This window comes from Miscanthus floridulus, chromosome 5 (assembly GCF_019320115.1).
Source record: "Miscanthus floridulus cultivar M001 chromosome 5, ASM1932011v1, whole genome shotgun sequence".
Taxonomy (NCBI): domain Eukaryota; kingdom Viridiplantae; phylum Streptophyta; class Magnoliopsida; order Poales; family Poaceae; genus Miscanthus; species Miscanthus floridulus.
This window is the reverse complement of record NC_089584.1, coordinates 6,705,447-6,776,288: the sequence shown is the minus strand read 5'-3', so window position 1 is coordinate 6,776,288 and position 70,842 is coordinate 6,705,447. Positions and strand designations below refer to the sequence as shown.

At 49.5% G+C, this 70,842-nt stretch overlaps 4 protein-coding genes across 4 annotated transcripts; 1 reads left to right on the top strand and 3 right to left on the bottom strand.

The window, feature by feature from the left end:
• Positions 1-17,423: 17,423 nt before the first annotated feature.
• On the bottom strand, positions 17,424-20,427 carry LOC136454194 (basal body protein 10-like). Its single transcript, XM_066454710.1, has 5 exons — positions 20,302-20,427; positions 20,002-20,119; positions 18,601-19,310; positions 18,090-18,459; positions 17,424-17,866 (listed from the first exon to the last, which is right to left on the bottom strand). The coding sequence occupies exons 1-5, from the start codon at positions 20,425-20,427 to the stop codon at positions 17,424-17,426; spliced, it is 1,767 nt and encodes a 588-aa protein (XP_066310807.1).
• A 4,814-nt stretch (positions 20,428-25,241) lies between these two features.
• On the bottom strand, positions 25,242-30,175 carry LOC136449436 (uncharacterized). Its single transcript, XM_066449459.1, has 7 exons — positions 29,516-30,175; positions 27,522-27,560; positions 27,350-27,420; positions 26,659-26,723; positions 26,483-26,572; positions 26,140-26,232; positions 25,242-25,879 (listed from the first exon to the last, which is right to left on the bottom strand). Exons 1-7 carry the CDS (start codon positions 29,941-29,943, stop codon positions 25,457-25,459), a joined length of 1,209 nt encoding a protein of 402 aa, XP_066305556.1. The 5' UTR covers positions 29,944-30,175; the 3' UTR covers positions 25,242-25,456.
• A 31,095-nt stretch (positions 30,176-61,270) lies between these two features.
• Positions 61,271-63,301, top strand: LOC136451428 (uncharacterized). Its single transcript, XM_066452133.1, has 3 exons — positions 61,271-61,722; positions 62,705-62,901; positions 63,007-63,301. Exons 1-3 carry the CDS (start codon positions 61,608-61,610, stop codon positions 63,115-63,117), a joined length of 423 nt encoding a protein of 140 aa, XP_066308230.1. The 5' UTR covers positions 61,271-61,607; the 3' UTR covers positions 63,118-63,301.
• A 2,591-nt stretch (positions 63,302-65,892) lies between these two features.
• Positions 65,893-67,089, bottom strand: LOC136451427 (uncharacterized). Its single transcript, XM_066452132.1, has one exon. The coding sequence runs from the start codon at positions 66,842-66,844 to the stop codon at positions 66,200-66,202; it is 645 nt and encodes a 214-aa protein (XP_066308229.1). The 5' UTR covers positions 66,845-67,089; the 3' UTR covers positions 65,893-66,199.
• Between the last annotated feature and the right edge of the window lie 3,753 nt (positions 67,090-70,842).

Sequence of the window (70,842 nt, the reverse complement as noted above, 5' to 3'; positions counted from 1 at the left end):
CCGTCCGAAAAGAGAATGGCACTTTAGATCTGGAAGTAAATCAAAATTTCTAAGAATTAGTACCGTGTTGTATACTCCATTCGTGCTAAAAAAGGAATGCAATTCTAGCGCTCAATGTTTATGAGTAGGTATGGGTGGTATTCTAAAAAGACGTGTTATATAGATGTCAAATGTAATAAAGCAGAGTTTATAGGCCTATTTGGGCCACGTTCGCTTCTCTTATAATCCGTCTTTTTCAGCTTATTTTTTTAACAGGAACAGTGTTTTTCTCTCACAACAAATTAGTTAGAACAGTGTTTCGGCTTGTTTTTTCAGCGAAGCGAACGGGACGTTGGGTGGCCAACCTTAGACCAGGCTCCCAGAAGCCATCTCAGAGTTGTTTAGGTTCCCTATCCTTGGCCTGGCTCGCAGGAAACGAATGCCCATCTCGTTCCTTTTCTCGTGGCCAGGCTTGGCTAGGCGCAAGACTCGGTTCTCATCACTAGGGATTTTTACATTTTTACCATTATTAAGATTGCCACTCATCCGATTATCACTTTTAGGATGGCACTTACAACTTTACCACATGAGAGAAGTTTGAGTTCTTAATTTACTACATTTGCGCATGTGGCAAGCCACGCCAGCCCGACACGCTGGCGCCCAGTCAACATGGACACGTGAAATGTCCTTGCTACCCCTGCCTTGCTCCTCTCTCTCCCTCTCCGACAGCTGGGTCCTGCAGCACATGTCACTGCCAGGTGGGCCCCACATCTCCTGCCCATGGCCATGGTTGCACCGTTCACGCAAAGGAAGGGGGCCTCAGTGTGGGAGAGGGCAGCCGGCCAGGGGCTCCCCGCTCGGCCAGACGGCGGCGCTAGTAGGCGACGCTACCCCGCGGGGCTCGCTCGTGGCAGCCAGACAGGCTCGGCTCGGCCGGCTTGGCGGCAGCCAGCTCCTCTGCTCGCGGTGGTGGAACGCAAGGCGCGGCGGAGCATTGCTGGAAGACGGCGGCGCAAGCGCTAGGGGGCTCTGCCAGGCATGCGGGTGGCACAGGGGCGCGGAGCTCGACACGTCGAACTCCGCTGGGTGGATCTCGTCGACGAACGGCGACCGAAGATGGCGAACGATGCGGCTGGGCGGCTCAGGTAAAGGCGGCGGCTTCGGCGAGCTACCACGCACAGAAGAGAGGGAGAGGGAGGACGAGAGCGATACCGGAGGCTTCCTCACCTCGGTGCGGAGATCGTGGGCCGGTTCTCGTCGACGTGGATGTGGCCACTACGGAGATCGCCGGCGGCGGGATCTCTGCGGACGGCGGCTGCGTGCGGGAGCTAGGGAGCGCTAGGGCTATGGGCGGCTAGGATTTCTGAGGCGGCGCGACACACTGGGGAGCCTCGATTTGTAGGCAAGGCCAACCTCAGGCGCGCACGGGCCTAGGAGATACGAGCGGTGGCGGCGGTGGCGTCATCCGCTTCGTGCGGAGGTTGGGGACGACGTCCACCGTCGCTGACGCGTAGCTCTTCTTCCCGCTGCTGTGCTTGAGGTTCATGGACTAGGACCCTCAGTAGGTGTAGGTGTCGGAGTCGTCCATGAACCCGTCCTTGAACTCGCCCTCGTAGGTGGCACCCGACGGCCAGGAGAACTTGCCCCGCCCCGTGGCCTTGTTGTGCCGCCACTCCCCCTCGTACATGCACCCGTCGGTCCACAGGTACTTGCCGGCCCCGTTGAAGGGTCGAGATGGCGACTAGAGGGGGGGGTGAATAGTCTTTTCTAAAACTTAATCGCGTCGGCTAACCGATACAAATGCGGAATTTAAACTAACGGTCTAGCCAAGACTATACCCCACTATATATGTTCACTAGCACCTTGCAAAGATAACAATTATGCAATAAAGGTGCCTGGCTAGTTAGAGCTCTCCTAAACAATTCTAGGAGCAAGGTTACACAAACCTATGCCACTAGTACTTTAAGCAACAAGGGAGCTCCTACACATACTAGTAAGCAAAAGCACAAAGCTAACTAAGCTCACTAGCAATGCTCAATAACAAGGCAACCAATGCCTAATTAGAGAGCGCAAATACTTAGCTACACAAACTAAGCAATGTGACTAACAAGGTTACTAAAACCAAATTAGCCACGTAAGGGAGCTACTTCTATGCTACACAAGCAAGAAGGTAATTAGCAAGCTACACAAGCTATCTAATTACAAGAGCAACTATACAAGCTTAATATGTATAAAAGTAATTGCAAGCTTGTGTAATGGGGATGCAAACCAACGGGAAGAACAAAGTTGACACGATGATTTTTCTCCCGAGGTTCACGTGTTTGCCAACACGCTAGTCCCCGTTGTGTCGACCGCTCACTTGGTGGTTCGGCAGCTAATTAGCATCACCCGCTAAGCCCGCACGTCGGGCGCCGCAAGAACCTACCCCTTGAGTGAGGGTAGCTCAATGACACGCTTTACTAGAGTTGCTCTTCGCGGCTCCCGCGGGGCGAGCACAATGCCCCTCACAAGCACTTCTCCGGAGCGCCGCACAAGCTTCTTGCGCGCTTTGACGGAGACCACCACCAAGCCGTCTAGGAGGTGGCAACCTCCAAGAATAACAAGCACCACCGGCTTGCAACTCGATCACCTAGTGCCACTCGATGCAACCTCACGTTGCAATCGCACTAGAATCGCTCACTCACACAATCGGATGATCACTATCAAGTATGTGTGAGATGGAGGGCTCCTAAGCACTCTCAAGCATGGACACAAAGTCCCCCAAGGTGCTCCCCACCAGCCATGGCCGAAGGCCACATCTATTTATAGCCCCAAGGGCTAAACTAGCCGTTACCCCTTCACTGGGCAACGGTCGGGCCGACCGGACGCTCCGGTCGTGTTGACCGGACGCTGGACCTCAGCGTCCGGTCGCTTGCAGACGACCACGTGTCCCGGTTCCAACGGTCACTTGACTTGACCGGACGCAGCAACTTCAACTGACCGGACGCTGAACCCCTAGCATCCGGTCATTTCCAGTAAGCTCCCGAGCATGACCGGACGCGTCCGGTCAAACGCGATCGGACGCAGCCAGCGTCCGGTCACACTCCAGCTACTGCGTCACCGTACGTCAGCCTGACCGGACGCAGCCTCCCAGCGTCCGGTGCATTCAGATCCAGCGTCCGGTCAGTTGACCGACGCCAGCATCTTCTCCATTCTCTTCACCCTTGCTCAAGTGTGCCAACCACCAAGAATTTTGCATCCGGCGCAATAGAAAATAGACATTTCATTTTTCCGAAAGCGCCGAATGTAAATGTGCCAACACCACCAAGTGTACACCACCATGTGTAAGTGTGTTAGCATTTTCACAATCATTTCTCAAAGGATGTTAGCCACTCAACTTGCCACGCCACTCGATCCTAGCGACAATGCAAAGTTAGATCACTCGAGTGGCACTAGATGACCGATATGCAAACAAGTTTGCCCCTCTTGATAGTACGGCCATCTATCCTAAACCCGGTCATAAACTTCTCTACACACCTATGACCGGTGAAATGAAATGCCCTAGGTTATATCTTTGCCTTGCGCATTCCATTCCATCTCCTTCAATGTCGACGCAACACATGCACCAACACGATCAACAATGATATGATCCATTTCATATTATCACATGATCATATTGGTTCATCGATCTTGACTCTACTTGCTCTTCACCGTTGCCATCGTCCATCAGCGCCAAGTCTTGCTCAAGCTTCACCGCCACGCGGTCCATCACTCTAAAGCCTTCGACTTGCCCTTCACGCTTGCAACCGGTCCATCAAGCCAAGTCTTGTCTTGATCTTCTCCACCTTGATCACATGACTCAATGTCATGTCTCATGTGCAATAAGCTCATTCATCATCACATGTGTGAGCTTTGCAACATCTCCAAGCCATTTTTATCTCCATGGCATATGTTGCTCATACACATGTACCTGTGGACTAATCACCTGTGTATCTCACATAAATACAATTAGTCCACCTAAGTTGTCACTCAATTACCAAAACCAAACAAGGACCTTTCACCCATGCGGCGCGCCGCCGCATCATTGGCCCGTGTAGAAGTCGCCGTTGGGGAGGTCAGGTTCCACGTGCCCATGCACATGCTCGCAGTCGTCGCCGTCAGCCGACGAGGAGGACGATGCCGAGGAGGATGCCGTCTCGGAGTCGTCCGCGGCCAACATCGGGGATACCCGCGCGCCTGCCCATGGGATGCAGATGTTGCACCTTGCGCATCGTTGCCTCCCAGTCCCACGCCCTGGCACGGGTGTGCTTGTGCATTGGACGCCCCCGCCTGTCCTGGCGGCCAAGCCTTTCTTCTGAGCCTTCCTGTTCGCCGCCGGCGCCGCCGCTCGAGGTCCTCGCCCGGTACCTTGGCTCGGCGCGCGTCGCTGTGCTTGGCCGCGGATCTAGCACCGCCGGAGGCCGCGCACGCGCTGCCTCCACGGCGGCATTGTCATGCGCATCGTCTGGAAGACGAAGCTGACGAGTGGGGCCCACCTGGCAATGACATGTGCTGCGGGACTCGACTATCGGAGATGGAGAGAGAGGAGGAAGGCAGGGGTAGCAAGGACATTTCACGTGCCCATGCTAACTGGGCGCCAGCGTGTCGGGCTGGCGTGGCTTGCCACATGCGCAAATGTGCTAAATTAAGAACTCAAACTTCTTTCATATGGTAAAGTTGTAAGTGACATTCTAAGAGTAAGAGTGATAATCGGATGAGCGGTAATCTTAATAATGATAAAAATGTAAAAGCCCCTCGTCAACACCGTCCTCCCGATTCCGGCGCCATGCTGGAGCCTCCCCGTGGCCGCGGCGAAGCACAAGCAGATCTGCCTCCTCGCTCGCGGCGGCAAGGTCGCCCAGCCGTACCTCAGGCGGCGCGGTGGTCGTCTCGCGCAGCATGGGCACCGCCTTGGCCTCGCGCGGATGGGATTTGGGACAAAAGGGGCGGCGGGTCACCCAGCGGCGCGTCGGAAGCTCGTCTTCCTCCCATGCTCCTCCTCCCGGAACGCGCGCCTCGTTGACGGCAGCGGTCCTGCCCCTGGGCGCTTGCCCGAACACGGCGTTGTCCGCGGCCTGCGCACTCTCTGCTCTCGGCCGCGGCTTCCCTGCGCGATTCCCTGTGCGGGCTCCTCCTCGGCTGCGCCGTCTCCGGCGGCCCTCCCTGCGTGAGCTCGTCCCCGTCCGCCATGCTTGGGAGCGCGGCTCGTCCTCGTCCCTGGGAGCGCGTCATGGTGTGCACCGCGGAGGGCGACTTCCTCAGGTGGCGCGGCCGCGCGTGCCAAGGCGGGGCCGCGACTTGGGGGAATTGCGCCGGCGTCAAGCTGATGGAGTCTGGAGACCGTGGGAGATGGCCACGTCTTCTACCTCTTCAAACCGGACTGCTGTCTTCAATCTGGTTGTGGTCGTCCGAGGCTTCTTTGGCCTTGTGGCGGCGTTTGGCAGCCAGGGAATTGACCATGGCGCGCTGCAGAATGTGGCGCTCACCACATGCCTGATGAATTGACTCAAAGGTGGTAACTCACACAGAGAAGAGGTGATCCTATCTAACCTAAACCAGCCAACCGAACAAACTAGTTGCACAACTAGTCACGCTTAGATAGTGTAGGCAACCAAACAAGACTTGCTGGAGGCAGTCTTTGGCTAGCCTATTTTATTTTCGGGTTAATTAAATCTATGCCATTATAATTTCTTCGTTTATGAAGAACGCTATCACTATTTCTATTTGGAAGCATGTCATTATAATTCTTCGTTTCCCACAAAAATGCCACTGAATACGTATGGACACAGTCTGGGCCCAGCTGCAGGCGTATACGAAGACGTATACTTCATCTCCTCTGTCACTGACACGCGGACCCCACATGTCATCTTCTTCCTCCTCTTCTCCGAATCTCTCTCCATCCCGAGCGCCAGGCCTCCGCAGGTCGCTGCCTCCTCTCCCGCCCGTCCCCTTTTTGGATCCGCCTCCTCCGCGCCGCCCTCTCCACCGTCGTCCCCACCCTCGCCCCCACCTCCACTCCCGCTCCCCCTCCACGGCACGAGCTCCTCCTCGAGCGCCTCCGCCTCCGCCACATCAAGGACGCCTCGTCCCCTGGCGTCCCGAGGCCCGTGGAGCGAAGCTCGCAGCAGGGGAAGGGGAAGAGGGTCGAGGCCGCCGAGAGCTTCGAGGAGCTCGGCCTCGGGGAGGAGGTGATGGCCGCGCTCGGGGAGATGGGCATCTCCATGCCGCGAGCAGCAGCAGCAGCAGCACAAGCCCTCCTTGCTCCAGCGCCTCCACCAAGCACCGCTGCCGCCATTGTCGGGGTCGAACTGAGCTCGTCGATCTTCTCGCACAAGCCATCTTGCGCCCTTCTGCTACTTCCATCGGCTTCACAAGCGCTCCCTCTCCGGCTCTCTCTCTCTCTCTCTCTCTCTCACGGCAGCCCACCATTATACGCCATTATATGGCCACGGCGAGCAGCAGCACGCCGAGCAGCACCGCAGGCGAGCAGCAGCAGTGGCCTGGGCTGGGGGCGGGGAAGGGGCCATGCCTGCTGGAGCTCGCGGGGACGGGGATGGGACCGCGCCTGCCATATCCATGGAGGAGGAGGTCCGCCGGACGCCGGCCATGGAGGAGGAGGCGCCCGCCGCAGGGGAAGGCCAGCAGCACGCTGAGCAGCGGCGCGCGGTCACGACAACGGCTCGTCGGCTCGCCCGCAAGCCCGCAGCTGCCGCCGCCAACAGCGCCCGCCGTGGCCGCGTCGGGATGGAGAGAGAGAGAGCCGGAGAGAGAGATGAGGAAGAGGAAGATGACATGTGGGCCCCGTGTGTCAGTGACAGGGAGATGAAGTATACGTCTTCGTATACGCCTGCAGCTGGGCCCAGGCTGTGTCCACACGTATTCAGTGGCATTTTTGTGGGAAACGAAGAATTATAATGGCATGCTTCCAAATAGACGAATAGTAATGTCGTTCTTCAGAAATGAAGAAATTATAATGGCATAGATCCAATTAACCCTTTATTTTCTAGCCAGGCTAAGGAAGACATGTAACCAAACAGACCCTATAAGTGTAGCATTTGTTGGATAATAAAATGAGCAAGTATATATGCTTTTTTTTGTTATGTATTATTTTTTTTCTATTTTTTCTTGACCTGTGAGAATTGTGTTCTTTCTATGACAGGGACAGTAAGTTTATTGACCCATAGAAAAGCAAAGATGATATTATTTTTGGGACATAGAGAGTATATGGCCAGTAGGTTTTCACTGGCAAATGTATTCGTCTCCTATGTTCCAATGAAATATATAGCTTGTTATGATACAATACGTTTAGAATCAAACTTCGTACCCTCGTTTGACACGTGTTGAAATAGACTCGATGAGCTTGATGAGGCACAAGGTGTGTCAGCATCGTACGTGTTCACCATCAGGCAACCACGGCTGAAGGAGGTGTCCGAGGCACAGGTGAAGTAGATGGAAGAATGGGCCGGGAGCCCAGGCCCAAGACCGAGAGCATGCGCTTATTCGGCCCAAAGTGGCAGCACGCGTGAGCAAGCGGGCGAGCTGGATGTGTGTGCACTCCCCAATATTGGGTTCTCCGGGCTTCTCCCTGTGTCGATGGAGGTTTGGGCGCCGGTTTTATCCTCCTCCAGTTTCAGCGCGGTGATGGCCGATGTGCGTTCAACGGATTTAGGGTCTGTTTGGTTCGCAGCCGGTGCATGCCACGCCAGAGCTGCGGCGGCGCCAAACTTGCGGCGCCAATTTCATTCGCCGCACTTGCGGCATGTTTTGGCAGCAAAAATGCACTGGCACGCGATGGCGAGGCCGCGGAATGCCGCAGCAAACCAAACGCACGCCAAACTTGCGGCGCGGAAGGTGCGGCGCGGTGCGGCAAAGTTTGGGTGCGAACCAAACGGACCCTTAATGTGTCTCCACTGGAGGTGCTGTCTCATACGGCATTTAAACGATTACTCGGGCGTCTTCTTCAGAGGAGACGTTGTCACCGGATTGAAGCTGGATGGAGTCGCTCTTTCTCCGGCGAGGCGCGTCGGTGCCACATCGGTCCTTTCTGGATGGATCCAGAAGATAGAGTCCTCTGTGTCGTGCTTGTTTTTTTTTCCGCCTCTCATCTAGGTACAACTGTCGTATCTGTTCATGAACAGACACACACCAACACCACACATACTCACAGACACCACACTCACACCTCATGTACACAAACAGACCCTACAACTACACCTAGATTCTAAGATCGCATTCTCGAGGAGATCACCGAAACCATCCAAGGCTCCGTAGGCGACAGACACGATGCTATCCCTTTGTAGCTCCACGCGAGAGAGTCTGCACCTGTTAAATATGGGAGAAAACCCGGTGGGGATTGTGAGTCTGCACCACCCGCAGCGATTACCACTCGAGCTACGGCTCGATCCCTGTGTCGGTGCTTGTTATTGTAAAATCATGTTGGACCAGGGACTTGTTTGTAAGACCTAGGGTGTACGCGTAATAATAATAAAATCTAGCCCCTTTCTCAAAGAAAGAGAGAGAGAGAGACGTGCACAGCTGAGTCTAAGAGAAGAGACATGAACATTGTAATGAACCATCTTCCCAACTGAATCGAGATTCGTCTGTTCGTCGTCCTCTGCTTTGCTTCCTTCCCAAACTCCGATTCCTCTATTCCTTTCCTCGCGCTGTTGCTCGGCTGTTGGGGAATGGATGATGTGTCGATGTACCTCTGGAAGTCTGGATCGTGCAACGGCCACCCAACCATACCACTTCGGATTGAGCAGCGTTGGCTGTTCTAATCAATTTGGAACCGTATCGGGATCTAGGGACTAAAGGTTAGTCCTTGTCACATCGAATATTCGGAAATTAATTGGAAGGAGTAGACATGAGCTAATTATAAAACGAATTATAGAAACCATGGCTAATTCGCGAGATGAATCTTGTCGGATACCGCGAGAAGGGGTACCCTAAGCAAGAATCAAAAAATGACTGCTTAGACTTCGTAAAGATCGAAACCAGCTAACAATCGCTGGCCTCGGGCGACCTCTCACCAAAGGCCTCGGCCAATTCTCCGTATCGCTCGAGGCCCCCTCACCGCCGGCCTCGGGCGATCCCCCACCAAAGGCCTCGGCCGACCCCCTCTCGTCGCAGGCCTCGGCCGGGTCGCCGATCCTCCGCCTCGCGCGAGGCGGGCTCGGCAACACTCCGCTGCCTCTTCCTTCACCTGTCCCTTTGACAAAACGTCGCGTCGCATTAACTCAGCCAACTGCTGCCACTGACATCGGCCGCATGCTCGGCACAGTACAGCGGAATGGCCGACGGGACGGGGGGCGGGACTGGACAGGGGTTACCCGCCACTGTGCCCACCGCTATGCACATGGTTGACGCCCATGCCTCACTGTGCTGCCAACTCCTGCTCCGAGAACAATGCGGCATGGGGAGCCACGACCGGGATACTATGGCCTCGGAATCGATACCCAGGACCAATAATTCCCTCCAAAGCCTCGGCAGTTTGCTTCAGGGGCTCGGCAGCCTGGGGATCCATGCCCACCGAGCCCCCACGATGGCTCGGCCTCGGCATCTGCAGAGCCTCGGCCCCCTACGACGTCATCGCATGATGACCGGCACGTCACCCGCCATGCCCTGCCTCAAGCTGTACTGGAGCCCCATGACGCACAAGATCAAGTATGACCGGCACGTCACTTCTGCACGACAAGGACGGGGCCACTCCATCGACCATACCACAACAGTGGCCGGCTGCAGGGCTCGGACACGCCATCCCCACTTATCGGACGCTATGTAGCAACATATGTACGTCCTGGTTCTCCCTTAGAGTATAAAAGGGAGGGGCCGGGGCCATTTCTAGAGGGGAGGAGAACGACGAGCAGAAAGAGGAACTCACTAATAGAACCACACACTTCTACGTTGCTTGAGAACAACGCCTCAAGTAGCCCGCACCACCCTCAGCCGAGACCTGGGGCTAGCTCCCTCTCTCACCTAGCTTGTAACCCCCAACTACGAGCACTCCGGTGCAAGGAATACAAGATCGATCTCTCAGACTGGACGTAGGGCGTTGATTGCCTGAACCAGTATAAACCTTGTGTCTCTTTGTATCACCATCGGAGATTAGGGGCACGCAGCACAAATTCACTCGTTGGTTAAGGACCCCCCCCGGTCCGAAGCACCGACAGTTGGCACGCCAGGTAGGGGCACGCTGCGTGTTAGCTTCATCGTCCCAGCAAGTTCCAGATGACAGACCCCGTACGACCATTATGTCTCAGCACGGTGGTATGGTTCGGGAGCCTAGAGTTCATGTCTCTAGGATGTGGATACGATATGGTACTCCTCGCACCCCGAGCTCCACAGCACGACGACGTTACCACAGACCCGTGGCCTAGGCGCAGGTAGCGTCCGGGCCACGGCTCCAGTAGCACTCGCCAGGCGCGACGCGAGCGGGAACGCTCCGACACCACGCAAGCTCGGGGCGACGCGCCGTGCTCCGCCAGTATCTCTTGCCCAGCTGTTGGTGCAGAGTCCCTGGTCGGGGACTTATCTAACCTGAGCTTGGGCAAGGAAAAGATTCCGGCGACGCACGGCGACGCCTCGTCATCAAGCTCTGTCCCGCCACCTCCTGAGGGGCCAGCCCCGGTGGAGCGGCGCCCGGCAGTAGCACCATCCCCGTACCCCTTCGGGTTGATAAACACTGTCGCCACCTTCGCTTCCGCCTACGCTTCCAAGCACGCAGAGCCCTCAGAACTCCACCAACGTTTCGCTCTCGACTTCTCCCCCGCAACATCGGCGCACACCCACGCCGACTCCTCGAAAGAAGACGAGACGTGGGCTGGAGCAGACTTCTCCAGTCTTTGTGACCCTGAAGCCATGCGCCGCTTCATGACTGCAAGCGACTACTGCTTCGGCTACTCTGACTCTGACGACGAAGGGACTTACGATCCGTCTCATGAGTGCTTCCACGTCGGGCTCGGGATGCCAAGGGCGGGTGAAGAGGACAAGAGGACAGGCAACCCTTCCCCGCCCCGGCTAGGGGCGGGCGATGCCACACCTCCACGTCTCGAAGCCCCGGCAGCACGGAACGAGAATCCCGTCCGCGGGGAGCATCGACGCCCAGACCTGGAGCAGCTCCGCGAGCTTCAAGCCAAGGTCGAACAAGACCGACTCCTCCTGCAACAGCTTCGGCACACTCTCGAGCAGGAGTAGCAAGGGCGCGGTGAGGGCGGAGGAGCCTGACGAAGGGCCCGCGACGTCCATCACCGCATCAACAACAATGAGGGGGGTGAGCCACCCCCAATCTTTAATCGCGCTAGCCAGAATGTCACAGCAGCTGCGATGCTGGTCCGAGCAATGCCCGAGCCCTCCACCACCGAGGGGCGACGGGTCCGTGGAGAGCTCCACGACCTCCTCGAGACCACTGCGGTGCAGCAGGCCAAAAGTTCCACCTCCCGCCGGCGCGGAGGCACTTCGGAGCAACCCACGGCGCAACCTCGCCGGGGCTAGGGTGCCTCGGTCCGTCCCAAGCCCGCTCGCGCGCCGACGGCCAACGGGGCCCCCTCGGTGCACGATCGACCTAGAGACCAACGCGAGGCACAATGCGACCATGAAGTAGTTGGTAGGCGACGGCGCCACGACAACGGAGCCGGCCGGGGCTACCACCCACACCAAGGCGGCCGCTACGACAGCGAAGAGGACCACAATCCTTCTCCCGAGCCACCTGGCCCTTGGGTCTTTAGTAGAGCCATCCGCAACGCTCACTTCCCAGCCTGGTTCCGGCAACCTGCCAACCTCACAAAGTATAGCGGTGAGACGAACCCCAAGCTATGGCTAGCCGATTATCGCCTGGCTTGTCAGCTAGGTGGTGCGGACGATGACCTGCTCATCATCCGCAACCTCCCTTTGTTATTGTCAGACTCAGCGAGAGCCTGGCTCAAACACCTTCCCCCCGCACAGATCCACGACTGGCATGACTTGGTGAGGGTCTTCGTCGAAAATTTCTAGGGCACCTATGTGCGCCCCGGGAACTCCTGGGACCTCAAAGGTTGCCGCCAGAAGCCAGATGAATCTCTTCGAGATTTCATCCGGCGCTTCTCCAAGAAATGCACCGAGTTGCCCCACGTCGGTGACTCGGAAATCGTCCAAGCATTCCTCTCTGGCACCTCCTGCCGAGACCTGGTCCGAGAATTGGGCCGGAATGTACCAACCACAGCGGCCGCACTCCTTGACATCGCCACCAACTTCGCCTCGGGCGAAGAGGCGGTTGGGGCCATCTTCCCCAACAACGACGCCAAGGGGAAGCAGAAGGATGAGGCCCCCGAGGCCTCGCCCACCCGCGTCCCCAAGAGAAAGAAGAAGGGTCGCCTAGGGAAGCAGGAGGTCCTCGAGGCTGGCCATGTCGCCGCAGCAGATCACAGGAATCCTTGAGGCCCCCGGGGCCCCGGGCTATTTGACGACATGCTTAAGAAGCCCTGTCCTTACCATCAAGGTTCGGTGAAGCTTGCCCTCGAGGAGTGCACCATGCTCCGGCGTTACTACGCCAGGCTTGGGCTCCCCGACGATGATGACGCCAGGAAAAGGGGCGCCGGCGAGAGGGACGGCGATAAAGATGATGGGTTCCCCGAGGTACGCAACGCCTTCATGATCTTCGGCGGACCCCCGGCATGCCTCACGGTGCGCCAGCGAAAGAGGGAACGCCGGGAGGTCTTCTCGGTCAAGGTGGCCACCCCCCGGTACCTCAATTGGTCTCGGGAGGCAATCACCTTTGATCGGGATGACCACCCCGATTATGTTCCAAACCCTAGGCAGTACCCACTTGTCGTCGACCCGATCGTCGGCAACACCCGGCTTACCAAAGTGCTCATGGACGGAGGCAGCGGCCTCAACATCCTCTACGTCAACACTCTGGAGCTCCTGGAGCTCGACCAGTCATGGCTCCGAGGCGGTTCCGCGCCCTTCCACGGCGTCATGCCAGGAAAGCGCACACGACCCCTTGGGTGCATCGACTTACCCGTCTGCTTTGGCACTCCCTCCAACTACCGCAAGGAGGTCCTCACCTTCGAGGTGGTTGGATTCAAGGGGGCTTACCATGCCATCTTGGGGCGCCCGTGCTACGCCAAGTTCATGGCGGTCCCCAACTACACCTACCTCAAGCTCAAGATGCCAGGCCCCAACGGCATCATCACCGTCAAGTCCACGTATGAACATGCATATGACTGCGACGTCGAGTGCATCGAGTACGCCGAGGCCATCGTGGAGGCCGAGACCCTCATCGCCGATCTTGACCAGTTTGGTAGCGAGGTTCCCGACGCCAAGCGGCGTGTCAGGACCTTCGAGCCCATGGAGGCCGTCAAGCTCATCCCTGTCGATCCCACCGTCCCCAACGGCCGAGGACTGAAGATCAGCGCCACCCTCGACAGCAAATAGGAGGTCGTGCTCGTCGACTTTCTCCGTGCGAACGTCGATATGTTCGCGTGGAGTCCCTCGGACATGCCGGGCATACCAAGGGAGGTCGCCGAGCATGCCTTAGATATTCGGGCGGGCTCCAGGCCGGCGAAGCAGCGCCTGCACCGGTTCGACGAGGAGAAGCGCAGGGCCATCGGCGAAGAAGTGCAGAAGCTCATGGCAGCCGGGTTCATCAAGGAAGTATTCCATCCAGAGTGGTTGGCTAACCCTATATTAGTCAGGAAGAAAAGTGGCAAGTGGAGGATGTGCGTGGACTACACTGGTCTAAATAAAGCATGCCCGAAGGTCCTATTCCCACTACCATGAATTGACCAAATCGTCGACTCCACTGCAGGATGCGAAACCCTCTCCTTCCTTGATGCGTATTCCGGTTACCACCAAATCAAGATGAAAGAGTTCGACCAGCTCGCGACTTCTTTCATCACTCCATTCGGCATGTACTGCTACATAACCATGCCGTTCGGCCTCAGAAACATAGAGGCTACTTACCAGCGGTGCATGATCCAAGTCTTTGGCGAACACATCGGGCGAACCGTCGAGGCCTACGAGGATGACATCGTAGTCAAGTCTAGGAAGGCCGGTGATCTCGTCGGCGACTTGGAGGTTGCCTTCACATGCCTCAGAGAGAAGGGCATCAAGCTCAACCCCGAGAAGTGTGTCTTCGGGGTTCCCCGAGGCATGCTCTTGGGATTCATAGTCTCGGAACGTGGCATCGAGGCCAACCCGGAGAAGGTCTCGGCCGTGACCAACATGGGCCCAATCCGAGACCTCAAAGGGGTACAGAGGGTCATGGGATGCCTTGCGGCCCTAAGCCGTTTCATCTCGCGCCTCGGTAAAAAAGGCTTGCCCCTGTACCGCCTCTTGAGAAAGTTCGAACACTTTTCTTGGACCACCGAGGCCGAGGAAGCCCTCGCCAGGCTAAAAGCACTGCTCACCAACCCCCCCATCCTGGTTCCGCCCACCGAGGGCGAGCACCTCTTACTCTACGTCACTGCAACGACCCAAGTGGTCAGTGCGGCCGTAGTAGTCGAGAGGCGGGAGAAGGGACATGCTCTACCCGTCCAACGACCTGTCTACTTCATCAGCGAAGTGCTCTCCGAGACTAAGACGCGTTACCCCCACATCCAGAAGCTGGTTTATGCCATAGTCTTGGCTCGACGCAAGCTGCGTCACTACTTCGAGTCCCACCCGGTGACTGTGGTGTCGTCTTTTCCTCTAGGAGAGATAATCCGAAACCGGGAGGCCTCGGGTAGAATAGCCAAGTGGGCTGTCAAACTCATGGGGGAAGCTTTGTCTTTCGTGCCTCGGAAAGTGATCAAATCACAGGTCCTGGCCGACTTTGTAGCCGAGTGGACCGACACACAGCTGCCACCCGCTCAGATCCAATCAGAATGCTGGACCATGTACTTCGACGGGTCTCTGATGAAGACTAGGGCTGGTGTGGGCCTGCTCCTGGTCTCGCCCCTCGGAGTACACATGCGCTACATGATCTGGCTTCACTTCGCTGCCTCCAACAACATGGCCGAATACGAGGCCCTCGTCAACGGCCTGCAAATCGCCATCGAACTAGGAGTGCGACGTCTTGACGTACGGGGTGATTCGCAGCTCGTCGTTGATTAGGTGATGAAAGAGTCAAGCTGCCATGACCCCAAAATGAAGGCGTACTACACGATAGTATGTCACCTAGAGAACAAGTTCGACGGTCTCAAACTCAACCACGTTGCGTGAAAGTACAACGAGGCCGCGAATGAACTGGCAAAAATGGCGTCGGCGAGGGCCCCGGTCCCCCCAAACATCTTCGCCAGAGACCTCCGCAAACCTTCCATCGACTGCACCCCGGCGGCAGAAGATGGCTCACCGGTCAAGCCCGTCGAAGGGCCCGAGGCCCCCTCTATCGTCGAGGCCTCTGCAGTCGAGCCTGAACTCATGGAAATCAAAGCAGAGCCTCCCGAGGCTGACCAGGGTATGGACTGGCAAACCCCGCTCCTTGATTACCTCATCCAGGGAGAGCTCCCTGCAGACTGGACCGAAGCCCGACGGCTTGCACGATGAGCCAAAACTTACGTCCTCTGCGACCGCGAGTTGTACAGGTGAAGCCAGTCAGGCGTCCTCCAACGATGCATCACTACCGAGGCAGGCTAGGCCCTGCTTTGGGACTTGCACGCGGGAGCCTGCGGGCACCATGTGGCGCCTCGGACACTCGTCGGAAACGCCTTTTGCCAAGGTTTCTATTGGCCAACGGCGGTTGCCAACGCCACCAAGCTAGTACGCTCCTGCGAGGGATGTCAGTATTATGCGTGGCAGACGCACCTCCCGGCCCAAGCCCTCCAAACCATCCCCGTCACATGGCCATTCGCCGTGTGGGGTCTAGACATGGTTGGGCCCTTGCAGAAGGCCCCTGGGGGCTACACCCACCTGCTGGTAGCCATCGACAAGTTCTCCAAGTGGATCGAGGCTCGCCCGATCACGCAAATCAAATCTGAGCAAGCGGTTTTATTCTTCACTAACATCATCCATAGGTTCGGGGTTCCTAACACCATCATCACTGACAATGGGACACAATTCACCGGTCGCAAGTTCCTGACGTTCTGCGATGACCACCACATCCGGGTGGCCTGGTCAGCCGTAGGACACCCTAGGACGAATGGCCAAGTAGAGCGTGCCAACGGCATGATCCTACAAGGCCTTAAGCCAAGAATATTCAACCGGTTGAAGAAGTTTGGCAAGAAATGGCTTGCCAAACTCCCGTCAGTCATCTGGAGCCTAAGAAATGCCCCGAGCCGAGCCACGGGATTCACACCATTCTTCCTGGTCTATGGAGCCAAGGCCATCCTCCCCACTGACTTAGAATACGGTTCCCCGAGGCTACAGGCGTACAATGAGCAAAGCAACCGCACTACCCGCAAAGATGCCCTCGACCAACTGGAGGAGGCCCGAGACATCGCGCTGCTACACTCAGCCAGGTACCAGCAAGCCCTATGACGCTACCAAGCCCGGCACGTTCGAAGCCGAGACCTGAAGGTGGGCGACCTGGTGCTAAGGCTGAGGCAGAGCAACAAGGGCCGCCACAAGCTGACCCCACCCTGGGAAGGGCCGTACATCGTCGCTCAAGTACTGAAGCCTGGGACCTACAAGTTAGCCAACGAGAAGGGCGAAGTCCTCACCAACGCTTGGAACATAGAACAGCTACGTCGCTTCTACCCTTAAATTTCCGAGCATTGTATATTTTGTTTCTCGAAATACATTAAAGAAGCGTCTTTAGTTGTTCTAATTTTTCGAGAAACCCCCATCAAGGGGAACCTGTCCCATACCAGGACAAGTCGATTACAAAAAAACCTAAGGACCAGAGGTTTGCCTCAAGAGCAAAAGGCTGGCCGAGCTGAGAGACAAGCCTACGCCTCCGAGCTACGGCAACTCCCTCACCACCTTTCACTCGAGAGGCAGCCTAGGCTCCGAGGGGGTTTTTTCAAAAGGACTTGTCTAGAAATCAGAACAGAAGGTAAAACGCTTTACGATAACGCTTCAAGGGAGACTCGGCCATGCCTCCGCATGGTCGAACCTCCCTCGGGGGCTAGAAGGGGGGGAACCCCCTAAGTCCCGAACACCATTTCTTAATCGATTTTCAGTTAAATTCCTACGCCAAACTCTCTCTAGCGCGCTCTAACAGATCATTTGTAAAGAACCTAAGGACCAAAAGTATGTCTCAAGGCTAAAAGGCCGGCCGAGCCGTGAGAATGACCTACGCCTCCGGGCTACGGCAACTCCCTCACCACCTTTTACCCGAGGGACAACTTAGGCTCCAAGGGAGTTTTTACAGATGATACGTTCAGAGGCGAGACAGAGGACAGAGGCTCAGAAATACAATAAAGCGATTAGAAAAAACGTATATATACAAGCACCTCACGAAGGCCTCGACGGCCACAAACGTCACGATACAGTAATAAATCTAACTTATTACACGGCCCCCTCGGCCCAGGTCAAGGTGCAGGGTCTCCCGCATCGGCAGACGGCGAAGGAGGGACCACCTCCTCTTCGAATAGCTTCGCCAACGCCGTGCCGGGGCCCTCGACTGCCGCTTCTAGCTTCGTTAGCTCCTCCTCGGCCACGACGGCATCCTCGGACAGGACATAACCGTCACTGACGCCTTCGACGTCGACACCGGCGTAGTGCGAGGAGACGACGGCCAGGGCGCGTTTGACGCCTGTGTGTAGCACCTCTCGCAGTCGTTGACGCGCTTGGCCAATCAACGCAGTCAGGCGGCTCCTAAGGGAGCTGCCCGATTGAACCCCCTCCATCTCCAGGGCCTCGTAGACGGCGCGAGCTGCGCTCTGCAGCACCTCATGCTCCTCGATCTCGCGATCGAGCACTATCTGCAGCGCGACGGAGGCCTCGGTCAACCGCGAGACCTCATCATCCAACCCTGCGCCAAAACAAGTAGAATGGGATTAAGCGTCAAAGAAAACAGGCCAAACGGGGGTGCGAGGCCTGCGGGACTCACCCTTGGCCTTCTCCTTCCAGCGCTAGACCTCGACTCGAGAGGCCTCGGCTGCCCTGGAAGCCTCCTTCTCCAGTTCTGCATCGCGACAAGAAGTCAGGTGTCGAACGCGTGAAAAGACAAACGAGACAAAGGGAACATGACTCACCCTCGGCCTTTTCCCTCCATTTTAGGGCCTCGCCTTGGGAAGCCTCGGCCACCTTGGTGGCCTCTGCCAAGGCACCTTTCGTCAGCTCATGCGCCTGCTGCTCCGCACCCAGCTGCCCGGCGGTGGCTATGGCGGTGGCCCTCACTTCTTCCGCCCAAGAGTTGGAGGCGTCTCGCTCATCGGCCACCCGGGCCAGTTCCTCCTCCAGCTCCTTGACCAGTGCCGCCAAAGGGGCGACTTGCCCCTGAGCCGTGGCCGCCTCAGCCTCTCGGTTGTCACAGCGAAGACGGAGATCCTCCACCTCCACGCGCCGTGCCGACAGAAGCTCATTAGCGTGGGCGAGCAGCTCCCTCTGCCGACAGAGCTCGTCCTAGACGCCCCTCTCCCACCGAAGGAACAGCGACTTCCCAAAGGACTGGGCCTCGAGCTCCTGGATAGGCAGAACACAAGTTGAGCACTACGAATAAACCCGAAGAAAGATGACGTCACACGAGAAAAGGGGGATATGTACCTGCGAAACCCCGGGCAGGTCATTGGCCACGACGAACAGCACTGTCCGCAGCGACCGTTCCGCCAGGCTACGGTACTGCTTGAGGGTGTCCCAGCGACCCCCCTCGGCCACGTCCTCAAGTGCAAAGATGGGCTCCCCCTCGGGGTCATCCCGGCTCCGCCACCAGACGCGCGGGTGATCCCACCCGTACGGCTCAGGCCGCACTCGCACGAGGGCCGCACTTCCCTCGCCCAAAGCCGAAGCCGGTTGTTCCACGGCACTGGCCGCCTCGGCATCAGCCACCCCCTTCCCCCGGGAAGCATTGTCGGTAGGGATCGGGCGGACCTCCGCCTCTCGGGCGCTCCCTTGTACCGAAAGCACGCTCTGAATTGGCGGCAGGGTTGCGGCTTGCCTCGCCTTCGTCTCCACCTCGAGGTCCGCCGCCCTCGCCGCGCTCACTTCGGCCTCCACCACTTCGGCCCCGAAGTTCCCGGGCACCGCGATCTCCACCACCTCGGCCCCTGAGGTCCGGAGGGCCTCGGCGACCGTGGGGGCCTCAACCTCGACCTCACCCTCGGTGGCCTCGACGACAGAGGGGGCCTCGACCTCGACCTCGCCCTCGGTGGCCTCCACGGCCGAGGGGGTCTCGGCCGCACCCACAATGGCCTCGACAGCTGCAGGTGCTGCGGCCTTGCGGAGTGTAGGCTCCTCCTCCTCCTCTCGCCCCACGGCTGCCTGGGTAGCCCCTACCTGGGCGACCAACTCCTATACCTCCACCGCCCCTAGGGCGATGGAACCCGTGCCCACCTTGAGCGCCTTGTGCGGCGCAAAGGCAGGCACTTCCGCCTGACGCTTCTTGCTGAGGGCAAAACACGGTCAGACCCGCGACCAAAACAAAAGCAGGAGATGTTAAAAGACTTCACTAGCGAAATACTCACCCTGAGCAGATGCCCAACCGCTTCTTCACCGCGTCCCTCCTCTGCAACAGCGGTGGTGGTGCGGCCCCTGTATCCGCCGAGGCCGGTCGACCTTCGCCGGACTCCGACGCTCTCTCAACCCCCGGTGGAGCCGGCCCCGCAGCCGCCTGCTCCACCTATGCCGTCGAGCCCAGCGGGCTGACGGCGTGCTTTCCCAATGCCCTCATCTCGGGCGTATCGGCCTCGGCCATGGGGCGGGCGCTCATCTGCCCCGAGTCGCCATCTCCTCCTCCTCCTAGGGATGCCGGACCGCCCACCGACGCCCCAAGAACCATCTCCCTGATGTCAGGGAGGCGGTCGAGGGGACCCCGCTCCACCTCACCGCCATCGTCGCCGCTCGAACCCTCCACCGACGTCGACGGAGACGCCACCACTGGGAGACCCTTGAGCTTCTGCTTCTAGCGACGCTTTTCCAGAGCGTCGCGCTCAACGATCTTCTTCTTACGTTTTGCCGTCTTAGCGTCCTTCTTCTTCTTCTGGGCCTCCGCGTACGCCCGATTCGCCGCCCACCGCTGTGCGTCTTCAGGGATGGGCAGTGGGGAGGCTCGTATGTCCCTCATCCCCTACAAAAAACGATGAATACGAATAAGGGCTCAGGGCAAGGAGAGGAACAAGGAGGCCTCGGAGGCTACAGCCGCACACAACTCACCAGAGAAAGGTACCCCGGCGTCGGGTGCATCGAGAACAGGGACAGGCCGCCGATCTTCTACCGCCCCTCGACCGCCTCGTTCACCCGGCGTAGAACCTCCTCGTCGGAGAGGGGCGCGGCGGACATCCGGATGCCGTCGATTGGCTCGTCCGGCGTCATCTCGAACAAACGTCGCCGCCGCGCCATCAGCGGCAGCACCCTCCAGCGATGGAAGGCCACCATCGCCACTGCCACCGTAAGGCCATGATCGTGTAGCCTCTCTAGTGCCTTCAACAGTGGCCGCAGCCTATGTTGCTCCTCGCTCGGGACGCCATACCGCCATTGCTCTGGCTGAACCTCCACTACCCTCCCAGTATAAGGAGGAAGCCCGCCATCGTCGTTGTGGAGGTAAAACTAGCTGGAGTACCAGCGATGATTGGATGACATAAGTTGGGCTGGGACGTAGAGGTTCAGCCGGTCCTGACGCACTTGGAGAGTGCAGCCGCCGGTCCTCGTCGCCTTCCTCGTGCCCATCATACCCGTCGGCCTGGTGGTATGCGTCGCCCGAAACAGGTGAAGCCACAGCTCCCAATGGGGAGGGATTCCCAGGTACCCCTCGTAGACGGCGACGAAGGTGGCCGCCTACGCAATGGAGTTGGGGTTGAAGTTGTGGAGCTCCACACCATAGTAATACGGGAGCGCCCGCATGAACCGATCTACCAGAAGGCCGAAACCACACTCGTGGAAGGACACAAAGCTCACGACGTAGCCGTCGTGAGGCCTCGGCTCTGGTTCGCCTCCCGGAGCCATCCACTCCGGCCTGCTGGGATCGGTGATCAGGCGGAGGAGACCGACGTCGATGAGCGACTGCAGCACTCCCACGGTCACGTCAGACCGATCCCATGGGTCCGCCAGGAGGACCACGACGTTGGCCATGCGCGCGGTGGAGGTCGCGACTACGGCGGTAAGGCTCGCTTTCTGCCTCTCACTCCCCCCTTTCTCCCTTCTTCCCGGTGCTCTCTATTTTTCTTTAGCAACAGCTAGAAGGCAGCAAAGGCAGACACAGGCAAGGTAAGGGGAGAAGGGGCGAGGCTCGTTTCGTATTTATGCAGGGAAGGGAACGAATCGTGGGCGACAAAATCAGGGAAGTTACCCCCAAAAAATTTGCTGCGATTATCCAGATCCGGTCTTACCGCCCACGCGCCCACTCCCTCCTCATTAATTGCGCGTACGGTTACGTCCCATCGGCTGACACCACGTCGCGTCCAACCACAGCAGCAACAGGCGCTGTTTTGCCTCCCCGAAAAGGCCGCCTCAAAAGACGCGCCTGCCGTTGTTAGCCGTAGGGAGAGAAATAACCCCCACCCGATTCCTTTCAGGCAAAGGAACTGGGCACCGAGCCCACTACGGTCCAGAGGTTCGAAGGCTGGGCCCTTAGGGGTTTCGACGGCCGCCCCAGGGCAACAGAGTCAGGGGCGACTACGGGCGAGCCTATACGAGGCCGAGGCCCAAGCAAGCGAAACGCTTGGGACGCCCTGTGTCGCGTCCGAGACCGGCAGGGAGGTCTCCGAATGGGATCCCACCGTAGGGAGGCACCGAGCCACCGAGGCCTAGCGAACGGCCTCGGCACCCACTAGAGAAACCCTCCGGTACTCTTGGAGCGCGTCTTCGGACCGCTAGCCGACCCCCAGCGAACGGGGCACGGGCCTCCACTCGGACTTACCCGATAACAGCTCACCGGAAATGCCATCGCTCGCACCCACCGAGGGTAGCGTGGCACATTCCACCCCTCCTTCTGAGCGAAAAGGAAGCGCGAGGGTCGAACAAAAAGTCAGGAGAACCCCTGACGGCCCTCTTGCTCCATGCAGAGGCTAAGGGACTCTTCCTACAAAACATTGCCGAGGCCCAGTGACTTAAGCTCGCACACGAGGGGGCTCGGCAAAACAAACCCTCCTTCCAAGCGAAAAGAAAGCGCGAGGGTCGTTCAAAAAGCCAGAAGAACTCCTGATGGCCCTCTTGCTCCGTGCAGAGGCTAGGGAGCTCCTTCTGCAAAGACGCCGAGACCCCGTGACCTAGGCTCGCACCCGAGGGGGGCTCGGCAGACAAACCCTCACGCGCGAGGGGCGAACCAAAAGCCAGGGGGACCTTTGACCGCTCTCTCGCTCCGTGCAAGAGACTCGGGGGCTCCTCCTGCAACTTTGCTGAGACCCAGCGGCTCAGGCTCGCACACGAGTGGGCTCAGCAAACAACCCCCCGTCCGAGCGAAAAGGACGTGCGGGGGACGGACAAAAAAGTTGGAAGGACCCCTGACCGCCTCTCGCTCCGTGCGGAGGCTCAGGGGCTCTTCCTGCACCCAAGATAAAGGCAAGCGACCCAAGCCCGTTACAGTCCAGGGGTTCGAAGGCTGGGCCCTTAGGGGTTTCGATAGCCGCCCTAGGGCAACAGAGTCAGGGGTGACTACGGGCGAGCCTGTACGAGGCCGAGGCCCAAGCAAACGCTTGGGACGCCCTGTGTCATGTCCGAGACCGGCAGGGAGGTCTCCGAATGGGATCCCACCGTAGGGAGGCATCGAGCCACCGAGGCCCAGCGAACGGCCTCGGCACCCACTAGAGAAACCCCCTGGTACTCTTGGAGTGCGTCCCTGGACCGCTAGCCTACCCCCAGCGAATGGGGTACGGGCCTCCACTCGGACTTACCCGATAACAGCTCACCGGAAATGCCATCGCTCGCGCCCACCGAGGGTAGCATGGCATCTTCCACCCCTCCTTTCGAGCGAAAAGGAAGCACGAGGGTCGTACAAAAAGCCGGGGGAACCCCTGACGGCCCTCTCGCTCTAGGCAGAGGCTAAGGGGCTCTTCCCGCAGCATCGTCGAGGCCCAGCGATCCGAACTCGCATCCACGGGCTCGGCAAACACAATGAAAACCCCTCACTCGAAAGGGACAAAAGCCCCTGAAGAAGTGAAATCACTCCTCCAGGGCCTCGGGGGCTACACTCGGCGGGTGCGCTCGCGCGCACCCACCGAAACCCTGAGTACGAAACACCATCCTGACAGGAACTATCAAGAGCCAATTCTCGTCAAAACCTTAGGGGGAGTGCCTCCACTCCCCCCAAGGCTCGAGGGCTACTGTCGGATACCGCGAGAAGGGGTACCCTAAGCAAGAACCAAAAAACGACCGCTTAGACTTCATAAAGATCGAAACCAGCTAACAATCGCTGGCCTCGGGCGACCTCTCACCAAAGGCCTCGGCCAATTCTCCGTATCGCTCGAGGCCCCCTCACCGCCGGCCTCGGGCGATCCCCCACCGAAGGCCTCGGACGACCCCCTCTCGTCGCAGGCCTTGGCCGGGTCGCCGATCCTCCGCCTCGCGCGAGGCGGGCTCGGCAACACTCCGCTGCCTCTTCCTTCACCTGTTCCTCTGACAAAACGTCGCGTTGCATTAACTCAGCCAACTGCTACCACTGACATCGGCCACATGCTCGGCACAGTACAGCGGAATGGCCGACGGGACGGGGGGCGGGACTGGACAGGGGTTACCCGCCACTGTGCCCACCGCTATGCACATGGTTGACGCCCATGCCTCACTATGCTGCCAACTCCTGCTCCGAGAACAACGTGGCGTGGGGAGCCACGATCGGGATACTGTGGCCTCGGAATCGGTGCCCAGGACCAATAATTCCCTCCAAAGCCTCGGCAGTTTGCTTCAGGGGCTCGGCAGCCTGGGGATCTATGCCCACCGAGCCCCCACGATGGCTCGGCCTCGGCATCTGCAGAGCCTCGGCCCCCTACGACGTCATCGCACGATGACCGGCACGTCACCCGCCATGCCCTGCCTCAAGCTGTACTGGAGCCCCATGACGCACAAGATCAAGTATGACCGGCGCGTCACTTCTGCACGACAAGGACGGGGCCACTCCATCGACCATACCACAACAGTGGCCGGCTGCAGGGCTCGGACACGCCATCCCCACTTATCGGACGCTATGTAGCAACATATGTACGTCCTGGTTCTCCCTTAGAGTATAAAAGGGAGGGGCCGGGGCTATTTCTAGAGGGGAGGAGAACGACGAGCAGAAAGAGGAACTCACCAATAGAACCACACACTTCTACGTTGCTTGAGAACAACGCCTCAAGCAGCCCGCACCACCCCCGGCCGAGACCTGGGGCTAGCTCCCTCTCTCACCTAGCTTGTAACCCCCTACTACGAGCACTCCGGTGCAAGGAATACAAGATCGATCTCTCAGACTGGACGTAGGGCGTTGATTGCCTGAACCAGTATAAATCTTGTGTCTCTTTGCATCACCATCGGGGATTAGGGGCACGCAGCATAAATTCACTCGTTGGTTAAGGACCCTCCCCCGGTCCGAAGCACCGACAAATCTATTAAGCCTAATTAATCCATCATTAGTATATATTTACTGTAGCTCCACATTGTCAAATCACGAACTAATTAGACTTAATAAATTCATCTCGTAAATTAGTCTCGGGTTATACAATAATTTTATAATTAATCAGAACCAAACACCTAACTATCTGCGACTCCGACTCTGGATGGGATGGTCTCATGAGTCCCTCAACTACCCGTAAGAGCAAAAAGCCAACACAGGCAGGACGATCGTTGGCCTCACCTGAAAAGATGTGCTCCACGTAGGCAGTAAATTCTACAGTGCAGATTGACATGTTCGGCTTATCAGCTATAAATCTACAATATTTTTCTTTCACAATAAAACAGTTTCAACTGATTTTAATACCAGTCGAATAGTCGAATAGACCTTATAGCCTATTTACTTCAGTAAGGTTCATCGTCTTTTCTCCTTTCTCCTTTCTCCTTTCTAGCCAAGCTGATGCTTTTTCTGACGAGGCTTTGGGCTCCTCTGCAAGCGGCTCTAAGAGACTACTAAGCCACCATCCTATTACCTCTCTTACAGATGGTATCCGAGCCTACGTGTCACTGTACAGACTGGTGCGTTGGGAACGGCCTAAGTTATAGTTCATATCTGCCCATAATCATAAACCCAAATGTGACCACAAAAACTGACGAGAAACGACACCAAAACAAACAATCCATACTCCTCTTCCCGCTGTTATTAGAAAGAATAGACACGTACTGTAGTTACAGAACACAAATGCATCCATCTCCGTACACAAATCTATAGATATACCACTTTGAAGAGACACCGCCAAGAACCGAGAGTCCGAGACACAACACGGCGTCCATGAAACCACCGTGCTGCAAACCCCTACCTCGCCCTTGCCCCCTTGCGGCCGGCCATTCATCCAGTCTGCCGCCGGAGCCGGAGCATCCCGTCCATCCAGCCAATGATCTCGGCGCCGACCTCGTCGCGCTCGGGCTCGAAGAGCAGGTCGTGCAAGAAGCCGTCGTACAGCCGCAGGTCCTTGTGCCTGGACGCCGCCGCGCCGTAGAGCTCCCGCGAAGCCAGCGGGTCCGTCACCCGGTCGGCGGTGCCGTGCAGCACCATGAACGGGACGGTCACCTTCTTCAGGCTGTGCAGCAGGTAGGAGGAGATGCGCAGGATCTCGTGCCCCGTCCGCACCCTGATCGGCCCCGTGTACACCAGTGGGTCCGAGTACTTGGCCAGCAGTGCGGCAGGGTCGCGGGAAACCGGGATGCCCCTCTTGTTGGCGCCTTTGAACTGGAACTTGGGTGCCACCAGAGAGAAGATCGGCGCCACAGCCTGCATTGTGAACGTGATCAGAGAAAGCCTCTCATCAGTTATTAGGTTCGGCCTAAACTGCAGCGGTCGCTGTTTCGCAAAAGGCTTCATGGAAATGAAATGAGAATGAGCCTAAATCAACTTTTTTTTTGTACTTGATGATGCATATGCTCAATTGCTCCTTTTGGGGCAATAGCCAACTTGTTCAACAGAAGCCCATGTCATACAGACTTGATCATCGCTAGTTCATGATAAGCAGGAAACAAGAGTAGTTGCGTTACCCCAACAATAGGATGTGCAGGCTTCACACGCAGCGCGGGTGATGTCAGAATGATGCCTTCCAGTTTCTCTCTGATATGAGGGTACAGCGATGCCTGCAATGCAAAGTTGTAAGCCAGCGATGAGTACAATGAAGACAATAGCATCAGGCATGTAAAATGAGCTTATGCAGGCATGCAGCCAAACCATTTCTCAAGTTTCAACCAGGCTACTTTGTTAACGTTTTGCACCATTTCTCTGCCCCGTCAGGGTATCCGATTGTTCACAGGCCCAGAGAAGTAGGGTCAGTTCTAAATCTGGCCTAAATAGGATAATGACAAAACTATCTAGCTCAACATTGCATACCTTCAGGACTACAGCCCCTCCAGTGGAGTGACCGAGGAGGAAACAAGGGACCCCTGGATTCTCCATCATAATTTTGTCAAGAAGCACTTCCTGTTTCCAGATAATAATGTTAATCATGCATTACATAGGCAACGGTAAGAAGAACTAGTCGTCACTCGTCAGAAGTATAAACTCACAATGTCTTCGATAACGTAATCTAGTGAAGGCACATAGCCGTGCAGGCCATCACTTCCACCATGCCCTGTCATGAATAAGAAATTAGAGTTGGCCTCTTGATGCAGCAGCAGCAACAACAACAACAACAAAGCCTTTAAGTCCCAAACAAGTTAGGGTAGGCTAGAGTTGAAACCCAGAAGCAAAGTTAGCCTCTTGATGAATTGAAAAAAAAAACATTAAACAGACATGGTCACATGGAAACACAGGATGCAAAATGACTGGATAAAGTTATTTTGGTTTACTTCCTTACTAGCAAGTGTGAATAATTTACACTTTACAAGCATCCAGACTTTAGCTAACGACATTAAGTATACTGAACATGGTTTTAAAAGCTAATATTTGGGTGTAAATTGATTGAACTGACATCACCCATGCCGAATGACTAACACACTGTTAGTTTGATTACATAATCCACAAGATAATTAACATTTTCGCAGAATAAAAATGAAAAACTAAAAGTTGATAAATTGTTCTGCAAATCCTTTTTCTAGGGAAACAGGAGGGGCAAGCCCCCTTTTTGGTGAAATAATTAGGTAAAGATCAACATTCCATTCTTCCTTTTTTAAATGCAGCACAATTCTTGCACCAAACTATATATACATATTTCAGAAAACATATGCAAGTTCAGAAAACCAGAAACAGTGCTCTTACCTATCCAATCCATTGCGTATACTCCAAAACCACATGCTGTCAGCTGCTCAGCAAAGTGCAAGTACCTTCCACTGTAAACGCAGGATCAAGTGCATAGAAATACATCAACAAGTTGTTGGACATTCCTGAAAAAAAAAATGTGTGGGAGGAGAACATAACAGAATTTCCTAACCTGTGCTCATTCAACCCATGTATAATGACCAAAATGCCCCTGAAGTAGGAGGAAAATAATCAGTGAGTTTTTTCACAGGGAAGCAATTGCGTAACAGTCTCAAAGCAGAGATTTAAATTAGAACAGAAATGCATATTCAAAGGTCCAAATTATACTCGATATTTCCAATGTACAACAAAGAGGATAAAGAGTTATACATAACCACATTTTGAGAAGGTGTAAACCAATGCCTAACTTACATTTAATCAGAAGCATTAGGAGTGGTGGATTACCTAAGCTGGTTTCCTACCTTTTTTTCAATTTTTTTTTTGGTGGACATATGACTACCCTGATATTAAATTGAGAACAGAGACCACGCAACTAGTCAGATGCCGATAAAGGATAGCATAACCCAGATTTCGGGGTGTTTGGATCCAGCTACTAAAATTTAGAAGGTATGTCGGGAGGATGTTGTATGGGGTGTTCGGATACTAATAAAAAAAACAAATTACATAATCCGTCAGTACTCGAGACGAATTTTTTAAGCCTAATTAATCTATCATTAGTACATGTTTACTGTAGCAAAACATTGTCAAATCATGGACTAATTATGCTCAAAAGATTCGTCTCGCAAATTAGTCGTAAACTATGTAATTAGTTTCGTAATTAGTCTATATTTAATACTCCATGCATATGTCAAACATCCGATGGGACAGCGACTAAAATTTAGGAGGGGCAACAAACACCCCCTAAGAACAGAGAAGAATTCTACCCCTTATCTTAAAAGCCAAGTTGTTTTGAGCCACTAGCACTTAAAAAAATCTATTTTTTTCCTCATGGCCAATTGAGAGATATGATGGAACAAAAGTTGCAGTCTTGCAGACAGGGCACTGCTTTATGCTAATCCATTGCACTTTAGTTGGCCATCTATCTAAATTATGAAAGTTTGTTTTCACTATTCACAGAAAAAATCATCTGCATTCAACATCATCACAAGTTTAGCCCATATGCTCTGCTGGGAATAAGAATCAGTGACAGGTATAGTCAAACAGTTCGGTTTTTAAATGACAACTCATGTGCTGAAGCCTGAAGGGTGACAGCCAATCCATTTGACCTCACAACCAGAAACCCAATGGCAACCGACCGAAACAGAACCAATGATGAAGACAACCTGTTCGCTGGTTGGTTTCTGGGCTGGTTTAGACTGGCTGGTGCTGGTTTGTTGTGAGAGAAAAACACTGTTGACTGGCTGGTTTGGGTTGACTGAAACCAACCAGCGAACAGGCTGAAAGATCGCGTGGTGATGATCTTCAATGCAATTGCAATCCAAGGCGGTGAGATGAATGCAAGAGTACACTGACGCTGTGCAAAGCGGGCGTACTCGACGTGAATTGCACGGCACGTCTTTGCTCTGACTTTTGCGAGGCTAGGATGGAAGTAACTAACCGCAGCAGAGCGCTACAGGGTTGGGTTGGCTAATGACATCTGGTGTCGTGTAAAAACACTCTTCTCGGGTGATCAAAACCGTAAACAGGTATATCAAAAAAAAAAAAAAACTAAACAGGTGTTCATCGCGCATTGCTATTATTTGCACGAACAGATCGGCACCAAAAATGTCGAGGCCCGCAATAACCAGTCGCCATCAAAGGCCGAAAACCAAGGGGTATGTTGAACAAAAGTCGAATCATTGAAAGTTTCGACTTTCTCGGCGATCATCGCCCGCAAACCAGAATCCAAAAGAAGTTCTCGACAAGAGGAACTTAAAAAATTTAAGGAAAACACGCGACTTAAATGGTGCAAAAGTAATTACGCGAATGTGGCCAGTTATGGTGAAATGACAGCCACAAAGCAGCAACGAAGAGCAAAATACAATTCAGAAATGTCTACGGTGAAAACGATATCTCCAGAAACAAACAACAATTTTTTTTTAAAAAAGAGCAGCGGACACTTCGCACCGCCGGAACCACCAAGGACGCCAAGCTACAATTAATCGCAGACGCCAGCGGCGCGCTCACCTCATCTCGTCGGCGGCCGGCGCCCAGAGGCGACAGAAGAGCGCGTTCCTCCTGGCCCCGGTGACGAGGAACGTGGCCCACCTGGTGGCCCGGTCCTCCTCCATGGGCACCTCCTCCGCGAGCGCCCTGCGGCTGCAGACGTCCTCCTCCTCCGCGGCCTGCAGCCGCCGCCGCCGCCGCGCGTTCCAGGACCCGCCCTCCGCCCCCGCCTCCAACGCCGACGCATCGGCGCCGGACGCCGCCCGGCGCAGGCGGAGGCCGCGGGCGAGGAGCAGCAGCCAGAGGAAGAGCGAGTGCAGCGCCACGGCGACGCGGAGCAGCGCGCGCCGCGACAGCACGGAGCGGAACACCGGCACGATCCGGCCCGTCGCGCCCGAGGTCATCATCATCTCGTCCCCGCGGCCGCCCCCGCCGCCGGCCCTCTCCATCGTCGCCGGCCTGGACCCCTTCCCTCCCTCGGCTCTGCCTCCTTTTCTACCCTTTTACTTTTTCTTCTTCGCTGTTTACGCGGTGGCGCGTATTTATAGGAGGGGTAGGGAAGACTGAGGAAGGAGACAGCGCGTGGCTGGGCTGGCTTCTTCCTGGAATTCGGCCCTGCTGCGGACCTGACCTGCGCTGCCCCTGACCTGGGGCGGAGTCGGTTGCCGTCTTGGCGTCTTTCCTCTGCTCTGGCCTCCTCTCTGCTGCCCATTCGTCGTCTCCTCTTTCGTGGGAGGCGGTCGTTGAAGGCTTCCGCTGGCCGGTGGGCCCCGCACGCCACCACGGCATAGCTCCTGCTCATTCATGTCCCTTGTCCCGGCACAGCCGAGTCAAAATTTATAAACGTTAAAATCTTTGAGTAACAATTTTTAATTATTATATAATATACAAATATGATATGGTTAGATTTGTATAATCAAATGTATGTTATCCAATTATTCTAAGTGTATAATGTAAATGATATAATATAAATAAATGATCAAAGTGTAATTTGAAAGATCATGCCATATCAGGTATCAAGTTGTGTCTTATAAAAATGAAGGTAGTAGTTTCTTATTTGTTCGTATTTATTTATTATGTAAGGTTGTATTAGTGATAAGATAGCAAAGAAATTTAATAGAAAAGAGAAGATGAATTTCGTCCCATGAAATCCAGTTGATATCAACTCCAACAAAATCTACATTTAAAGCTCACAATTTCATCCTCATTTGTTATGGCACATCTCATGTTTTTTTTTTGCATCCTCGCTGTGCGTTGTGACTCCTATGTCATGTGTTATATAATTTGTTTTACGCATGCGACTCTATTATGTACATATTTTTTGTTTAACATTTTCTTGTATGCTAGCACTTAATTTAACTAATGTTACAAGTCGCCTACATTATTGTTCATATGCCACGTTATATCACAAACACCATGCAACTATTTAATTAATGTCGTGACTAACCTGTTGAAATCCTGAGACAATATATATGCTATTTTATTCATCATCGACCAAAACATGTAAAGCTGATGCCGCGCTATTGTTTTTAGGAAACCGACAGCCTGTTCGGCTGAGCTGAAACAATCGTATACAATTGTGGATTATTACTGCTAACTGGTTTGGTGTGAGAGAAAAATATTGTTCTGGCTGAAAAATTTCGATCGTTTACGACCAAACGAACAGGCTGCGATGCCGCACTATTGAAAACGTGGTAGGCTAGCGCTCTAACGTCTGGACGCTAGCTCTAGTCCGAACGTCCGCACCTATCCCACCTGTCACGGATGCTGCTAAGCCTGCTCCGCCTGCCCCGCATGAAACTCTACCTCTGCACGTCCCACATGCAACTGTTGCGTCCGCACACCCGCCCATGCATGCTAGTGCTCCTACGCATGCAGTTGTGCACCTCGTCCTGCTGATGTGCATGCAGGTGGAGACCGTATCTGCATGCACCCGCTTCCTACGCCTTACTACTACAGATTTGAACATCACTGCCAGCCTCATCACTGCTGGACTTGTGAGAACCGGCAGTGATATACCTTCACTGTCGGTACTGAGCTTGAAAATGAGAAAATGATTGGAGCTGGGCTAAAACCGACAGTGAAGGACCACATCACTGTCGGTTTGTGGCTTGCACCGGCAGTGAGTTGGCGGCCACTTATCACTGCCGGTTCTAACCAAGAGCCGACAGTGATTTGGTGCTATCACTGTCGGTTCGAGCCAAGAACCGACGATGATAAAATAGCAATACAAAAAGGTGGTGCTGTCCTCTCCTTCCTCCTCTCTTCCATCCCGAGCACAGAGACGCGTGTTTGGGCCGCTCCCTCCATTGTTGCGGCTGCCCTTCACCATGAAGCTAGCTCTTGAATTTGAAAGAATGGCTTGATCTTTTTGCTTTAAGGTTAGTAACAAGCATCCACTCCTTTGATTTTATTGCTTAATTAGCGTTGTTTTGATGGTTACATTGCTTGATTCTTATTTTAGTTCTTTCTCTATTCTAGATAGCACTTTTTCAATTGGACTTTCTGCAAGGCTTCCAAGCAAATTATGATGAATCCATCATCCAAAAGGTTGGTGTCTTTGAACACATTTAAAATCCTAGCTAATTATATGGTGGTCAAGATCATTGTTAGTATGTGATGATATAATTAGTTCTTGATAAGAGTAGAGTAGATTCTTTTATAATTTTGGTCTGCAAATTAATCCATATGTCACCTACCAACACATTGTTTGGAGCTACATTATTGTTCATGGTCATGTCTCCAATTTTAGTCTTTTTTTAAAAAAATTAGTGTCTCCATTTTTATGTGGCATCGAGTAGAATAATTGTTCTTTATTATTGTGCAATAATTATTTTTTATGGGGCTACAATTTTCAATTTATATGACCGAGGCTACCAATTTTAATTTTTTAATAATTAGTGTACAATAATGTTTTAAAAAAATGGGGTGACTAAATTAAATAAGTGTAGAATAAATGGTACTTTCGAGCTACAATTGTTGTTCATGAAGCTCAACTTCTTATTAATTTCTTTATAATTACTGTCTCAATATTTTTTTTGTGCAGAGATGGATCGAGAGTGGATGCATCTATCCCGAACAGACAAGCGGTACATGCATGGCGTCAGCTAGTTTGTCATCAATGCCAAAGCCCAAACTATGAATGGGAACCCTATCTTCTGCCCATGCAAAGATTGCATGAATAAAAGGAAATAGGCTCAAATTGAGTCTGTACGAATGCACTTGATTACCAAGGGCCAAACTATACAATATGGACTATGCATGGCGATGTTGGTGTGAATGTTCCGCAGGAAAACAATGGTGATGTGGCCATGCCTAATGTAGCCATCCACGATGCTGACGAGGAACCCAGTGTCAATATGGAACCTATGGTCACAGTTAATGATATGTTTAGGAATACGCTAGCTGATGCCATCGAGGATAACGATGATATTTCTCAGCTGCTACGTAGTGTAGAGATCGGATGTCTTAGTGAAAGACAGCTGAGAAAGCTAGAGAAAATGAGACAAGATGGCAAAACACCATTGTATAAGAATTGTCCAATGAACAAATTAGAAGCCAATATCATATTGTTAGAGTTCAAATCGGCAAACGGATTGAGCGATAAAGGCTTCGATCAGTTATCAGGTATAATAAGGAAAATGCTCCAAAAAAATGAGTTGCCAAAAAAGACATACCTGGCCAAGCAAATGATCTACCCATCGGCCTTGAGGTTGAAAAAATCCACACATGTTCCAATGATTGCATATTATACCGTGGAGACGAATACAAAGACTTGGATGCATGACCCAAGTGTGAAGCTCCATGGTACAAGGAAGGGCCGTCAGATGAGGGTACCAAGACCAGAGGAGGTCCCATGAAGGTCGTTTGGTATTTTCCTATAGCTCTCCTGGTGCATAGACTGTTTGCATGTGCAAAGTCAGCCAAGCTATTGCACTGGCATGGCGAAGAGCGTAAGAAAGATACAATGATGAGACACCACGCCGATGGGAAGGACTAGAGGACAGTCAATACTATGTTCTATAAGAACATTGGTGGAGAGGTAAGGCACTGTTGGTTTGGTTTGCGCACAGATGGAATGAATCCTTTCGTCCATGTTAGAAGCAATCATAGCACATGGCTAGTGACGCTTTATATATACAACCTTCCACCTTGGCTCTGTATGAAGCGGTCATACCTCCAGATGCTACTACTGATCCAAGGACCAAGACAACCTGGGAATGACATCGATGTGTTTCTAGAACTAATGATCGATGAACTAGTGGAGATGTTTGAAAAGGGCGTGGAGGATGTTTGGGACGAGTACAAAAAGGAACATGTTATGATCAAGGCAGTACTTATCGCTACAATCACCGACCTGCTAGGTTGAGGTTGCTTGTCTAGAGAGAAGATAAAAGGCTATACTGGATATGTCGAGTGCTTGGACGACACTGATACGGTACATCTGCTAAAGAACTCAAAGATAGTTTATATGGGACACCGTAGGTTCCTACCTAAGGATCACCCTTACTGTAGAAACAGAAAAGATTTTGATGGGACTATTGAGAAACGCTTACCTCAAAAATATCGAGACGAGTCTGCGATACTTTGAGAAGTCAACAAACTGGAGGTTGTCCTTGGGAAGGGAAACAATGTAGTAGCAGCGCCTGATGGGAGCGTATGGGAAAAAATGGTTTTCTAGAAACTACCTTACTGGTTAGTGCTGAGTGTATGCCACTGTCTTTATCTCATGCACATTACTAAAAACGTGTGCGATAACACGCTTAACACCTTGATGGACACCGGGGGGACATCGAAGGATTCATTAGCCACACGCCTAGACATGCAACACTTGGGAATTAGGAAGGAGCTGCATCTCATGGAGCTAGAGGATGGCCAGTTTGAACTTCTGGTTGCGTCGTGGACCTTGAAGAAGGAAGAAAAGCGTGTGCTTATTTCTTTCTTCAATGAACTCAAAGTCCTGACAGGCTACTGTGCAAACCCGAAGAGGCTAGTGAACATGAGAGAACTGAAGTTCAACTATGGATGTATGAAGGCCCATGACTGTCATATCATTATGACTCTGCTGGTCCCTATTGCCTTGCATGGTATCCTCCCCCAAAGGTTAGCGCCCCAATCATAAAGCGGTGCTCATTCTTCAACACGATCTCAAAAAAGGTCATTGATGTGTCCACATTGGACCAGCTACAACGGGACATAGCCGAAACTCTCATTAGGCTTGAGATGCATTTCCGACCGATTTACTTTAATATCTCAGTGCATCTGCTCATTCATCTTGTTGACCAAATTAGAGCCCTTGGTCCAATGTACATGCATCAGATGTTCCCTTTCAAAAGGTTGATGAAAGTTTTAAGGAGGTATGTTAGAAATATATTCAAGCTAGAAGGGGGCATGGTTGAAGGATGGTCAATGGAGGAGGCCATTGAGTTCTGCACATATTATCTGAACATCAATAGGGTCAAAGTTCTAGAATCTCGTCATGAGGGAAGACTAGGTGGCAAAGGAACGATCGAGGAGACATCTATCATAGTAGATGACCTCATTTCTTTCAGACAGACATAGTTCGCTATTCTCCAGCAAGCAGAGGATGCGATGCCATACAATGACGAGCATAGGCAATCGCTGCAAACTTTGTATTCGAGCAGGTCGTAGGCTTGGCTTGATAAAAAAACATAAGGAGGAATTTGTTAGTTGGTTGCGATGCCACTTGATTGGAACAACGTTGGGTAATCCGCTAGATATCTTAGCCAAGGGACCTTCGAGTACATGGCTTAAGTACCAAGGGTATGAGATCAATGGGTTTATATTTTACACAAAAAAGCAAGATGGAAAGAGCACATAACAAAACAGTGGTGTTTGTTTCGATGCTCACGATGAAAACGGCAACGTGTAGGCGACGTATTATGGTTTCATAGAGGAGATATGGGAGCTAGACTATGGTCGGTTGAAGGCAACTCTTTTTCGCTACTAGTGGGTCTGGCTTGAGGAAATCACCACCGACAGAGAAGGGTTCACTACCGTTGATCTCACCAAGACTGCATACAGAGACGACCCCTTTGTCCTTGCAAAAGACGTTATGCAAATCTTCTATGCAGGAGACAACAAGACAAAAGGAAAGCTAAAAGTAGTTATGGAAGGAAAAAAATGGAAGATTGTTGGTGTTGATAGAGTGACGGACAAAGAACAATACATGGGCTATCAGAAAATGCCTGCATTCAGGGCTGAAAGGTCCTTGTTTGGTTTTGGTAATTGAGTGACAACTTAGGTGGACTAACTGTGTTTATGTGAGATACACAGGTGATTAGTCCACAGGTACATGTGTGTGAGCAACATATGCCATGAAGGTGAAAATGGCTTGGAGATGTTGCAAAGCTCACACATGTGATGATGAAGGAGCTTATTGCACATGAGACATGACATTGAGTCATGTGATCAAGGTGGAGAAGATCAAGACAAGACTTGGCTTGATGGACCGGTTGCAAGCGTGAAGGGCAAGTCGAAGGCTTTGGAGTGATGGACCGCGTGGCGGTGAAGCTTGAGCAAGACTTGGCGCCGATGGATGATGGCAACGGTGAAGAGCAAGTAGAGTCAAGATCAATGAACCAATATGATCATGTGATGATATGAAGTGGATCATATCATTATTGATCGTGTTGGTGCATGTGTTGCATCGACATTGAAGGAGATGGAATGGAATGCGCAAGGCAAAGGTATAACCTAGGGCATTTCATTTCACCGGTCATAGGTGTGTAGAGAAGTTTATGACCGGGTTTAGGATAGATGGCCGTACTATCAAGAGGGGCAAACTTGTTTGCATATCGGTCATCTAGTGCCACTCGAGTGATCTAACTTTGCATTATCGCTAGGATCGAGTGGCGTGGCAAGTTGAGTGGCTAACATCCTTTGGGAAATAATTGTGAAAATGCTAACACACATACACATGGTGGTGTACACTTGGTGGTGTTGGCACATTTACAAAGGAGGTGGTGTTTGTAGGGGTGAGATGGGTTTGGGTGGTTAGCACATTGGTGCAAGGGTGAAGAAGTTAGAAGTGAAAACGAGTTGGTCGCGAAGATGCCGGCGTCGGTCAACTGACCGGACGCTGGATCTGAATGCACCGGATGCTGGCAGGCTGCGTCCGGTCGCACTGACGTGGAGTGTAGCAGTAGCTGGAGAGTGACCGGACGCTGGCTGCGTCCGATCGCGTTTGACCGAACGCGTCCAGTCATGCTCGGGAGCTTACTAGAAACGACCGGACACTGGGGGTTCAGCGTCTGGTCAGTTGAAGCTGGAGCGTCTGGTCAGGTCAAGTGACCGTTGGAACCGGGACACGTGGTCGTCTGTGGGTGACCGGACGCTGAGGTCCAGTGTCCGGTCAACACGACCGGAGCGTCCGGTCGGCCTGACCGTTGCCCAGTGAAGGGGTAACGGCTAGTTTAGCCCTTGGGGCTATAAATAGAAGTGGCCTTTGGCCATGGTTGGAGCTGAGCACCTTGGGGGACTTTGTGTCCATGCTTGAGAGTGCTTGGGAGCCCTCCATCACACACATACTTGATAGTGATCATTCGATTGTGTGAGTGAGCGATTCTAGTACGATTGCATCGTGAGGTTGCATCGAGTGGCACTAGGTGATCGAGTTGCAAGCCGGTGGTGCTTGTTACTCTTGGAGGTTGCCACCTCCTAGATGGCTTGGTGGTGGTCTCCATCGAAGCGCGCAAGAAGCTTGTGCGGCGCTCCGGAGAAGTGCTTGTGAGGGGCATTGTGCTCGCCCCGCGGGAGTCGCAAAGAGCAACTTTAGTAAAGCGTGTCATTGAGCTACCCTCACTCAAGGGGTAGGTTCTTGTGGTGCCCGATGTGCGGGCTTAGCGGGTGATGCTAATTAGCCGCCGAACCACCAAGTGAGCGGTCGACACAACAGGGACTAGCGTGTTGGCAAACACGTGAACCTCGGGAGAAAAATCACCGTGTCAACCTTTGTTCTTCCCATTGGTTTGCATCCCCGTTACACAAGCTTGCAATTACTTTTATACATATTAAGCTTATGTAGTTGCTCTTGTAATTAGATAGCTTGTGTAGCTTGCTAATTACCTTCTTCCTTGTGTAGCATAGAAGTAGCTTCCTTGCGTGGCTAATTTTGTTTTAGTAACCTTGTTAGTCACATTGCTTAGTTTGTGTAGCTAAGTATTTGCGCTCTCTAATTAGGCATTGGTTGCCTTGTTATTGAGCATTGCTAGTGAGCATCGTTAGCTTTGTGCTTTTGCTTACTAGCATGTGTAGGAGCTCCCTTGTTGCTTAAAGTACTAGTGGCATAGGTTTGTGTAACCTTGCTCCTAGAATTGTTTAGGAGAGCTCTAACTAGCCCGGCACCTTTGTTGCATAATTGATTATCTTTGCAAGGTGCTAGTGAACATATATAGTGGGGTATAGTCTTGGCTAGACCGATAGTTTTAATTCCGCATTTGTATCGGTTAGCCGACACGATTAAGTTTTAGAAAAGACTATTCACCCCCCCTCTAGTTGCCATCTCGACCCTTCAAGGGCGAACATACCCCTACCTATCCTTGAAGAGGGTGATGAACCTGCTTACGTCTAGCGTGATCATGCCGAGGCCCTCATTGTTGGACCCGATGAAGATAGTTAGATTATTATTAACTATGTAATCATTATTCAGACGTTGTATCAGTAATTCTCACTGAATATCTAATTTATATTTTGTGCACATCTCTATAATTAAATTATTGACTATGTAATCAAATATTAAGATGATGTTCACAAACACTATTATTTGATAATTATAGACCATTAATTAATTATCATAGAATTAAATAATCAAGGCATAATTTTTTGTCTAATTTTAGAATATAAATTAATTGCATTATTTCTGTTAATAAATAAAAAAAAGAAAAGCAAACTAATCGAACTCCCTATCCTAGCTCAGCGATTAAGGCCGCACACTCTATACTCCGAGACCCGCGCTCAAATCCTAGGCGGGCCAAACTTTTTTGATTTTTTATTTATTATTTAGTAGTGTAATTTGACGGGATAAAAGGAAAAATAAAACCAATCTAACCGAACTCTCTATTCTTGCTCAGTGGTTAAGGCCACACACTCTTGACCCCACGACCCGCACTCGAATTCCAGGCAGGCTAAACTTTTTTTATTCTTCATTTATTATGTAGTAGTAGTGCTTTACTATGGGATAAAAGAAAACGTGTAACTAATTCTAATGTAATCCCTATTCTAGTGCAGTGGTTAAGGCTCCAAACTAAAAACCTTTAAGACCTGGGTTCGAATCCTAGGCGCGGGAATTTTTTTATATTTTTTTATAAAAATGCCATGACGGTAGGCAGCCCAGCTGCTAGATGTCAGCATGGCATGACCCATCACTATCAGTTTTGATTTAAAAACATATAGTGATACAAGCTATCACTGTCGGTTCTCAGAACCGACACATAAGGCCACCTTCACTGTCGGTTTTTAAATCAAAACCGACAGTGATGTCTAGATGCTCCTCACAGGGCAACAGTGCTCCTGCTGACCACCACAGCAGGAGCACTGCACCCACCTACCCTGAGAGCTTTAGTTCAAAAATAAAACATACCACGACTGCTAGCCCCTATAAAATGGCCTTTGGCCGGGAGCCTCTAAACAACCAAGTCTTGCCACCCTCTTGCTGCTTATTTCTCACTTCGTTCTCTCTAGCTAGTATACACATCTATGACATCTATGTGGAAGAAAGCCCTACACATATAAATTTCAATAAGCATGGTCATCGGCAAGGATGGTGCACACAAAAGGTACTAGAAGAATATTTCTGAATATAGAGCAACGTCAAAGCTTGGGGACACCACGAGATTGACATAGTCATTCTATGTGGTGTGCTCTGGACTGTCTGACCAGAGCGGCATGGATTCATCGGTGCTCAGCAACCGTCCGATGTGCTCTAGATTGTCGATCCGGAGAGGCATTCAACAGTGCCGGCAACCTCTCCGTTCATCTCCCGAAGGCATAGCTTGTTAGCCATCTTTGGCATTCTCTGGCGTCTATTCGACCCTACTTGGGTGCTAGAATAATGCTTCTAAGATGATTATCTTATAATGTGTTTGTATACTTCGATTATAACATTAACCTAGATGAAAATAGGTTTTTGTTATCATATATTTAATTTTAGTGTCATGTCTTTGTTATTATATATGTAATTTTATTTCAAGGTTTATGTTATTTTATGTTGTATTTCTATAACCGAAATATATATATATATATATATATATCGATGTTTGTCTCTTCAAATGGCAATGCATGTATGGATATTTTACATATATATGGTGCCCTAATAATTAATTATCAAGCGTTTTTGGACGAATGACGGTGTTTTTGTACCCATATATGAAATCATGCAATTGATACAATTTTTTTTGACATTATTTGAGCATTAAATAAAGATCACAAGATTACTATTTTTTCATAAGTAATGACCTTTTATTGCAGCATGCACTGCATGCATGAAAGTACGTGCTGTCAGCTACATCACTGTTGGTTTTCATACAAAACCGACAGTGATAGGGTTACATCACTGTTGGTTTCATTACAAAACTGGCAGTGACGGACACCATCAGTGTCGGTTTTGTTTTAAAACCGACAGTGATATGTCTGTCCCCCTATAAAAAGGAACCAGGAACATACCCACGCACACACCCTCACTTCACTCTCATTTCTCAGTTTCACGTACTCTCACTTCTCACTCTTTTCACTCTACATGATTTGGTCATGGCTCCTAGATATTTTATTGCAGGTATATATATGTTCTCCTCTCTCACAGTGTAGCTATGTATATATGCATCGTTGATCTATATTTATTTAGTTTGCGACATTTTACTTGGCATATTTTATATAATGCAATATATATTTCTATTCATATTTCTTGAATTTTATTAGGTACAATGCAAAATATATATTCTCCTCTTCCATATTCTAGCTATGTATATATATGCATCGATCAATATTTATTTGAAGGAGCGTGCGGACAGCGGCGTCCCCAACCGACAGGGTGAGCGCCTCCCTCACTGCGTCCCTTAGGTGTTCGATGGATTGCCGCTAACCTTCGCTATCGTCCTAGCCATACCCACACCGTCGTCTTCCTCCACGCCAACCAAGCTCCACCGCCACCCACGCCGCCATCCACAGACATCGCCCCATCCTCTTCTTCAACGCCCGATTCCATCCCTACCACGCCAGCGCCCTCTTCTTCCTCGATGCCACTAGAGCACCGCCGCCACCCTCGTCTTCCTCAACCACCCCACAGTACTCCATGATGCAGGCCGTGCCCCCACCACCACGCCTGCATCTCCCAAGACCAAGGCCATTAGGAGTGCATGGAGAGCTACTACCGCCCCCCACGGTGAGTGTGTCCGGCATTGCCCCTTAGGTGTTCATTGAAATGCCCGTGAGGATGACAGCAGCCTGTTTATCCCATTTTCTCTAGATTTCATGTAGAAACACTTTAAATTTCCTTAGTAGCAAATGTTGTTTGATCTATGGTGAACAAATTAGCTTAAAACACTATAGTCATTTGAAGCATGGTTGAATACATACTAGTGCTCAAACATACATTGAAATGAGTTAGATGTTGAAATTCATGATTTAGTTGTGTTGGAAATTAAAGTTTGAATATTTGAATATAGTCTACAACTTTGCTTGATACACTAAACTTAGTTTGCTTGGTCTACAACATGTTTGAATGACATAGCACTATCAACCTAATTTGGTTAAATGTATAGGCAACCATGGCATGGTATGTAGTGCATGTTGGTCGGGTGCCTAGGATCTACCTGACCTGGAAAGATTGCTATGCTGAAGTTAATCAATACCTAGGTAATTGTTACAAAAAATACAACATAGAAGTTGAAGCTTTGAGGACCTACTATGGTCCAATGAGTGCAAACCATGGCCATCCACCGGCACTGGAGATTGAAGGGGAGCCACCCACCGAAGATATGAAGATTAGGAGAATTGCTCCTTGGTCTTAGAAAGATGCCATACGTTTATTTATGGCTATGGTCATTGATTTTCTTATTTGAAAGTTGATGTAGGCTTTGTTTTATAGAACAGTAGGTGGACTTTGTTGTATGAAGCCAATCAAATAATGTGTTTGTTGTACGTGAACTGTAAGTGGACTTACATAGCCAAAACTAACCATGATCATGTCACAGCCATGACTCATCGTCACCCAAGAACTGATAGGCAACAAGAAGTGGCTGCTATCGGTGGGATAAGAGAGCCGCATGATCCGACAAATGGTGACGGTAACAATCAGGACGGTGAGAATGAGGTACCATGGACCCCTACCACTCTTCTTGAGCTGGATCAAGATGACCAAGATGACCAGATAACTTAGGTATCATGTGATTAGGGGCCACACATGCTAATTAATTGAGAGTCTATTAGCTTACTTGGTGTCTCCAGTAGGAGGTTCAGCCGACCGAGCAGCCAGATGGTTCGGGTAGCAGCAAGGCTAGAACCAAGCGAGGCGTGTCACAGTTTCCTACTGGTAGGAATGCACACTAGCACATCATTAAGTTTGACAACGTCGGAGAGCCGCTCACACCTAAAAAAGCTGCGGCCAAATACAAGACTGTCATCGGGGCACTTGTAAGGGACTACATCCTGATTAAGTATAAAAAGTGGATTGGGAAAGATGATGACCCATGGAGGGTTCCCGAAAGTGAGAAGGATGACATATGGGAGAAATGGATCCCACCGTATTTCACTTTCCCATAGGACTATGACAAGGAGCAAGTTAAGAAAAAAGCAAAAGAAATCATGGGAACACGCTTCAAGACTTTCTAGGGGATATTGTACAAGAAATTTATCCTCGAGGATAAAGAGCCAAATTGGGATGGTGGATAGTACGCCAAGTAGAATGACTTCTGGTATGAATTCAAGCAATACATGCAATTCGAGGAGTACTTAAAATTGAGTAGGAAGAATAAGGAGAACTCTCTTAAAGCAATGAATCCTCATAAACTTGGCTCTCATGGCTACGCCAGTAAGATGGATGCATTTGAAAGTGAACTTGAGGAGGTGGAACACCTTGGCATTTAGCCTAAGACTACCAATTAGGAGCCCAGATCGATATATTTCTGTATGGCGAGGGGGTACACCACGGCCTGGACAGGAGCTTTAGCTCCACAAATCCAGCCATGAGCAGCCTCATCTAGAGGATCTCTAAGGTAAATGATGAGGTGAGGAAAGGGACTCATAGTACTAATAAGGAGAATGACGTGCTCACCCAAGCACTCATAAACAAGGAGCACACTGGTCGCACTAGAGGATCCAGTCTTGTTCCTTAGAAAATAGCATTCGAGGAAGAATCTTCCACTTATCGGAGCCACTCGAGGGATAGAGCGGCACAAGAGGTAGAGTATACGAGGGTTCTGAAAGAGATGGAAGACAAATTCAAAAAACGAATTGATGAGAGGATTCAAGAAATAGTCAATGTACTTATGGCGTCCATGGGATCAGGAGTAGTACCACAAGAACATGTTCTGACTAACTTTAGTCCACAGTTCAGGGGTTGCAGCAGCTGTGGATTGACCCCGCTCGATGATAAAGAGGCGAATGCGCCTCATCTAGTGGATAGCATCACTGAACCCATCAATGTCGGGCTATACATCTATCAGCAATGGGCAACTGATAAGGTGGCGGTCGGCCAGGCCTAGCCTACGGGAGACGTGACCATTAATGGCCGCCCAATTCTAACGGGGTACGCCCACATTAGCATTGATACTTTAGTTGATAAGAAGTATTACAAGATGCACATTGATTACCCCACATAGGAAGATAGGCAACGCCTTGTTCAGAACAAGGGCGCTCATGTTGCCTGACACAAGCGCTTCATTAAGCTTGATCACCAGTTGTCTTCGGATGATGATGAGGACAACGATGAATCTTCGCCGCCCAGAGATGATCACTCACCATCTCCCAATAGAGATCACACTACCTTCCTGGTTCCTTGCCATCACCCCTGAGAAGGCAAAAGCCTCCTTCTCTTCCTTCTCGTCCTCCATCTTCATTAGCCCAAACAAAAGAGAAGACTCCTCCTCCTCCTCCCTCTTCATCACCCCCGAGAAAACATAATTCTCATCTTCCTCCTCCTCCACAACAGCCAAAAACAAGATCTAAGGCATCCTCGCAGTCGCAGAAAAGGTCCTCGGATTTGGTCGCTAATGCTCCCAAAGTGGACCAACAAAAAAAGAAAAGGATGATGAGTGGCAGCGTTACAAACTTGATAAACCAACAAAAACCAGAAGTAGCCTCCAAGGAAGACAAAGTTAGATTCTAGAATCTATTTGCCTCACTGTCTAAGTGGAGGGTGTAGTCCAAATTCAATAGGCAAACAGAGATTAAGCACAATCAATTAAGAGTCGAAGGAATACAGTGAAAGTGCAATCAAGCCTTAATTATGGGTTTTGGTAATAATGATCACGTAATTAGAGAACTAATAAGATTTATTGAGATGACAAGCAGGGAATTGATATTTGAGGATGCTACACAAAATGGCTTCAAACTCAAAGGAGGTTTAAATTCTTTTATATATTGAATTCGAGTATAGGAAAAAAAAGTACTATAAAGGGGACACAATGTTTAAGCTAATATATGCTACCAAATGCTCAAACAACCACAAGAATCCTCAAATTCATAGCCAAGATAGTCTACACTTCACTATTACCCTTGTTGTCTTGCGAGGTGCGAGCTCTGACTTGCCCGACTCACCCGACCCTTTGGTTGCGGGCTCCGTCTCGTCTGACCCCAAGGTCATGGGCTCCGGCTCGACTGATCCTTTGGTCGTGGCCTTGTCTCACCAGACCTCTTGGGTGTAGTGTCCCTTGAGGGCTATGGGTATATATACCTTTCCCTTTTTTCTCCCCAATGGCTATCTGCGATTCAAGTGACCGTTGGGGTTGGGGGTATATATACCTTCCCCTTCCTCCCCAATGGTAACAAACCTGCTTTCTTCTTCCTCACTTCAGCACATCCAAAATAGAACATGAGCTTTCTCTCTCCCACTCCATTGTTGACCTCAAGCCCCCAAATAAATCCATTGATTTTCCAATCAATCCTTGAGGGATAAGGGTTCAAAACTCTATTAGAGAGCAGCTCCATTGATTCCCAAACTCTAAAGAGCACTTGGTTCACGTTTTAGCCAGTGGTTGTGTTTGTTACTCTTGGAGCTTGGCTCCTAGCCGGCTAGAGCATTGCCCGTGGAGCTTGCCAACTTGTATGACAGCCCCGGGAGATTTGTAACCATCTCTTGAAGCTAGTAAACTCACTCCTCATCTCAAGAGTTAAGTCTCTTGACTTGAGAACGAGGAATGGCTGGAAAGTTCTAAGCCTTAGTGGCTAACCTAAACAACGTGGAGGTAGGAAAGCCTTGGTGGTGAGCCAAACCACGGAACAAATCATTGTATCACTTGTGCTTGATTTACATTACTTGCATGACATATTGTTGATTGAGATGATTTCTAGAGTTTGAGGTTGATCTACTTGTGTGTGGTGTTTCCACCACTTTTAGCTGTCGATCTATGATCTACTACCCTACAGGAAGCTAAGAAATTTACCCAATCTAAATTTCGTTGGGTAGATTTTAAACTATGAACTAATATCTCCTGTAGGTGTTGTAGTGTCGTGCTCATAGAGCGGCAGTGTCACGGGTGAATTTAACTTTGGTTTGAGTTGAATTTTTACAGGCCTATTCACCCCCTCTAGGCATTCCAAAGATCCTACAAGTGGTTTCAGAGCAAGGTTACCTCGTGTGTGCTTCACCGCATGAGGTATGGAGCTCGAGGGAGGATCCGGTGTTGTGAAGCCCATCAACGTTGATCCGAAGGAAATTGGGCTACATGACACCAACAGCAGTGAGCTTAGCGCCTCTACAACAAGCAACTCCACACTCCCACAGCTAGAGGCGACCGATGCCAAAAAAAGCTCAAAATGAAGAAGAAAGGAAAAGAAGAAGGGTAGCTAGAAAAGAGAAAAGAGAAGCAAGAAAGAAGAAGAAGAAGAAGGAGCAGTAGCGGTTAGAAGAGAAGAAAGCAAGAAAAGAAGAAAGAAGACTCAAGAGAGAAGCAAGAAAGAAGAAGGAACAAGAAGCAAAAGCCTCAAATGCATCTTTAAGTGAGCTATCTAGTAGCTCCGAAGATGGTGATGATGATGAGTCCTACCAAGTGCATAGCAAGAAGGACAAGAAAGTAAAGGGCAAGAAGAATGACGACAACAAATATGCCGCCGTATCCTTCAACTATTCTTCTATGTCTACCCATGGGCAAGTTACCTCATTTCAATGGGACTAACTTTGCCAAGTGGAAGCGCTTGATGAGAGACTATCTTATATGTCTTCATCCTAACATTTGGGAGGTTGTTTGCAATGGATTTGAGCCACCGATTGATCCCAAGAATCCAACCATGGAAGAAATGAGAATGATCCACCTCAATGGTCAAGCTACTAGTGTGATACTTAGTGCCTTGGATGGTGATGAGTACAATAGAGTGATTGGTGTGGATGTTGCCAAGCAAATTTAGGATACTTTGCATCTTGCACATGAAGGGGTTGACAAAGTGAGAAAAGGAAGAATTGATTTGTTGACATCCAAGTTCAACCGATTTGTTATCTTGGATGGAGAAGGGCTACAAGAGATGTTTGATAGGTTGATGACCATGGTGGGCAAGATTAGAGGCTATGGTTGTGATGAGCTAGATGATCATAAAGTTGTTAAGATTATGTTGGAAGCTTATTCACCAAGAAATGAGATCATAGTAACTCTAATTAGAGACAAGAAGTTTGAGTACTTAACACCAAATGATGTACTTGGAAGGATCTTGACCTTTGACATGCAAAGAGAAGAAGCAAATGAGAGGAAGAAGCTTAGAGAATTGCAAGCAAAGCTAGAAGGCATCAAGATCAACAAGGATGTAGCTCTCAAGGACAACAAATCAAGTAAGCAAGGCTCTACAAGCAAGTCCAAGACCAACAAGTAAGCTTCAATTAGCAAGCCCAAAGCAATCAAGCAAGTTCAAGAAAGAGTAGAGACCACCTTATCCTCTAGTGAGAGTGAACATGATGATGACCAATATGAGAAAGTGGATGATGTTGCTCTCTTTATGAGGAGGTTTCACAAGGGTTGAAGAAGCAAGGGTACAAGGTAGTAAAGAGGAAGTTTCCAAACAAGAAGAAGATGGCATGCTATAATTGTGGAAGAACCGATCATTTTATTGCCAAGTGCCCACATGAGATCAAGGAGAACAAGGGTCTATTTGGTTGGGCTTTTGGCTTTGGCTTTTGGCCCCAAAAGCCAAAAGCTCAACCAAAGGGGCTGCTTTTTTAGATGGCTTTTTCAGAAGCAGCTGCTTTTCCATAGTACAATTTTGAAAGTTAGTTTGACCCTGCTTTTGGCTTTTAGCTTTCTGCTTTTCGAAATTGGTGGAATAAAAAGCTCTTTCATAGTTGTTTCAAGAGAGATAAAGATAAAAGGTATATTTTATACTTGTTTAACCAAACAGCTTTCAGCTTTTCTACAGCTCACAGCCCACAACAGCTTTTTCCCACAGCCACAGCTCAACCAAACACACCCCAAGTATAAGAAAGAGAAGGAGGACAAGGCTGACTGAAGAAAGACAAAGAAAAACATGGGAGAAGCTCACATTGGGCATGAATGGGATTCATCTATTGAAAGCTCAAGTGAATAGGATGAGAAAGTTGCAACCATTGCTATCCATGAGCCATCTTCTTCACTAAGACTCTTCACCAACATGTCCGATGATGACTACTACTCCCCTCACATTTGTCTTATGGCAAAGGGTGAGAAGGTAAAATCTAAATCCAAGACCAAAGCTCCTCCACATCCACCTCCTAGTGATATCTCTAGTAGTGATATTAGTGATAGCTCTAGTGATGAAGAAATTGATAAATTAACTAAGAACTTAGATGGAAAGACCAAACTATTCATCACTAAACTAATGGAGGACTTAGAGAGTATCTAAGCCAAGCTAGAATCTAGAGAGGAAACTCTTATTCAATAAGAGGATCTCTACATTGCTAGCAAGGAAGCTCTTGCATTAGAAAGAAGTGAGGTGGAATCCTTTCGCAAGGCCTTGGCCAAAGAACAAGGGGACCATGCTATCACAAAGAAAGAAAATATTGCTCTCAAGAAAAAATATTGTGACTTAGATGAAAAGCACAAAGAGCTTGAGCTACAATATAACATTCTTTGGGATAGCAACTCACATCCCTGTAAGGCAAAGGATGCCTCTACTATCTCCACTAGTTAAGGTTATAGAAAATGTTATAATATTGATTTGAATGCTTATTCCACTAACCTTGCTAACATGGAGGCAATGGGAAAAGAAATTGCTAGACTCAATGAGATCATTGGCAAGGGCTACTTGAGTGGTAAGACTTAAGTATGTGACAAGAAGGCAAATGATTCAAAAGTGCCTCAATTCAAGCAAGGGAGACACCCCTCAATCAAGCATGGGCTTGGGCACACTACAGGAGCCAAGACAAATGGAAGAAAGATCATAAATGGCTATGAGTGTGTCAAGTTTGAGAGGAAGGAAAGAGTTGGTACAGATCAGCCTACATAGACAGCGGCAATGCTGCAGTGAAGGCCGGTTGTGCCGCTCCTCACAAAAATGGGAAGGCTACCAATTCTGCTCCTAATCAAACTAAGCCCAAGAAGAAGGTGTCCCAGCAGAAACAGGTTCTGCAGAAGCCAAAGGAATCAGTGTGGGGCACTATGAACAAATATGCATACCAACCAAAGTTTCAACCACCTCGACAAAGCTTGACTTCATGTTTTGTTTTAAGGAACAACAACACTGGAAAAGTGGTTGCCAAATATGTTGAAAAGGAAGCCAACACATATAGGAATACTTCTATTTGGGTTCCTAAATTTCTTGTAACTAACATGCAAGGTCCCAAGTTAAATTGGGGACCTAAATCAAGCAACTAAATCTATTTTGTAGGCATACTCCTCTGGTGGGTCAAGTTGGGTGCTTGATAGTGGATGTACAAATCATATGACCAGAGAAAGGAGTATGTTCTCATCATATACCCCGAAGATGGACTCAAATGAAAATATTCTCTTTGGAGACAACTCTAAGGGGGGTGTGATTGGTCTCGATAAAGTTGCTATAACCCTTGAGCATTCAATTACAAATATTTTACATGTTGATTCGTTAGGTTATAATTTATTGTTCATCTCTCAATTATGCGAGATGGGATTTAATTGTCTCTTTATGGATAAGGGTGTGGAAGTCTTTAGAATGGAGGATTCCTCTATTGTCTTTATAGGTCATTTAAAGAACAAGCTTTACCTAGTTGATTTCAACAAAAGTTAAGCTAATCTTGAGACTTGTTTAGTGGCAAAATCTAACATGGGGTGGCTTTGGCATCGCCGACTAGCCCATGTTGGGATAAGGAACTTGGCCAAACTTCAAAAGGACAAACACATCTTTGGGCTAACAAATGTTCACTTTGAGAAAGATAGGATATGTAGCGCTTGTCAAGCTGGAAAGCAAGTTGGCGTACCTCACCTACTAAATAGCATCATGACCATGACGCAACAATTGGAGCTCATACACATAGATCTCTTTGGACCGGTCGCCTACCTAAGTATCGGGGGTAACAAATATGGTCTTGTTATTATTGATGATTATTCCCGTTTCACTTGGATAATTTTCTTGTTTGATAAGTGTCAAGTTAGAAACAAAGTGAAGACTTTTGTTAGAAGAGCTCAAAAGGAGTTCAGTCTCCCCATCAAGAAAATGAGAAGCGACAATGGGACCGAATTCAAGAACACCCAAGTTGAGAAGTTTCTTGATGAAGAGGGCATCAAGCATAAGTTTTTAACTCCATACACCCCTCAACAAAATGGTGTAGTAGAGAGGAAGAATCGTACACTAATTGATATGGCAAGGACAATGCTAGATGAGTATAAGACGTTGGGCCTCTTTTGGTGCAAAGCCATCAACACCGCTTGCCATGCCATCAACCGCCTCTACCTACACAAGAAGTTGAAGAAAACTTCATATGAGCTTCTAACCGGTAACAAACCAAAGGTGTCCTACTTTAGAGTGTTTGGGTGCAAGTGTTTCATACTTAATAAGAAACCCAAAACCTCTAAGTTTGCACCTAAAGTTGATGAAGGTTTTCTTCTTGGTTATGGATCAAATGAGCACGCCTATCGTGTTTTCAACAAAACCTCCGGGAGAGTTAAAATAGCGGTAGACGTGACATTTGATGAATCTAATGGCTCTCAAGTGGAGTAAGTTGATTCAAGTGTTATAGGAAAGGAGGATCCACCATGTGAAGCAATCAAGCAATTGGCTATTGGTGATATAAGACCACAAGAAGATGAAGTCACTGAAGTGGAGGTTCCTCAAGCTGCTAATGAACAAAGTTTCGCTGATATACCTAATGCTGAGGGGAGCCGACCCCTACTACAAATCAGCAGAGCGATAGTGCCGCACATAAGAACAAGCAGTGTCACACTCCCTCTGACAGTAGCAGCAAGTCCAACTCTGATTCAAGGACAGAACCTACAACCCATATTCGAGCAAGAAGATAATGAAGATCTAGAAGATGGACAAGAGGCCATTGATCATCCAAGGCTAAGGCAAACAATACAATGGGATCATCCTATTGACAACATCCTTGGGGGTCTTCGAAAGAGGGTAACAACTTGTTCATATTTAGCAAACTTTTGATGATATTACTCGTTTGTTTCCTCTTTGGAGCCTCTTAAGGTAGAACAAGCACTTGGAGACCTGGATTGGGTGATGGCCATGCAAGAAGAGCTCAATAACTTTGAAAGAAACCAAGTGTGGACTTTGGTGGAATGACCCAATACCAATATTATTGGCACCAAGTGGGTCTTCCGCAACAAGCAAGATGAGAATGGCGTGGTGACAAGAAACAAGTCAAGATTGGTTGCTCAAGGTTTCACTCAAGTAGAGGGCTTAGACTTTGAGGAAACATATGCACTGGTGGCAAGACTTGAAGAATCCGAATGCTTCTAGCCTATGCTGCTCATCACAATTTCTAGCTATATCAAATGGACGTGAAGAGTGCATTCCTCAATGCCCCCATTCAAGAACTTGTGTATGTTGAACAACCACCGGATTTTAAAGATTCCAAGTTCCCCAACCACGTCTACAAACTTCAAAAGGCACTCTATGGGCTTAAGAAAGCACCAAGAGCATGGTATGAATGCCTTAAGGAATTCTTGCTTAAACAAGGCTTTAAAATAGGCAAAGCTAACCCTACCCTTTTCACTCACAAAGTTGGTAAATATATATTTGTGTGCCAAATATGTCTATGACATAATATTTGGTAGTACTAATTATACTTTTTGTGAGGAATTTAGTAGGATCATGATGAAGAGATTTGAGATTTCCATGATGGATGAGTTGAAGTTCTTCCTCGGATTTCAAATCAAGCAAGTGAAGGATGGAACTTTTATTAGTCAAATGAAGTACACCCATGATATGCTCAAGAAGTTTAACATGGTGAGTGCCAAGCCTATCAAAACTCCCATGCCAACCAATAGACATCTTGATCTCAACATTGAAGAGAAAGTCATGGATACTAAGGTATATCGTTCCATGATTGGCTCTCTACTCTATTTGTGCGCATCTAGACCCGATATTATGCTTAGTGTGTGCATGTGTGCTACATTTCAAGCTAACCCAAAAGAGTATCACTTAGTGGCTGTTAAGACAATCTTGAGATATTTAGTACACACTCCTAACCTTGGTTTGTGGTATCCTAAGGGCTCTAAGTTTGATCTACTTAGGTATTCGAATTTCGATTACGCTGGTTGCAAAGTAGATCAAAAAAGCACTTTAGAAACATGTCAATTTCTTAGACAATCCCTAGTGTCTTGGAGTTCTAAAAAGCAAAATTGTATAGCTCTTTCCACTGCCGAGGCCAAGTACGTTGCGGTCGGTGCATGTTGTGCCCAAGTACTTTGGATGAGGCAAACTCTTCGTGATTTTGGAGATGACATTTTACCAAAATCCCATTATTATGTGACAATGAGAGTGCCATTAAGCTTGCAAACAATCCCATAAGCCACTCTAGAACCAAGCACATAGACATCCGTCATCATTTCTTGAGAGACCATGAAACAAAAGGAGATATCAAAATTCACCATGTGAGCACCGAAAAGCAACTAGCCGATATCTTCACAAAGCCCCTCGATGAGTCAAGGTTTTGTGCTTTGCGTAGTGAGCTAAATATACTTGATTCTCATAATGTGGTTTGAATTTTAGGATGCTCTATTTGATAAACTAGTATCTAGGCAAAAGAGTTGAAAATTTTCATATTGTACATGAAAATGATTTATAAAAGGCAACTTATGTATCATGATCATAGTCTGTATTGATTATTTGTTTCTGGTCATGGTATATAGGTGATATGTGTCCATCTCTTTTACAGAGAGAGTCATATGGATTATAGCTAACTCCCACTATTTTGGGGAGTGTGCCAGTGCCGGGCTAGGCTTGCAGCAGTGCTGCACTTTGAATCTCAATTGAGATTTAGCCCAAATGGTTTTGCTATGGTCCCCATTTATTCTTCCTATTATCATTAGGTCCATAATAACTTCTTTCCCTCTCTCTCTTCCTCCCGACGCTGATGCCTATGCCTCTCTCTCCTCTCACGCTCGCGCCATCGCCGTCGCTTGGCCATGCATTGCCGATCTCTGGCAGTGTCGCGGTAGCTGCCAGCACTCCCTCAACATCGCTAATGACTACTACTTCTCTTGGTCTGAGCAGTTGCTCTTCTTCCCTCTCTAATCCTCGTTTGAGAAGATGGAGCACGGAGACAATGACCGAAGGGGAAAAAGAAAGATGAATGAGCAAAGAGACAAGGATCCACCTTGCCGTGGTCGAGGGAGGTCAATAGCAGCAGATAGTAGTGTAGCTCCAAGGGGACTTGGTGACAGGGGGAGGCATGTGCAATACATTGAAGATGAGAAGAGGCTAGAGATGATAGGTCGTACCACTGATGCCATTCCTGACACCCCACAGCATCTCTCTGAGTTTGATGCTAGATACATGAGAGATTTTGAGGGTGAGATCATCATGAGACCTCCAGATGACTCTCGCCAGCATGTAGTTGTCAACTATTCCAAGAGTTGGTAGCTAGTGGAAGAGGCAAGGGGGATCAATCCCTATGCAGTGCGTAAGGATTTGGGCATTGATTATAGATTCTAGAATGAGTTTCATTCCAACTTTTATGCCACTGCTATTCTCGCATCCAAGAAAACTAAGATCATCAAGATGCAGTATATTGATTGGGATGAGATGCAGGAAAAGGAGGAGCCTAAGTTTGATAAGGTAGTCAAAATTTGTGACAAGTTCTAGCTTTCAGACATCATGGGTTTCTAGTATAATTGGAATGAGGAGGTCCTTGCACAACTTCATGCCACATACTTCTATGACTAGACCTCTGATGAGATGAACTAGATGATTGATGGTCGGCACTACCGAGTTGACTTTGTCACTTTCAGCTAGATTCTTGGCTTTGGGGAGGAGCACAGAGGTTACATTACACTCATGATGAGCCTCAAGCTGAGATCTATGACATTAGTTACATGTGGAGAGATAGAAGGAATGTAGATGGCAAGAGGAGTGGTCTACATAGCTTCTATTACATCCTCAACAACCTCACCAGGAATACCATCAACCCAAAAGATGGAGTAGCCTTAGATATTAATGGCTTTGTGAGAAATGTGTTAGCTAAATTTGCTCTAGGTGGGGATAGGTTCAATGTCTCTAGATTCAGGTGGACTGAGTTGAGATTTGCAGTGGAGGATGGGAGGAGGGGGCTGCCCTATGCCCCTTACCTCATGTCCATGATTGAGAGGCTCACTGGATTTTATTTTCCAAAGGATGGGATACACACCGTCTACAAAATTGAGAAGACCCAGCCAGTTGTAGCTACTTAGGGAGCGGGGAGCTCTCATGCTCATGTAGACATTCCTGAATCTTCCTATTTTAGGTCTCACAAAGGAGGCAAGATGAAGAAGTTTGGCAAGTGGTTGAAGGCAATCTTTGGCAAGTGCACCTATGCAGCTGACAGAATGTATGAGACACAGCTTGAGCAGCGTCAGCAGCGTGGACAAGACCTTCCACCACTTCCTCCTATTCCACCTCCTCCATAGTATGACCTTTCGAGTCTCTCTGACATAGATTCAGATCATGAGGATGATGATGAGGAGGAGAAGTAGCAGGGACGGGCAGCAGATTGGGATGAGACCCTAGAGGGATACCGTCAGAGACAGGAGCCGAGGCATTCCACTCATTCCACTCGCTACACCACCACTACTCACCGTTAGGGCCATGCACGTATTGACTCCGACGACGATGATGGTGAAGGTGGTGCTGGGACTACTGCAGGAGGTGATGATATTGATTGGATGAACATCCAGGGAGATGACGAGTAGGTGTTGATCTTTCTTCTTTTCTTCTCTTTTTTGGTGCTTTATGCCAAAGGAGGAGAAAATTAGAGGGGTCAACAACTTTACAAAAATTAGGGGTCAACAACTTTATAAAAATTAGAGGGGTCAATAACTTTTTGATGCCATGGTCAGTAGTTGCGCTTCATGTCCTAATCGATGAGTGTTAGTCTTTGCTAGGTGAAAAGTTTGAGAGTCGCTCAAAACTCTAAATTATGAAATAATACTACCATTTGACTTTTTGTGTGTGATATGGACATATATTAATCTATGTTGTCGCTTGTGATACAATTGTGCTAGAATGTATGTATCACATGTTGTGTGGTGTCTGTTCTGATCTGTGCTATTATAGCAAGTGCGGTAGTGCCGCACTCTGGTATGCAGCACCCCACAGGACCATGGATGTAGGGGGAGCCCCATCACTTTCACTAAAATGTGAATCTTGGCCTCTTATGCTAATTTGAGAATTTAATTCTCTATTCACATACTTAGGAGAGGCTCTACACCCATGGCTCGAAAGCCTCAGTATTTATTTCATATCTTTTGTAAGCTCTAATTGTGTTGTCATCAATCACCAAAAAGGGAAAGATTGAAAGTGCAATCAAGCCTTAATTGTGGGTTTTGGTGATAATGACCATCGCAATTAGAGAACTAATGAGATTTATCGAGATGACAAGTAGGGAATTGATATTCGAGGATGCTACATGAAATGGAGGAGGCCCCAATTATAAATGTAGATGGCTTCAAACTCAAAGGAGGTTTAAATTCTTTTATATATTGAATTTGAGTATAGAAAAAACCGTACTATAAAGGGGGCATAATGCTTAAGCTAATATATGCTACTAAGTGCTCAAACAACCATATGCATCCTTAGATTCATAGCCAAGACAGTCTACCTTCACTATTGCCCTTGCTGTCTTGCGGGGTGCGAGCTTCGACTCGCTCGACCCCATGGGTGCGAGCTCTGACTCGCCTGACCCCAAGGTTGCGGGCTCCGTCTCGCTTGACCCCAAGGTCGCGGGCTCTGGCTCACCTAACCCTTTGGTCATGGCCTCGTCTCGCCCAACCTCTTGGGTGCAGTGTCCATTGAGGGCTAGGGGTATATATACCTTTCCTTTCTTCCCCAACGGCTATCTGCGATTTAAGTGACCATTGGGGCTGGGGGTATATATATCTTCCCCTTCCTTCCCAACGGTAATGAATGAACGAACCAACCAGCTCTCTTCTTCCTCACTTCAGAACGCTTAAAACAGAGCAGGAGCTCTCTCTCTCACTCCATTGTTGACCTCAAGCCCCCAAGCAAATCCATTGATTTCTCCATCAATCCTTGAGGGATAAGGGTCCAAAACTCGATTAGAGAGCAGCTCCATTGATTCCCAAACTCTAAAGAGCACTTGGTTCATATTTTAGCCAGCAGTTGTGTTTGTTACTCTTGGAGCTTGGCTCCTAGATGGCTAGAGCATCGCCCGCGGAGCTTACCAACTTGTGTGGCAGCCCCGGAAGGTTTGTAACCACCTCTTGAAGCTAGTAAACTCAGCTCTCATCTCAAGAGTTATGTCTCTTGACTTGAGAACGAGGAAGGACTAGAAAGTTCTAAGCCTTAGTGGCTAACCTCAACAATGTGGAGGTAGGCAAGTCTTGGTGGCGAGCCGAACCACGGGATAAATCATTGTGTCACTTGTGCTTGATTTACATTACTTGCATGACATATTGTTGATTGAGGTGATTTCTAGAGTTTGAGGCTGATCTACTTGTGTGTGGTGTTTCCACCACTTTCAGTTGTTGATCTATGATCTACTACCCTACAGGAAGCTAAGAAATTTACCCAATCTAAATTTTGTTGGATAGATTTTGAACTATGAACTAATCTCTCATGCAGATGCGGTAGTGCCGCGCTCACAGAGCGGCAGTGCCCGCGGGTGAATTTGACTTCGGTTTGAGTTGAATTTTTACAGGCCTATTCACCCCCCTCTAGGCGTTCTAGAGATCCTACATACACCATGAAGATCAAAGGAAGATAAACAAGATTGTCGAAGACAACCCCGGATTAACTAGGGATGATGCCGCGAACATCTATTATGATTCACTATATGAGACGGCAAGACCGGTAATGCAGTTTCAAAAAGGCAATTTCTTGGTGGACGAGGAGTATAAAATTTGACAACATATATGCGTGACTTGCATGATTATTACATGGCCTAAGCACTTCAGACAGGGTAGGTGGGTTTTGTATATATTATCCGCCCGCCGCATGTTTTCCATTATCCTAGTGAAGAGAAGCACTTTATCGGTTGGGATCACTTGTTTCAGCTATTCTAGAGATGCGATCTTGGTACACAAATGTTGACGCTGTGGATTATGTAAATAGCCTACTCGCACGATATTATAATTAACTACTCTCTCGATACACAAATAGTTAACGACTGCACATTCCCCATGAATTATGCAGGTGTGTAGCAAAACATTGCTTCAAAACAAAGTACGCTCATATGTCTTTTCTGGACCCTAAGCTAATCAATGAGAGAACATGCGGAGGCATACATGGAAATAAAGTGGAAGATCTGACGGAGACTGACTGCATTTTTGAAAATTTCAAGATGAGTAATAAAACTGAAATACTTCTAGCCTACAACTGTGAGTATGTGTTCTCTGCTCTTATTTTTATGCTTGTTGTTTGTAGTTACGATTATTCGTTAACTAGGGTTTTGTGATTGCAACAACCATTTTGTCTTCATTGTTGTCGATATTAATAAAAATTGTATTAAGGTGTGGGACTCGAAGAATTTCTTTGCTCGATCCCCTAGTCGAAGTGCTTAATGCGTAAGCGAACCTAATAACATATTATTTTCTAATCGCACATAGCATATTCTAATGTTGCTCCTTTTTCATACTTTATAATGTGGCACAGTGTCCAGGCAAGAATGATTGGTGGGACGAAGGTCCCATTCTAGGTTGCACCAATGCAATTGGAGACCCTAGACCAGCCGATGGGAAACATTGAATGCGAGTTCTACGTAATGTGGGTAATGCTTCGCTACCTCGGTGTAAAATCGGAGGCCACAGATACTTTGGTGTGTATAATCTCCATTTCATTTATATTTGTTAATTCAACAAAATGATCTACTTATTTCTCTAACATTTATGCCTTTTGAAACCGGTTTTTTTGAATGACAGCGCAAGAAATTTAAACACAATAGGCTGTTAGAAATGGAGGTCATAGCACTGTCATCAGAGCTAGCAGCCTTCATCGTATCGAAGTGCTTGGAAAAAGGAACATTCGCCATTGCACAATCCATGAAGTACAAGGCGTAATACGGGCCAGAGCGGCTCGCTAGACTATTGTAATTTCTTTTTTATTTTAAGGGAACGAGAGCTTCATAAGTACATTTGAACTATAACCGTAACATTTGTAATGTTTAATGTTGAAGGTCATGTCGTCTACGTAGGGAATATAAAGCGAAACTTGATTCCACTAATAAAATAAAATAAATTATAAAATAGTAAAATGCGAAAAGAAGATCATTGCCGGTTAGCACAAAACCGACAGTGATGGTAAAGAGGGCACTACCGGTTCATGGCATGAGCTGGTAGTGTTGGTTGAGCCATCACTGTCGGCTTGAAATCTAAATCGGCAGTGTTGCTGAAGACAGCACTGTCGATTTGAGCTACCAACCAGCTGTGATGGCTCAACCAACACAGTCGGCTTGAGCCATGAACCGACAGTGATGGCTTACTCAACACTGCCGGCTTGAGACATAAGCCGATATTGTAGGCTTGCTCAGCACTGCCGGCTTGAGCCAAGAACCGACACTCTTGAAGCAAACATCACTATCGGTTGGGTGGACAAACCGGCAGTGTTGTTCAACTAGACATTGTCGGATGGAGCCAGGAACCGACACTGTTGCCTGTAGATCAGTGTCGATTTTTAGGAATCGACAGTGATGTCAACCCCCTATCACTGCCGGTATGCCACTATCGGTTCAAAATCTGGCAATGAAGGAGTGTTTTGTACCGACAGTGATGTCAAGATCTAGGGTAGTGCCTGCTAATGTTGCAACATGAAAGCACTTCTGCACCATAAGTCTGAAACATGTGAAACTTTTAGAAACATATGTTTGCAACATATGTGTATAGCAACCACAACATCCAAATAAACACATTTGCAACATACGTCTGAAACAGATGAAATGTTTTGCATAGACGCTTGCAACATATTTTTGAAACAAATGCAACATCCAGATAAAACACTTGCAACATAGGTATGAAACAGGTAAAATATTTGGAACATACATTTACAACATACATGTATAGCCACTGCAATATGCAATATCCAGATAAAACACTTGCAACATATAGATGAAACATTTGAAGCATACACTTGCAACACACGTGTATAGCCATTGCAACATATGCAATACCATATCTACTTTTACAATATTCAGATAAAACATATGCAACATACATCTGAAACACATGAAACATACGGTTGCAACATGTGCTCATCTACTTGCTGCCGCCCAATGGAGACTAGTTGACGCGGCGTGGCAGAGCGCAGCGCGAGGCACGGGTCAAGTGCGCGGCACAAGGCACGAGACGCGGGGCACACGCAGCACAAGGCAGGTCTGGTGCGATCGTGCAAGGTGCGAGGTGCAGGGGCGCACGACGTGAGGTGGGAGGCTCAGGGGCGTGGGGCACATGAGGCATGAGGTTTTTTTAGGAGAGTGCGAGGCGCGAGGTGCTAGGGCGCACGGTGCGAGGCGGGAGGCGCAGGGGTGCGAGGCGCGTGGTGGGTCCTTCTCGTTGGGACAGACGAACATCCTGGTAGGAGCATTATAGTATTGAAAAACAACACGATGAAACACTACATTTTAGTCTAACAAGCATGCAACGCATGCAACTTATTAGTATATTTTTATTAGATTTAGTTAGGCTTGACCAACCTTATTTTAGTTACAACATGTGCTTGTAGATTTGTTTTGAGGGCACTTGCACGTACAAGGAATGATAGTTTAATTAAATGACCCATGCATGCGCTTGCGGTCACAACAATACGCTGGCAATCAGATGATCAGATAATAAGCAATAGGCAACCACCTCTAGCATCGACAGAGGGACACTGAAAGAGAGCTATGAATGAACAGTGCTACAAAGGCCAGAAAATAAACAAGAAAATGAATAGTCAAGAGGGGAGCAAAGTAATCTTTTACTGATTTATTTAATTACATGGTTAATTTTGGTGGACTCTATTGCGATTCATGTAGCATAAGTTCGTGCAATAAAATATGACAGTTTAAAAATGCAAAGATGAAGTTTAATTTCATTCAATACAAGCAAAAGACAAAAAGGAAAGAAAGTCATATGTCAAGTTTAACGAGTGAACCAAGTATAGTGTGGAAGTGGTCAGAAGGGTCCCCTTCAGTGTCGTCCTACCCATAAGACTGTCTCCAATAGGTGATTTATATGGACATCCAAATCCAAAATGGATAGCATGATATCCAAAATTAATCTCTAACAGAGTACTTATACGGGAGATTCATTTTGGGTTGTCTGAGAGGTACAACACAAATATGAGTATCCTCTCTCCCGGAAACCTATTTGCAAAAATGATTCTCTTTTGGGTCCTGTTGTTGGAGAGGATATCAAATGGGTATTGAACCCTTTAACTGTAGCGCTACCCAAACGTTGAATGTGTCTTGTATTTTTGATGTTGTTGTTGGAGATAGTCTAAGGAATCAAACCACGCTAGATGATTTGATGTCTTGTTAAATGTTAATGCGGTGGTTTATTCATTGTATTTGTAGGTGATAATTTTCCATCAACATCAACCAAATTTAATTAGGTGCATGTGGTGACTTTTTCAGTGTTACTAGTCCTGGTCTGCTCTCGTGGCTTAATTCGTGGTCGCGAGATAGTTTTGGCGACGACGAACGATGGATGTGTGGCTTGTGCTCTTGCAGCTAGCGTCTACTGTCTAGTGACATGCAGGGGCGGATCCAGCAGTAGGGTGGGGGCTCAAGCCTCCTCTATCCAAACCGAATCAGTGCAGCTCCTATGAATTTTTAGATAAAGTTCTATGATATAGGAGAGGCTAAGATTTAAGATCGAACAGCAGTATTATTCGGTCTCTAAAATATTTCCTGAATCCGCCGCCGGTGACACGAGGAAACGAGAGAGAAATTAAACAGAGGACGAAAAATCCAAGTGAGAGGTCGTTTTCAGGCGGTGTGCGCGCGCGCGTCTGCCGTAGTTATTGATGGACACGACGTCTCGCCGCAGGCCGCACCGGTGGATGCACAGCACAGCGGAACGCGACGGCGACGCCGACGCCTGCGATGCATGCATCTGCATGCATGCGCTCGATCTGCTCTGCTCTCAGCCGCCCGCCATCGGTTCGGTTCCCAGGTGCGCAGGCGACGTGCGCGTCTGACGCCCAACCCACCAGACACAGACACAACAGTCAGAGACGGGCTCGGCGTGCGGTGCGGTGATCACCGACGGTGAAAGCGAGTCCACGCCCGTCTCGCGTCGCGTGTCACGACGACACCACGGCCTTGTACTACGCTGAGCCGTGGACGACGGACGATGCGTGGACGTCCGGCTCCGACGACCCCGGCGATCGATGCATGATCGACCACGACGGGGCGGGGTGGGGGGGAGGCACTGTTCGCCTAAACGGCCGTTTAGCCCGTTTACACACCGTTTAAACGCTACACGGTGGTATACCGTTTCCGTTTAATCGGTTGTTTTAACCGTTTAAACGGCCGTTTTTCCCGTTTAAACACCCGTTTTGCCCGAATAATAGGCTAAACGGTAGGTGACCGACTGTTTACCGTTTAGCGTTTAGGATAACACTGGGGGGAGGGAAACTAATTGGGAGAATTAAGTTCTTGTCCTTATCTAGTACTTCAATTGTAATTTTGTTTTTTTTTAACTTTGTGATTTTATCCTCGTTTTTTTTAAACAAAGCTTCTGTCTACCTCTGTTTTGTAACACCGTCTAAAATACTTGGATTAAATAGTAAAAAAAAAAAAAGAAAAGACACCTGTATGAAAAGACAATGATACCCTCCGTCCCTTTCTCCTTTCTCACCCGTTCGCTCGACCCGTTCCGACGACAAGTCGCGGCCCGCACATGGTTTCGCGGCCTGGCAGAGACGCAGCTGCCGGCGGCGGCGCAACTCCTCCTCCCTCCTTCCCCCTCCCCCCGGCGTGGCTCATCCTCCCTCCTTCCCGCCCCCCCCCCCCCTCGGCGCGTCTCCTCCTCCCTCCGCCACACTCCGGCGCCCGCTCGTCCCGGCGTTGCCGGCTAGGGTTGCGCGAGCTTCCTCTGGCGAGCTCCCCTCCACGCGAGCGCGAGCTTCCTCCGGCGAGCTCCTCTCCAGGCGGCTTCCTCCGGCGAGCGCGAGGCGCTCTCCACCCCAGGCGCTGCCACCCTCCTCCAGGCGCGCCCTCCACCCCAGGCGCCGCCGCCCTCTCCTCATCCCTCCCTCACTCCGACCTCTCGTCTCCCATCCCGCGGCGGAGTAGGTTAGGTCCCCGATTTGCGTTCCCGTTGCTGGACCCCGACGACGCCGGTTGCTGAGCGAGCGAGAGGGCATGGCGCCCCTGTCGTGGCGGCACCACACCCTGCTGCAGGCGCTGCTCACCCGGGGCCCGCTCTCCGACCGCGACTTCCGCGCCGTCTTCGCCGCCATCTCCGGCAAGAACCCCGGTACGCCATCTGCCTGCTCGCCCACGGGCCACGGCCATCCATATGTCTTATTATTATCTCCGCTCGCGGCAGCCCAGCTGCTCGACGAAATGCTCCTCTAGCAGATCAACCGGACTGCTGCTGTGCCGCTACTGCTTTTCCTTTGGAATGTTGTGTATGCATCTTATCTGTCTAACTGGTGGTGTTTTGATGAAATTTGAATACGAGCGTGGTTGGCTGTATGCTGTATCCTAGTTTTGTTATGCCATGCTGCCTATTGTTTGCGACTCCGATCCTACTGTTATTGTCCTTGATTCCTGCTTTTTTTAGTACTGATGTGCACTCTAGAATCTGGCATTACAATGGATACTGATATTTGCTTTCAGTTTTTACTCTTTCTTGTATGATCAAACAATAAGCCTATCATAAATTCATAATCACTGCATACTTACATCGTCTAGCTGTCTTTAATAATAACCTTACCCGACTGTGAACCCAACTTTATTTTGGCCTAGATAGAAGAAGAGTTCCAGTTATCTGTATTTTGGCTGAGGTCTGGTTGATTGGCCAAACCATGTACATGTATGTATCTAGGACAAGTTATGGAAGACTGGTTAAGTGAGGATTTGGCCGAGTGGGATCAAACTTATATCTACTTGCGACAAAAATTACTCGGAGAAATGCTCCTATAGCAACCCAACCTGCTCTGTCGCTAGTGCTTTTTCTCCAAAATGTGGTATATGCATCTTTAGCTGTCTAATTGGTGGGTTCTGATGAAATCTAAATAAAAGCATGATTGGTTGCATCCTAGTTTCGTTATGCGATGCTGTGTGGTGTTTACAAGTCTGATCCTGCTGTTATTATTCCTAGTTGCTGTAAAAACTCACCATTTGAGTACTTCCATGCATGTAGCCTCTAGTATTAAAAGTGGACACTGCTCTTGGCTTCCAGACTTTACTGTTTCATGGATGGTCAAACAATAAGCCTGTCCCATGGCTTGCAGCTACTCATCATCAGCTGTTCAACGATACACTTCTCAAGCTCAACAAGGAGTTAGCATACCTGCAGTTTGAGTTGCGAGCATGCATGAACCAGTATGATGGAATGGTGTACTATGGAGTAGTGAATAACATTGCCGATGAAGAATCGAAGCTCGGAACAAAGTATTCTGTGCCACAAGTTGCATACTACAAGGGGCTGGTATGTGATAGCTTGCTTTGTATAGTTCAATCTGATGCTATGTACGTTGTGTCAACTTTCTTATATGTTCATGTAAAACTGTACCATCAATGGTTCTTGTGGCAGTTAGAAGCAGTTGTTCAGGAAGCTGGAAATGATGGGACCATAACCAGTATTGATGCTCTCAATGTGCGGCTTGACAACCAGGTTTGTTTTACAACCATTCTGGGCACATGATTCATAGGTTTTCATGTATTGATTCACCACACTTGGTCTTATATGTGCCTGTGCAAAGTGGTCATGTGCTTGGAGTACCTTGAAATAATTATGCTTCACAAGCAATTAGCTAAGGCTACAATAGTTTCACATAAGACAGGGTGTACAAGGCTGTACAAATTATTGTGCGTAAGTGCATTTTGGTTTCCAGTTCTGACTTAGCTTTGAATTGCACTTGCAGCAAAAAAAAAGGGAGTGGCAACACCTTTACCGTGTCCATGAAAGAAGGAGTTGTTCAGGTTGGTGGTTTACAGTTTCCCTCGGATCCCCGGCCACCCACGGAGCTCCGTCCCCGCCCGCTGTGCAGTTCCCGCCGGCGCCGCTGTTTCTTCAGGCCAGCAGAGCAGCCAGCTAACGAGTTCAGCAGAGCCTTGTGTTTGATTGGAGTAGCTCTGTTCTTTGCCAAATTTCTCTGAATTTTGCATGTAAAAATTTTAGGCGACCCTAATCAAATTTGTTCTTGGTATATAATTCTACTAGTTTGGTTCAAGGGCAGAGATCGAATTCTTGGTATATAACTCTACCAGTTTGGTATATATCTCTGTCGGATAGCGCCGCTCCTCCTCCCTCGTGCTGGTGCTGCCTACGACTCGGAGCTGTCGCCCTCCCGCGCCCGCGCCGACTGCGAGGAGCCACCACGGGGCCGACCTGTCGGCTCGTGCACACGGCTCGTTACATCTGTCATCATTATGAACGTTTTGGTCCCAAAATTTTGAATATTTATCAATATTAAATCTGAGTTCAAATAATTACAAGTTGTGCTAAATATGTTTGACCAAATTAAATCAATTGTTAGCATATAATAAAAAAGTATAATTCCAAATCAGGGTAAAATCACAATTAGGCATAACAAACAGGGGCAAAATCGCATGGGCATTCATGTCCTTTTGTATAAAGTTTAACACCGTTAGGGGTGGATGACGGAGATGGGCAAACCGGTGCTTCGTGAACGGCACAGTAGGGGTAAATTCACAAAGTCAAAAAAATAAAGGCAAAATCACAATTTCGATACAAAATAAGGGTACAACACAAGAGCCCCAAGCTAATTCGGGCGCCGCGTGCACGTCAGCGTCGGGCGATCGGCGGTACATCCCAGGACGGCACAGCAAGCGGGACCCGAAATCGACCCGTCCGGAACCGCAGTCGATCGCAGCAGGGCCGCCCGGGGGACCACCTGCGCGGTGCGCACGTCGTCGGGTCGGTAGATCACTCGAGCAGCCAAGCATATATAGCTTGGACTAGGACGGCAGCCGCGCCGCTGCAGGTACGGCGGAACGCGACGGCGGCCGCACGGCACAGGCACAGCCCGGCCACTCATATGGAGAGGGCGGCGGTCCTGTGATGAGCGAACGATACGGAACATGCAGCACGTAGTCGGCCGGATGGCGCGCGGCTAATCATATCATTGATTGGCTTGGAGGGACGAGCGGGAGGTATAGCTCCGTAGCTAGTGGGCAAGGCAAGGCATGTGCGAGGCGCGCGCGCGAGTAATTGGCGTGTGTTGTGTACCACCGGCGCGCCCGCGCGACGTGTGGATGGAGCCATCGCCTGTCCTTACGTGTACGTCGGTGTCGTGCTTGCATTGATCCCGCCCGGTCCATCAGATTCAGAAGACGGACCCGCGCGCGGTTGGCTAGCTCTGTCTGGCCCGCCGCCGCTGTTCAGGATCCGGATCCGATCACCTCACCTCCCAACTCCCAAGGTCGACAGGTACGGTGTAGCCAGCGGCCGGCGCTGCCTGTGCTCTGACTCTGAGCAGACAACGGCAAAGACGACGTGCTTGCGTGGCTGCGAGCCTGGCGACGAAGTCAACGGATGATGACGGTGGGATATATGAGAAGCAGCCTCGATCGATCAGGTGATGTGGCGTACTAGGTCTCCTTGCAGGATTAGGATTATGAAGATCATGGTCGGTCGCGACGGTGGGATGCTGGTGAGAATTCAAGTCTCTCATCCGAGGTGAGGCAAATGAGGCGACGAGGGAGTGAGCGAGAGGGACCACGTGTTGCCGCCCGATCGAGCTTTGAGATTATTAGAATTCTATAAAATGGGCTATTGGGCCAACGGCCCGAGTTCCACCAAAAACCAGGTAGTTGTTCTACACGTCTAGCTCACCAGGCTCTGCACTCAGGCATTACTTGGCCCATAGTGGCTTGTAGCCCAAAACGGCCACTTCGGCGTTGAAAGAAAAGAAAAAACAGAACCTTCAGCTGACCTGGAAAAAAAAAGAAAAAGAAAAAAAAACGGTGGAACTAAGCCCAGTTTTTTTTGTGACCGTGTTAAGTGCAGTCCATAATTCATCGTGTGGGAACATCTCAGAGTACCGGAGCCACGCCAGGACTGTGAGTTGTGGTAGTGTGATACTACAATTTTAGTTTATAAACTTTTCTAAACCATAGTTTAGAAAATAAATCAACCCTATTTTATCTTTATATATAAACCTTTTGGCCGCGTCAGGTTGCCCGTTCTATTGTCATTTCGATGTACAACACTTCAATTCGGATGCTAAACACGCGATGATGATCGATTAATAATCCAAGAAAGGGTTGCGTACGTGCACTATGCACATATATTCAGGTGCTAAGAGGCTAAAAACCCATCGTGGTTTTGGGCGGTAAATATGTATAGCATTTGAACTAACATGAACAATTGTGATATCCATAATTTTCTAGCAAAATTTATACGGAGTAGGTAGCTTGTATACAACCAAAACGTATCACACAGCAAACCAAAAAAAAAAAAAACGGGCTCCTGACGAAGAGATTGATGAAATTAAGATAGCTAACAAAACCACATGAATACAGCTTTTTTAAAAAAAAAAACATGAATACAAATAACTAGAGACTTAACTACTACTATATACTACCATGTTGACAGTACACAACAACATACGTACAGAAGATACATGACCACCCATGCGGAGCTAGCTACTTCAACAATGAAGCTGAAGCATTTGATGCAGCACCCCAACCAAATGCATGCATGCATGCCTAGAAGAAGTACTCCGATCCGCAGGTAGCTTGTCGTAATCTCATGTCATCAATCAATTGAAGTCCTTGGTGATGGCGGAGATGCAGCTGGAGCTCCTGGCGAGCGCGCCGGCGGGGCCGCCGTGGTCCCGGGGGCTGTTGGACCTGCACCGCTTCCTGAGGATCTCCCGCATGGCCTCCGTCTGCATGAGCACGGGGTTGGCGCGCCCCACGCGGTTGAACCGCCCGCACACGGCCATGTGCGCCGCCAGCGCGTCCTCCACCGTGCGGGTGCGGCCGCCGGCGGCCCTCTCGGCCTCGGCGTTGACGGCCGCCGCGCACAGCCCGCACACCCAGCGCCCGCAGTAGCGGTCCCGGACGTGGCGCACGTACTGCGGCGTGCACTCCTCCTGCATGCCGCAGCACTCGCAACGCGCCAGCTCCTCCGCCTGCTGCTGTTGCTGCTGCTCCGCGATCGCCGGCAGCTGCGGCGGCTGGGCCTTGGCGGCAGCGGCAGCGGCAGCGTCGGCGGCCTCGGCCTTCTTGCTGTCCCTGGACAGCTCCAGGGCCAGGTCGGACATGGCGCGCTGCAGCCCCTCCATCGAGATCCTCCTCGGCTTCGACGACTGCCACCGCGCCGCTTGCTTCTTCGGTGCCGCCGGCGCCGGCGCCGCTGCCTGTGCGGCCGCGACGACTGCTGCGTCTCCATTTGGCGCCATGAAGAATCAAACCAAAGAGTTGGTGAACAATCTCTTGTACTCTAGCTTGATACGTATTAATACTTGAGAATATATAATTGTGGATTTGTGAGCTAATTGAGGAGTGAGAGATGGTGACAATAATTCTAAAATGTTTTTTTGGTAGCAACTAATTAGCTCGATCTTTGCTCGAATGTGGAGTGTGGTAATGTACAGGAGGTACTTTATATATACAGGCCCAAGCGTGCCCCTGTGGCTTGCAGAGAAAAAGTGTAGTGTAGATTAATTAGTGGAGCAGATGCGTCGTTAGCTCGTGACATGATGCATCCATGGATGGAGGGAGCTGGAAGATGGAGGAGAGGGCCTGGAGGACGCCTGAAAACGCTAGATCACTCCAGATCTGCGGCTGGGATCAAACCGGCGGCTGGCTGGCTGGTTCCGGGACGTGTTTCTCGCCGTGTCCACGCACGGCGGCTGCATGCTCGTGAGCGAGATAGTGAAGTTCCCTGCTCTATTTTCCCTGTCCACGAGTAATATAACAGCAATACAGTACTAGATATGTGTTGCTGCTCATCTGATCAATTGGTGGGAGGCACTTCATTAGGTCTGTACTGTTTGATGTTGAAAGCTACTTTTTATGTAGCAGGATTATAATGACATGCAACCCGTTCACTGGTTGGTTTCTGGGCTGATAAGCTCGACTGGTGCTGGTTTGTTGTGAGAGAAAAACAAACCAACAAACGAACAGGCTGATATTTTAGTCTTCTTAGCTCCACCTTTCCTCTATGCAATTCATCTAGCATTTGATTTCCTTCACAATAATTCCTCTCAACTCACTCCAAAAAGCCTTAAAGAACTCAACCGAAAAATCATCTGGACTAGAGGCAGTGTTACTTCTTATTTGCATGTTAACCATCTAACCCATGTACTTAGCACGCAAGTACACAAACCGAAAGTAAATCAAAATTACATATGGACAAAACAAGGTATAAGGGCACCCGCAACACTAAGAGTTAGTTACTAGCTCTAAGACAACATGTCCAATAGTGTCAATTTTTAGCAATGGCTCATAATAGAGTACCCAATATTTTCTTCTAAAAACATGGAGTTTTACAACTCCTATAAAAATATTGGAATGAATAAATAAGGCCGTCTCTAAGAGTTTCTAATAATCCACACCTAAAATATAGAAAACAATTTTACATCAGGATTCTTATACTATTTCTAAATTATCCTAACCACTTTTATATATTCTCTCTCTTGTACATTTGCATCAGGAACCATTTACTACTCCTTATTCTTTTCACGCCCTTCTACCTCTAGATTGGACGACAAACACGCGCGGGGAGAGAAGATACGCGCGACTCGAAAGCGCGTAACTTTACGCTGAATAGGGTGACTTTTCCTAAGTTTTAAAAGATTAGGAGGATGGATTAGGAGTTGTTGGAGAGGGATTTTTTTTTTCTCATCTTGCTAAAACCAAGGATTAGGAAGAGATCTTGGGAACTCTTGGAGATGCTCTTAGACCCATATGTCAACATCACATAATCTTGAAATATGTATGTATAAGACTAGCTCTTATCAGAGCTAACTTTTTCTCTCTCTTCTATTAAAATATAAAATAAAATGCTATGAGCTAGCTCATAAATCATTGTTAGAGGTGTCCTATGTGTGTAGCTTAGTTGGAGCCTCGGAGGCTCCATAAAAAGACGAGATGACTGTGTCACCTATACATATTAACGTGCGGCGAAAGTTACATCGGGGACAAGCAGCGGCACGTTGCTTTAGAGCATCTCCAAGAGTTTCTAAAAGACTCTTTCAATCCTTTTATTTTTGACCAGATTAAAAAAATACATCTCCAACCCCTCGCAATAATCCCACCTCTAATCTTTTGGCTATCGGAAAAAAATGACTCTCATAAATCCGTGCACGGACGACGATCGCGCGTATCTTGTGCTGCTGCTGCTGCGTCTCCTAGGCACGCACGATAATTGGAGCAACACAAGTCTAACTTCACACGACGGCAACTTGCAGCCTTGCAGGCACGGCAGCCGACTCCTCCTGCTGAAGCCGCGCGTGGGGTGGTGAAGGGCCTCGGCTGGGTTTTCGGATGGCCGGGCCATGCCCGCGGCAGCGGGTGGCGAGGTCAGGGCCCGAGCGGCTCGCCCAGGATCCGTACAGGGTGGCGGCGGCGCTGCTGCCTCAATAGGAGGGCGCGCGGGGGAGGCGCGATGTGGGGTCGCAGGCAGGGCGTAGGTGGGGCCTCCGGGCGGTGGCGCCGGGCAAGGGTCCGGGATGGCGCGGCTACGGGCCGAATTGGCCGGAAAACGTCCATGGTGGAGAGTTCCTGGTGCCGGCCCGCATCAATTTTACGAGTGATTTTGTTTTTTTATTCTGTTGGACAAACTCTTGTTTTGTGCTTCTAATATTTTTTGACGACTTGAAAAACTCAATGATTTTGGGAATAAACTTTTGGGAACTCTCATAGATACTCTTACTCTAGAGAAATCTTTTCTACTATATATAGCAAACTCAAAAATTACCATATATATAAGTCTTCAGGTCCTTTGGTACGTTACTAGGATCGTGCTCGTGCGTTGCAACGGGAAAATCACGGCATTGCCTTTCCAATTATGGTCTAATTTTTTTTTCCGTCCTCAATCAGTCAATCACGGCATTGCCTTCCATATTAATTTTCTTTTTCCCTCAAGCACGGCATTGTCTTCCATTCTAGGTTTCTTTCCTTTAATTGCGCCGGTAGGAAAGCGATTATATGGGAAGTTTTTTGTGCTGCCAGGTGAGTCTGTGTTAAGGGGTGTTTGGTCCTAGCGGATAGACGTTGACAATCCATATATTTTAGTTGTAGAGAAGAGATAGAGATAGAGATAGAGATAGAGATAGAGATAGAGTAGAGTGGATCATGGTAATATCGCTGACAACCGACAAGGAAAGATCTCGAGGTGAAGCACGGGCGCTGCTACTGTGTCCATATGCCGTGGCACCGTGTGCATGCAAAGCAACGAGATCCACAAGCTCTGGTGACTAGGCGGTGGCGCCGCGGCAACTTCTCCTAACCGCATCATTGCATGAGAGAGACGGACCAAGACGAGCGAGATCACGGGATGTTTGTTTCCGCGACACCCATCCCATATGCCGGAGCCGGATCGGCGATGTGGATGCGCGCGTCGCGCTTTTGTTGCCCTCCTCTCGTCTGGGCTGGAGAGGAGATTTGATTAGGAGAGGTTCACCGCACTTTCACTGTGCCGCTTGGATTCGCCCGCGTCTTCCTGCTCTCTCGGTCTCATCATTGGGTGGCCTACCGACCATCATTGGGACCTCAACTTGTGGATTTTTTCCCTTCTGTTTTTATATTTTGATTGAAATAACTTCGTATAGTTTCTGGCCAAAAGTAATTGCTCCAGTCAGATATTTGCAAAAAGTTTTAGTACTATATATAGTTCCTCAGCCAATTAAATTGGTGGATGGTGGGATGTTGATCCTTTTCTGTGAAGCTTCGCTTTTAAAAAAAATCATAACTGAAATAGCAAAAAATTATAACCCTCCACACTTCAATAGGTTATAGTATTGGTAATGACTTTGTTTCTGCCGTGCATGCGCGCACGCTCCTCTTGCCGCCGATGGATCATCCAAGGCTCGGCGTGCATCTGGCGTTTCCAACCCAACCGCAGTGCCTAGCCCACTAGTCATAGAGAGGGGAGGAGTAACTGTTCAAATCTTGGGACTCGTGCTTCCTCTCTCCTCCCGACAGCGACGCCTCAGATAGAGCTCGCTTCATCTACGCTCGCTTCGGCTCCGTTTCCGTCGAGAAGAATCCCCCGTGGCGACACGATGACTCCACCGATGACTGCAGTTTTTCGCTGGACCCGGATCTTGGCGGAGCACAGGTCACCGCGCTCACCGGTAAGTTGGATCCCGTCCCGACGCTTCCACCTCACGGATTCGATTTGGATTTGTTCCCCATCTAACTCCAATCTCTTTCGATTCCATGGTTTGCTGGG

Excerpts from the sequence above, each read along its gene's own strand:
- LOC136454194 (XM_066454710.1), bottom strand. The coding sequence starts at position 20,427 with ATGGTGGCCTTCCATCGCTGGAGGGTGCTGCCGCTGATGGCGCGGCGG. Across the intron at positions 20,120-20,301 it reads CGCCCCTCTCCGACGAGGAG|GGGATGAGGGACATACGAGC; the intron begins GTTCTACGCCGG and ends CGTTTTTTGTAG. Across the intron at positions 17,867-18,089 it reads ATGGAGGGAAAAGGCCGAGG|GGTTGGATGATGAGGTCTCG; the intron begins GTGAGTCATGTT and ends GTTTTGGCGCAG.
- LOC136449436 (XM_066449459.1), bottom strand. The coding sequence starts at position 29,943 with ATGGAGAGGGCCGGCGGCGGGGGCGGCCGCGGGGACGAGATGATGATG. Across the intron at positions 26,233-26,482 it reads GAGGGGCTGTAGTCCTGAAG|GCATCGCTGTACCCTCATAT; the intron begins GTATGCAATGTT and ends TTTGCATTGCAG. Across the intron at positions 25,880-26,139 it reads CTGCACATCCTATTGTTGGG|GCTGTGGCGCCGATCTTCTC; the intron begins GTAACGCAACTA and ends TTCACAATGCAG.
- LOC136451428 (XM_066452133.1), top strand. The coding sequence starts at position 61,608 with ATGGCGCCCCTGTCGTGGCGGCACCACACCCTGCTGCAGGCGCTGCTC. Across the intron at positions 61,723-62,704 it reads CATCTCCGGCAAGAACCCCG|CTACTCATCATCAGCTGTTC; the intron begins GTACGCCATCTG and ends CATGGCTTGCAG. Across the intron at positions 62,902-63,006 it reads TTGCATACTACAAGGGGCTG|TTAGAAGCAGTTGTTCAGGA; the intron begins GTATGTGATAGC and ends TTCTTGTGGCAG.
- LOC136451427 (XM_066452132.1), bottom strand. The coding sequence starts at position 66,844 with ATGGCGCCAAATGGAGACGCAGCAGTCGTCGCGGCCGCACAGGCAGCG.